This window comes from Nicotiana tabacum, chromosome 10 (genome assembly GCF_000715075.1).
Source record: "Nicotiana tabacum cultivar K326 chromosome 10, ASM71507v2, whole genome shotgun sequence".
Lineage (NCBI taxonomy): Eukaryota > Viridiplantae > Streptophyta > Magnoliopsida > Solanales > Solanaceae > Nicotiana > Nicotiana tabacum.
The window spans coordinates 87,445,293-87,517,381 of NC_134089.1; the positions used below are offsets into that span (position 1 = coordinate 87,445,293).

The following is a 72,089-nucleotide window of genomic DNA, read 5'->3' on the forward strand; positions in this document are numbered from 1 at the left end:
CAAGGACTCGCGTGAGTTTTGGATAGGCTACGGAGTGAATTTGGACTTAGGAAAATTGCTGATATGTTGCAGCTGTATAACAAGCCTCTGATCTCACAATTGGGAGATCAGGCTTAGCAAATGCGAAGTGCTTAGGTTTGGGAAGTGCGACCCTAGTGTCGCAAATGCGAACCAAGCCTGGGCAAGCCCTCTTCGCAAATGCGAACACTCGGCGGGAATTGCAAAGCCTGCCCATCGCAAATGCGACCTTTTCCTTCGCAACTGCGAAGACGACAGGATTCCAAAGGGTTCGCAATTGCGACATCTAAGACTTGTTAAGTGGGATTTTTGACGGGGTTACATCCATTTTTCAAAACTTTTCAAACCCTAAACTCTCTTGGGCTATTTTCCAAAGAAAGATTCTTCCCCAAATCATTAGCAAGTAATTTCTAACTTATTTTCTTCAATCTATAGCATCTTTTTACATGATTTCATTTCAGAATCAAGGGCTTTTCATGAGAAATTGGGTGTTTTTGGGTAGAAGTTAGGATTTTCAAATTTTGGGGATTTGGGCCTCGATTTGAGGTCCGATTTCAAAACTAATTACATATTTAAATTCGTGAGTGAATGGGTGATCGGATTTTGATTCGAACTTCGGGTTTTGACCTAGCGGGTCCGGGGTCGATTTTTAACTTTTTGGGGAAATCATTAGAAAACCTATTTTCATGCATTAGAATTGGTTTATTTAGCATTTATTGATATCGTTAAGTAAATTGTGACTAGATATAAGCGAATTAGAAGTGGAACCGAGAGGTAAAGTGGTAATAGAGGCTTAATCTTGTTCGTAGAATCGAGGTAAATGTTTGGCCTAACCTTAGCTTGAGGGAATAGGAGTTGTGGTCTATTTGCTATATGTTTGTATCGAGTACGACGTATAGGTGTGGTGACGAGTACCTATACGTTGGTGTCAAGCATGACCGTGAGTCTTACATCATGATTTTGTTACTCTAATATGTATCGATCATGCTCAATCTGATGATTATTTATGTTGAACAAAGCTTATGAAAGTTCATGGTAATTGTCTATCGTTGAGAATTGGCACAAGTTGAGTTTCATTATTGTAAAGTAATTGTTGAAAACGAGATTGGTTATAGCTGAATCCCTTGCCGGGATGGTATTGTTGATTCCCTTGCCGGGACATTCGTGTTGATATTGTTATTTCCTTTGCCGGGACGTATTGTTTCTATTTTTTTGGTGAGGAAGAGTGAAAAGCACAAACGGTGATGCCGTGCATAATATTGTGAATGAGTGTAATGCACGAAGGGTGATGACATGCCGATATTATGAGTATTATTGCACGAAGGATAATGTCGTGCCATGATTTGAGAGTTAATGCACGAAGGGTGATGTCGTGCCGATATTGTGAGGATTAATGCACGAAGGTGATTCCGTGCCATGATTATGTGAGGTAAAGCACGAAGGGTGATGCCGTGTCATTCTATTATTTCATATGGTGAGGATGAGAGTAAAAGCACGAAGGGTGATGCCGTGCACGTATTACCGTTTCATTATTTTGTTGATTTAGATATGATGTTCATTATGATCATTTATTGATGTTTCTTTATTGGCTTATTGTTAAAATCTGATATTCCCCGCAGCACGTCCCCTTCCCACCTTATTCTGTTGATTTCTGTTATTATGTTTCTGTCTGTATATGATTTATCTACACAGGTATATGTGATTCTCGTGTCCTAGCCTCGTTACTACTTCGCTGAGATTAGGCTTGACACTTACTCAGTATATGGGGTCGATTGTACTGATAATACACTCTGCACTCTTTTTTGCAGATTTCGGTACGGGACTCGATAAGTAGCTGAGGTAGCTGCCTTCAGCCCAGGGAGACCAAGGTAGATCTGCTGGCATCTGCAGAGCCTGAAGTCCCCCTTCCTATTTAGCTTTCTGCTATCTCTTTTCTTTTCCGAGAACAGTTGTACTTTCTTTTCAGACCGGTATTTGTAGTAAATCGTAGATGTTCGTGAAGTTGTGACATCATATCTGTGGGTAGACTTGTATTGGTTTATTGATCATGTTATAACTCTTCCGCATTTATCAACTGTTTAACTTTAGATTCTATTTATAATTGTTTGGGATTGATTGTTACTGTGTAGAATCCTAATAATTGGCTTTCCTAGCTTTCACGAGTAGGCGCCATCACGACCTCCGAAGGTGAGAAATCCGGGTCGTGACAAGTTGGTATCAGAGCTCTAGGTTTCTTAGGTCTCACAATTCACGAAAAAGCTAAGTAGAGTCTGAGGGATCGGTACAAAGACGACTGTGCTTATCCCCCAAAGGCTACACAATTTAGGAATAACTTCACATCTATTCTTCTCTGTTGTGCGATTTGACTTCTCAATGCTAATTGAACTTCTACTCTGTTCTTTCGCAGATGGCGAGAACACGTGCTTCTTCATCCGCTAATCAGTAGCTGGAGCCCCCAGTGGAAGCTCCTACGAGGGGTAGAGGATGAGGCCAAGGCAGGGGTAGGGCTCAGCCCAGAGCATCAGCTCCAGCAGCGGCGCCTCAAGCAGAGTTTGAGGAGGAGGCTCCAGCCCAGGCCATTCCAGCAGGGCCAGCTCAGGTCCTAGAGGGGTTCATCGCTACCCCGATACTCCAGGATGCTTTGGTCCGTCTAGTGGGCCTTATGGAGAGTGTTGCCCATGCAGGCTTACTTCATGTAGCACCAGCCGGCTCTTAGGCTGGGGGAGGAGCACAGACTCCCGCTACTCGCACTCCGGAGCAGATGGCTCCCCAGTTTCAGACTCCAGTAGCTCAGCTAGTTGGGGTAGTTCAGCCGGGTGTTGTGGCTCATATCAGTGATGGTGCAGCTAAGTTTGTTGATGCCTTGTGGAGGTTGGATAGGTTCACCAAGCTCTTCACTACTACTTATGGTGGTATGTCTTCAGAGGATCCCCAGGACTATTTGGACAGCTGTCACGAGGTTCTTCAGAACATGGGGATAGTGGAGACCAATGGGGTCGACTTTGCTGGTTTTCGTCTATCGAGTTTTGCCAAGACTTGGTGGAGGGATTATTGTTTGGCTAGACCAGTTGGGTCACCGGCTTTGACTTGGGATCAATTCTCTTAGATATTTTTGGAGAAGTTTCTATGTATCACTCGGAGAGAGAGCTATCAGAGGCAGTTTGAGCGCCTCCAGCAGGGTTCTATGACCGTTACTCAGTACGAGACCAGATTCATTGCCTTGCCCCCATCATGCTCTTATCATACTTCCCACCGAGAGAGAGAGGGGGTGAGGAGGTTCATTGAGGGATTCACTTAGCTGATTCGATTGCAGATGGCTAAGGAGACATGGAGCGAGATTTCTTTTCAGGATGCAGCCAATGTGGCTAGGAGAGTTAAGATGGTTCTATCATAGGGGAGTGGCTAGGGGTCTGATAAGAGGCCCCATCATTCAGGCAGGTTCGGTGGTGCCTCATCTGGAGGCAGGGATTCATTTGGTAGGGGCCATTCTCCCAAGTCGTTTCATTTAGCACTTCAGGCTTCTCACGGTGCTCTAGGTGGTTATGGTTCTCATATGCAGTATTCTGACCAGTTACCTTACAGTGCACCACCAGCTCCTATCATTGCACTGCGGCTCTAGAGTTTTCAGGGTGGTTACTCAAGCCGTTAGGGTCAGCAGTCTCAGTAACCGAGGGCTTGTTATACTTGTGGCGATACGAGGCATATTGCTAGATTTTGCCCTCGAGCGCTAAGCAGTTCTCAGCATCAAGGTTCTCGAGTCATGGTTTAGGCACCGAGTGTTCCACCGCCTGCATAGCCAGCTAGAGGTAGGGGCCGAGGGGTTAGAGGTGGAGGTCAGAAAGCTAGAGGTGGAGGCTAGCCAGCAGGAGGCCGTCCTCGGGATGTAGTTCAGAGTGGTGGTGACCAGCCCCGATGTTATGCTATTCCACCCAAACCTAAGGTTGAGGCCTCCAATGCAGTGATCACTGGTACAATTTCAGTTTGCAGTAGAGATGCCTCAGTTCTATTGATCTGGGTCTATATATTCCTATGTGTCATCTTATTTTGCCCCTTATCTGGTTGTGCCTCGTAATTCATTGAGTGCACCTATATATGTGTCTACACCGGTGGGTGATTCTATTGTTGTATATCGAGTCTATCGCTCGTGTGTAGTTATTATTGGGGGTTTTGAGACCCGTGTAGATCTCTTACTTCTTGATATAGTAAACTTCGATGTTATTTTAGGGATGGACTGGTTATCCCCTTATCATGTTGTATTGGATTGTCATGCCAAGACTGTGACCTTAGACTTGCCGAATGTTCCTCGATTGGAGTGGAGAGGACTCCCAATCATTCTGTCAGTAGGGTAGTTTCTTGCATAAAGGCTCGGTGTGTGGTTGAAAAAGGGTGTTTGGCTTATTTGGTGTATGTTCGTGATTCTAGTGCTGAGGTTCCTTCGATGGATTCTATGCCTGTTGTTCGTGAGTTTCCAGAGGTATTTCCTTCAGACCTGTCGGGAATGCCACCTGACAGAGATATTGACTTTCGCATTGATTTGGCTCCGGGCACTCAGTCCATTTTTATCCCGCCATATCGTATGGCCCTACCAGAGTTAAAAGAATTGAAAGAACAATTGCAATACCTTCTTGATAAAGGGTTTATTAGACCTAGTGTCTCGCCTTGGGGTGCACCGGTGTTGTTTGTTAAGAAGAAGGACGGATCGATGAGGATTTGCATAGACTATCGGCAGTTGAACAAGGTCACAATCAAGAATAAGTATCCATTATCGAGGATCGATGATTTGTTTGATCAGCTTCAGGATGCCAAAGAATTTTTGAAGATTGATTTGAGATCTGGATACCATCAGTTGAGGATTAGGGCATTCGATATCCCTAAGACAAGTTTTCGCACTCGATATAGGCATTATGAGTTCTTAGTGATGTCGTTTGGGTTGACAAATGCCCTAGCAGCTTTTATGGATTTGATTAATCGAGTGTTCAAGCATTATTTGGATTCCTTCATGATTGTCTTTATTGATGACATTTTGATCTATTCCCGCAGCCGGAGGAGAATGAGCAGCACCTTCGAGTTGTTCTCCATACTCTGAGGGACAGTCAGTTATATGCTAAGTTTTCAAAATGTGAGTTTTGGTTGAGTTCAGTTTCATTCTTAGGTCATGTTGTATCAGCAGAGGGTATTCAGGTGGATCTAAGAATATTGGGGCAGTCAAGGACTGGCCTAGACCCACATAAGCTACAGAGATCTGGAGTTTCTTAGGTTTGGCGGGCTATTACCGTCGGTTTGTGGAGGGGTTTTCATCTATTGCAGCCCCTATGACTAGGTTGACCCAAAAGGGTGCCCAGTTCAGGTGGTCGGACGAGTGTGAGGCGAGCTTTCAGAAGCTCAAGATAGCTTTGACTACGGTGCCAGTGTTGGTATTGCTCACAGGATCAGGGCCATATATAATGTATTGTGATGCATCTCGTATTGGACTTGGTGCGGTGTTGATGCAGAATGGCAAGGTTATTGCATATGTTTCGCGGCAGTTGAAGATTCACGAGAAGAATTATCCAGTTCATGATTTGGAGCTAGCAGCCATTGTTCACGCGCTAAAGATTTGGAGGCATTATTTATATGGCGTGTCGTGTGAGGTGTTCATGGATCACAAGAGCTTGCAATACTTGTTCAAGCAGAAGGACTAAATTTGAGGCAAATGAGGTAGTTGGAGCTATTGAAAAACTTTGATATCACCATCTTGTAAAATCCAGGAAAGACCAATGTAGTGGCCAATGCTTTGAGTAGGAAGTCAGCCAGTATGGGCAGTCTTGCGTATATTCCGGTCGGTGAGAGATTGCTTGCTTTGGATGTTCAGGCCTTAGCCAATCAATTTGTGAGGTTGGATGTTTCTGATCCCAGTCGTGTTCTAGCTTGCACAGTCGTTCGTTCTTCATTATTTGAGCATATCCAAGATCGGCAGTATGATGATTCTCATTTGCTTGTCCTTAGGGACACAACGCAGCATGGAGTTTCCAAGCAGGTTATAGTCGGAGATGATAGAGCTTTGAGGATGTAGGGTCGAGTTTGTGTGCCTAATGTGGATGGACTTTGTGAGCTGATCCTAGAGGAGGCCCATAGTTCACGGTATTCTATTCATCCGAGCACCGCTAAGATATATCAGGACTTGCGGCAATATTGTTGGTGGAGAAGAATGAAGAAGGACATTGTTGCCTATGTAGCTCGGTGTTTGAATTGTCAGCAGGTAAAGTACGAGCATCAGAGACCTGGTGGTTCGTTCCAGAAGATTATAATTCCAGAGTGGAAGAGGGAGCGTACCACTATAGACTTTGTTGTTGGACTCCCACGGACTCAGAGGAAGTTCTACGCAGTGTGGGTTATTATGGATAGGCCGACTAAGTCAGCGCATTTCATTCCTGTGGCAATTTCCTATTCTTCTGAGCGGTTGGTAGAGATTTATATCCGGGAGATTGTTCGGCTTCATGGTGTGCCTGTGTATATTATTTTTGACCGACGTATGTAGTTTACCTCGCATTTCTGGAGGGTAGTTCAGTGTGAGTTGGGTACTCGGGTCGAGTTGAGCACAACATTTCATCCTCAGACGGACGGACAGTCCGAGCGTACTATTCTGATTTTGAAGGATATGCTCCGAGCATGTGTTATTGACCTTAGAGGTTCGTCAGATCATTTTTTGCCATTAGCAGAGTTTGCCTACAACAATAGCTACCGTCAAGCATCCAGATGGCTCCCTATGAGGCATTATATGGTAGGCGGTGTCGATCGCCGGTTGGATGGTTTGATCTAGGAGAGGCTCGGTTGTTGGGTACAGATCCAGTACAGGATGCCTTGGATAAGGTTAAGATCATTCAGGATAGGCTTCGTATAGCTCAGTCCAGGAAAAAGAGTTATGCTGACCGCAAGGTTCGTGATGTGGCATTCATGGTCGAAGAGAGAGTGGTGCTTCGGGTGTCGCCCATGAAGGGCGTGATGAGATTTGGGAGGAAGGGCAAGTTAAGCCCTAGATTTATTGGTCCTTTTGAGATTCTTGATCGAGTGGAAGAAGTGGCTTACAGACTTGCGTTGCCGCCGAATTTATCAACTGTGCACCCCATGTTTTATGTGTCCATGCTTCGAAAGTATCACGGCGATCCATCACACGTGTTAGACTTCAGCACTGTCCGGTTGGACAAGACTTGACCTATGAGGAGGAGCTGCTAGCTATTCTAGACCGGCAGGTTCGTCAATTGAGATCGAAGAATTTCCCTTCAGTTTGTGTGCAGTGGAGGGGTCAGCCTGTTGAGGCAGTGACCTGGGAGTCCAAGTCCAATATGTAGAGCCGTTATCCTTATTTTTTCACCGACTCAGGTACTTTTTTATGTCCGTTCGAGGACGAACGGCTGTTTTAGAGGTGGAGAATGTGATGACCCTAAAGGTCATCTCTTATTTTAGAAGTTAAAACTGCATTCTGAGGCCTTGAAAACCTCTTTTTGTTTCACCTCAATTTGCGTGCGCAGTCCGGGCATGTTTTCGGAAAAGCTTTTATATGAAATTTTAGAAGAATAATGAATTTGGCCATTAAAATGAGTTAAAATTGACTTTGGTCAACATTTTTGGTAAACGAACCCGGACCCATGATTTGACGGTCCCGTAGGGTCTGTAGTAAAATATGGGACTTGGGCGTATGTCCGGAATTGAATTCTGAGGTCCCAAGCCCGAGAAAAGAATTTTTAAAGAAAATTATCTGCTGGAAAATATAAAGACTTTTAGAAATAAAATGATGCGTGTTCTTGATGGTATCGGGTCCGTATTTTGGTTCTGAAGCCCGGTACAAGTCTAAAATAATAATTAAGTCGAATCTATAAAATTTGGTAAGGATCGGAGTTCATTTGGTATAAATCGGACCTATAGGGAAAAAATGGAAATTTTGATGTTCTTAAGGAATTTCATGAAATTGAGGTTAAATTCGTAGTTGTTGATTCTATTTTGATGATTTGATCGCACGAGCAAGTCCGTATGATGTTTTTAGACTTGCGTGCATTTTTGGTTTGGAGCCTCGAGGGCTCGGTCAAGTTTTGGATAGACTACAGAGTGAATTTGGACTTATGAAAATTGTTGGTATATTGCAGCTGTGTAACAGGCCTCTGATCTCGCAATTGCGAGATCAGGCTTCGCAAATGCGAAGTACTCAGGTTTGGGAAATACGACCCAGCATCGCAAATGTGAACCAAGCCTGGGCAGGCCCTCTTCGCAAATGCAAACACTGGGCGAGAATTACGAAGCATGCCCATCGCAAATGCGACCTTTTCCTTCGCAATTGCGAAAATGACAGGATTCCAAAGGGTTCGCAATTGCGAACCCTGGTCGCAATTGCGATATCTGAGACCTGTTAAGTGGGAATTTTTACGGGATTTTATCCATTTTTCAAACCCTAAACTTTCAAGGGTTTTTCACGGGAAATTGGGTGTTTTTGGGTAGAAGTTAGGATTTTTAAATTTTGGGGATTTGGACCTCGATTTGAGGTCCGATTTAAAAACTAATTACATATTTGAATTCGTGAGTAAATGGGTGATCGGGTTTCAGTTCGAACTTCAGGTTTTGACAAAGCTAGTCCGGGGTCGATTTTTGACCTTTTGGAGAGATCATTAAAAACCTATTTTCATGCATTAGAATTGGTTTATTTAGCATTTATTGATATCGTTAAGTAAATTGTGACTAGATACAAGCGAATTGGAAGTGGAACCGAGAGGTCTTAATCTTGTTCGTGGAATCGAGGTAAGTGTTTGGCCTAAACTTAGCTTAAGGGAATAGGAGTTGTGGTCTATTTGCTATGTGGTTGTATCGAGTATGACGTATAGGTGTGGTGACGAGTACATATATGTTGGTGTCAAGCATGCCCCTGAGTCTTATATCATGTGTTTGTGACTCTAATATGTATTGATCATGCTCAATCTGATGATTATTAATGTTGAATAATGCTTATGAAAGTTCGTGGTAATTGTCTATCGTTGAGAATTGGCACAAGTAGAGTTTCATTCTTGTAAAGTAATTATTTAAAACGAGATTGGTTCTAGCTTAATCCCTTGTCGGGATGTTATTGTTGATATTGTTGTTTTCCTTGCTGGGACATACTGTTTCTATTATTTGGGTGAGGAAGAGTGAAAAGCACGGAGGGTGATGTCGTGCATAATATTTGTGAATGAATGCAATGCACGAAAGGTGATGCCATGCCGATATTATGAGTGTTAATTCACGAAGGATAATGTCGTGCCATGATTTGAGAGTTAATGCACGAAGGGTGATGCCGTGACATTCTATTGTTTCATATGGCGAGGATGAGAGTAAAATCACGAAGGGCGATGTCGTGTACGTGTTACCGTTTCATTATTTTGTTGATTTAGCTATGATGTTCATTATGCTACTTTATTGATGCTTCTTTATTGGCTTATTGTTAGAATCTGATATTCCCCGCAGCATGTCCCCTTCCCACCTTATTCTGTTGATTTCTGTTATTATGTTTCTGTCTGTATATGATTTATCTGCACAGGTATATGTGATTCCCGTGTCCTAGCTTCGTCACTACTTCGCCGAGGTTAGGCTCGACACTTACTCAGTGCATAGGGTCGGTTGTACTGATACTACACTCTGCACTTTTTTGTGTAGATTTCGGTATCGGACCCGGTGAGTAGCTGAGGTAGCTGCCTTCAGTCCAGGGAGACCAAGGTAGATCTGCTGGCGTCCGCAGAGCCTAAAGTCCCCCTTCCCTGTTTAGCTTTCTGCTGTCTCTTTTCTTTTCCGAGAACAGTTGTACTTTCTTTTCAGACCAGTATTTGTTGTAACTCGTAGATGTTCGTGAAGTTGTGACACCAAATCCGTGGGTAGACTTGTATTGGTTTATTGATCATGTTATAACTCTTCTGCATTTATCAACTGTTTAAGTTTAGATTCTGTTTATTACTGTTTGAGATTGATTGTTACTGTGTAGAACCTTAATAATTGGTTTGCCTAGCTTTCATAAGTAGGCGTCGTCACAATTCCCGAAGATGAAAAATCCGGATCGTGACAATTGTCCTTCACCATGTATTGATTTCTGCTGTTTTTAATTTGTTGCAAATATTAGAGAGCTAATCTTCTATCGCTCTCGAATAGATTTTCAGTAACATGGGATCCTGCGGTTAATTATTAGAATGAATTCCTAGCGACTTAAATGTTTTGATTCAACCAGAAATAGAGTCACCTAGGTGCAAAAATGACTAGGGTGATGGGCTAGACCTAGGGGCATGCATAATTTGGTAAATATCGAATTGCCATATCGAAATCAAAAATTTTGATTTCGATATTTGATAATTGATTTTTTTGTCTTGTATTTGGTTTAAGTTTTAAAACAAACTGGTATTACGTATGGTATTTGATATTTTAAAATAAAATACGGAAATACTAATATCGTACCAAAATATATATTATATTAAACAATACACATATTATTAATTATAACATAAATATATAAAATCTAAAATTTTACTTTTCTTTATTTTTTTAGTTTTTTAATTAACTCTAAGCAAGTAACAAGACATTTCTAATGATCAAATTTATTCCTTTATGTACAATTTTCTCCCCTAGGATTGATACTTGCTGATTTTGGACAAACTTTTTGTTAGCAAACGTTTTTAGTTTTGTATTTTTTAAATTTTTAATTAAGAATATTACAGTCTATGACTCTATGCACCAGTTAGCATTCAAATCGAATAAACCAAAGTTACCAAACCGAATAAACCGAAATCAAAAGGAGAAAAACCGAACCATACTGAATTTAATTAGGTACGGTATTGGTATAGCATTTTAAGAAACCAAATACCGAACCGAAATGTCTAAATATCGTACCTTACCGACCAACAAACACCCCAGGCTACTAGACCTGCATTACTATAAATTTCTTCTGAATTAAAGATTGTAATTGCTAGTCAAGCTGTCAAGGTGATAATTGGTTGTTCAACAACAAAAGTAGATAATATAAATATAGATTTTACATCATTTGCAATAAGTTATAAGATGAAAAGTCCAACATATCTGCTCATTGGTTGTTGTGGAAAATGAACAAACAAGTTTTTTTTTTTTTTTGGTCATAATTAATTTACATCATGGACTAGGATTTTAGCAAGTGTTAATGTTTACTGTATAGGTTTAATGAGTGCTTCACGGTGTCTAAATGATGTCCGGTATTCCTCTGTCTCTTATAATGGCCTATATTGGCCTCCTCAGTGCAAGTTGCAACTTTAAGCGTTTTTAATTAAAAAAAAAATTTGTATACATTTGACTAAATTATTTACAATACCGATCTAAATTCGCATGGTATAACACGTTATGGTCTTATTTATTATTGGAATTTTTACCTTCTGTAGCAAAGGTTAATACCTTATTTATTTTAAATAAATACCATTTAAAAAAATTATATTCTATAGATACCTTTTAAGGTTTATAGCAAAATATTTAATTTTGGTTACTTCCTAGCCCTAAGCCACTAAATACGCTAATCAATTACACTATTTTCTTTCTATCTCTACTTTGATACATCCCATTATCTTCCCCATCCCATTAAAATTTCCAATCTCCTCCTCCGAAATTGCTCCGGCTCCCGCATCCGACAACTGCCAAGTCCACCGAACTCTCCCATTTTGTCTTGCATGCCGCCGTATTGTAACCAAAATTTCTCAAATATGCCATTACATTCCTCTAGAGTATCGATTTATTCGATTTTGCACATGAAAACACTTCCAATGCCTTAGCAATACAAGATGCCAATACATTACGGTACAAATCGAGATCGCTTTGGCCATTGTTTTCAGGATAACCGAAAACGAGATCGGCAAAACTAGGAGAAGCGACATCATCAAGATCGACGTGAGCGCTGTGTTCGCTTCCGTTGCTGAAGTAACCGAGTTCATGTTTATCACAACTAGGAGAAACGACATCATCATGATCGGCGTGAGCGCTGTGTTCGCTTCCGCTGCTGAAGTAACCGAGTTCAGGTTTTTTCTCATTTGTATTTCAATGTATCCCGCTGTATTCTATGTATTTTATTGTATTCACTGTCTCGCTATATGCCATGAATGTATTTATAAGTTTTTTTTAATTAATATAATTTATGTATTCAGATGTATTATATAATTTCTCTGAAGATTGCTATATTTTTAGGGTATTTTTCGGTTGAGAATCTTTTTTATACAAGGAAATACAAATTTTGTGTGTTATAATTTAGTTTGTTGAGTTATATTAGGAGTCTATTATGTTAATTGATTCACTTTCCCTTTTAAAAACAGTGTAATCTCCCATTTCATGTCGTGAATACAGTCGAATACAATAATCTATCCAGCTGTAATCTCATGTTTCACTCCATGAATACAGTCGAATACACTCGAATACAACAACTGATTAGCTGGACTTCCCTGATTCACGCCTATTTTTGCTATTGTATTCATGAATACAATAGCTTAAATACATCTAATACATCTCATAACCACATAAAAGGTATCTATAATCCGTAATGTAGGAAATGATATTTATAGATGGCTAATTATTACTAAAAGATAGTACTTTATGAAAATTTTCCTTTATTATTCCCTCTGTCTCATATTATGTGTCGTGTTTTTCTTTTACACGTCCCTTAAAAAATATCAATTAGGAAAGTGATTGGACTATTTTACCCTTATTTATGTCTTAAGATATAATCTCTTTTCATTGAATATTTACTATTTATGTGTTATCTCCATCTCCAAAAACAATTATTACTAAGGGTAAAAAAGGGAAAAAACAATCAATTTAGTCTTGAACTTCTAAAATGACAAATAATTTGAGACAACTATTTTTTGTAACCATGACGGTTAATATGAGACGGCAGAGGGAGTAAGTACTAATTACTCCCTCCGGTCCACAATAAGTGACAAATTTATCTTTTTATTTTGATCCAAAGTAAGTTTCCATTTATTTATATAATTAAGAAGAAATTCAATTTCTTTTTCTAAAATTACCCTTATGTACGTATTCCTAAAAAGTCTTTTACTCCTTACATTAAATTATGCTGCAACATTTAATTAAAGGTAGTTTAGTCACACTAATTATTTTTGTTTAGAATTTAGTATTTTCTTAATGGGTATGTTCAAGGCAAATTGATCACTTATTATGGACCGGAGGAAGTAATAAGAGTATAATAGTCTAATTTATTTTTTAATTAATATTTTTAAAAGAACGTGTAAAAAAACATGACACGTACTATGAGACAAGGCTAACTAATTTCACTTCTCATGAATAATTATGTAAAAGAAAATGCATATTATCATGAGTGCATAGAACTTGTGCGAGAAAAACAACTGGTCTCCTTTTGCGTTTTCTTTCATAGAGATATGTATGCGTTAGGCCACTTATGTGGAAGGCAGTCGTTGAACACAAAATTAGTGGATACATAGTCCGAGGATATACAGTAAATAATCAATGCTATTACTGATGAATTTCTACAAATTTGATCTTTGATCATCTATCCACTTTGACCGTAATATCAAGCCTAGCACTATAATAACATGTCTGATTTTCATTCGCTTCAAAATTCTGTTATGTTTCAATGACAGCAACTGAGTCCTAATGACCTTTGAGATTGGTCTTAATGTCCTATGAACTCTCTCAAAAGTCCATTGGTAGTAGGAATGGTAGTTATAATTCACCATTGGTTTTAATTACCAAGGTACTTATCTTGTATAATTAAATCCAATAACTGTTTGTAAACTATTGATTGGTTCATGTTAGGGGTGGCAAATGGGTGGATTGGACTAAATTTGGGCGGATCAAGATGAGTTAGGTTAATAAATGAGTTATTATCCAACACAGTCCAAAGTGTACTTGGGCTAAGATGGGCTGGGTCAAAATGGGCTAAACAATGGGTCATAACCCAACCCGCCCAACTTGACCCATGTTTTAGAATCATGCTCATCTTGCATAAAAAGCCTTTTACCTTAAAATGTGTAAGCTGAAAATATTTTGCGGGTGGGGGTGGGGGTGGGTGGGTGGTGCAGAAAATTAAAAGTACAAAAAAAAAATTGAGGGGGTGGGGGGTGGTGCAAAAAACAAAAAAAAAAGTAAAAAAAAAAAATGGAGGGGGATTGCGCCGGGGGTAGGGGGATTGCGCGTGGGTGGTACAGGAAAACAAAAAAACAGAAAATTGAAAATAAAAAAAATAAAAAAATTTTTTTTGAGAGGGGGTTTGCACTGGGGGAGTAGGGGTGGGTGATACCGAAAAATAAAAGGAAAGAAAATTGAAATACAAAAAAAAAAAAAAGTAAAATTGGAGCAACTAAATAAATTTCTAGATAAGTTGGGTTGAAATTCCTTTATTTTGGGTGAGTTTCATGAGTTGTATTTGGGATGCTTAATGGGTTAGAATGAGCTATAAAAAATAGAAATTTTTACACCCTATAGAAAACCTTAGTACCCTATTTATTTTAAATAAATACCATTTTAAAATATTACATCCTATAGATACCTTTTATACTTTATAGCCAAATATCTAATTATAGTTACATCCTACATTTAAGGCACCATATATGCTAAATAATATTTTTCTCTCTCCTTTTTAATCTTTTCTCTCACATAATCACAGTGAAATTGACTAACCACGTTCTCTCTCTTTTTGCATACACTTTACTCTTTCTCCCTCAACCCACGATTCATACCTCTCCTCCCACTCAAATTCTCTAATTCTCCTCCATTATCACTCCATTACAATCGCCTAGGGTAAGTTTAATTCGTTGATTTTGATAGACGAAGAGCAATTGGTTCAACTGTAGCGGCTCGATTCTGCTTGGCAGTGGTCGTTGAAGTAGGGTTCATAGCTTTTGCGTAATTCATGGTTTCGTTTGTGGGATTTGAGGGTTGGGGATTGTTTGTAGTTGTTGTAGGAGGTTGGGCAGATGTGTTAAGGGGCTGACCAACCGGAATTAATGGCTGGCCGCCGGCCGGCCAAGCCATCAGGCTGTTTCTCTCTCTAGATCGCCCAAATCGCCTATTTGTATTCAGTTGTATTCGAATGTATATTTCAGTTGTATTCACATGTATTCAGTAGCATTAATTTATATATTTTAGATGTATTAAAAAGTTATGCGTATTCTCTTGTATTCAGTTTTAATCAGTTGTATTTAACTATTTTATTCAGCAGAAGTTAGTTGTATTTTGTTACATTCAAGAGTTTTATTCAGCTGTATTCAGTTGTATTTTGTTGTATTCAAGTGTTTTATTCAGATGAATTAAGTTGTATTTTGTTGTATTCAACTGTATACAGTTCTACTCAACTGTATTATTCATATGTATTTCTCTTTATTCAGCTATAATCTTTATTATGTATCTTTCAAATACAGATTAATGAGGGATCGTTTTAGTTCGTTGAGTTAAATTAGGAGAATATCATGTGATTTGATTTCCTTAGTTCGTGGAGTTAAATTAGGAGAATATCATGTGATTTGATTTCCTTCCGTTTTTAACCAGTTTAACCTTCTGTATTTAACGTTAATGCCGCTTGAATACAACTAAATACATGTCAAACTTAGCTGGAATTCCAGTTTTTACGCCTATTTTTTTGGTTGTATTAATGAATACAACAGCTTAAATACATTTTATAAAAACATAAAAGATATCTATAACACGTAATATAGCAAAGTGTATCTATAAATGACTAATTAGACTTAAAAGATGGTGCTTTATGAAAAATCCCCTAAAAAATAATGGGTTAACTTGGGCTCAGCCCAAATTGACCCATGAGCTAAAATGTTTGTAGCCCAACTCATTAATCTCTGGGGGTTGACGGGTTGGATGGATTTGGACTTAAATTGTCACCCCTAATTCATGTGCTGATATAAAAGTAATTTATTCTCCTATAATCGTTTCTTACAACAGGGCACCAAATCCTGTTCAATGTTTGACGAGTACATAAAGTATGGAGAGACACTTGTGCTAACTTCACGTCATTGGATATGCCTAGTTTTTGGTGGTGAAGCTTCGTTTTCTTTTTTCCTTCTAGTTCGCTCTCACAATCCAAAAGCAAGTCACGTATTGTTCGCCTTGGTCCAACAAATATTAGAAATTTGTACTTTAAATATGCCATCGTCCAATTCAAAAATGCATGTACCATAATAACAATACTAATAAAATAGAATTATTAACTTGAAAATTAATTAAACCCCTTTACGAAATGCATAGTGCCAAACAACTAGGCTAATCCTGAAGTCAAATTGTTGTAGGGTATGGGTGTTTAACGGGTGGGCCGGGTTGGAAAAAAGGTGACCGACCAATTTCCAATCCGAACCGGTTACGAGGAGGGGGTGTATTTATAGTTTTTCAAATGACTAAATTAGTAATTACTAAAAGTGTTATTTTTAAAAAACATTGCCCAAAAAAAGAGTATTCTTGCAATCAACCCATTAGACAACGATCATATGACATTAAAAAAAAGTAGATTTCTAACCATTAAATCGGTCCGAACTGGCCCGGTTAACCGGTTCAACAGTAATTTTTGTTGATCGGATTTGACCGATCCAGTTAACCAATTTTTTTTTGTGAACGGACCAACCCCCTAATCCAGCCAATCCGGTCCCGTAACTACCGGCCCGGTTTCAATCGGTCTAGGCCGGGCCAAAACGGGTCTAACCCAGCCCGTTTGACAGACTTACTGTTGGATAGACAAAAGAATTGAGAAACACAACACCAGGTGTCCACCTTACTGTTGATGACGCCAAAACGGCATTAAAATTACAGTTGAAAAGAATAACGAAGAATTCAAGATACTATTACAAAGTAATCGATTAGTACATATGGAAAAGACAATCAACCGCATTTTATGCTAATAATGTTTTTTGACATATTAGACGTCCAATTCCACCATAATGTTACAACTACTGTGCCCGCATGTATGTTGAAGGGCTGAAGATGTTTCTTCATTTTTCTTTTTCATTAAAGACTAAGGGGCTAACCTAGATCAACAAACAGTCATCTTACAATTTATTTATACACAGAGAGGAAAATCCAATTAAGCAACAATAGCGATATGAAATGTCACCTCTTGACTCTCTGTGATATCATGTGCATTCAATTAACTCAACTCAAGTTATGCGAGTTAATCACTATGACAACAACTTCACTTTCAGCTACAAACTGGGATTGAAGTTTGGTGAATGGAAAATGGAAGGAAGAAAGTGAAGGGAAAGTGAGCTCCTTTATGCTTTGGAGAGAGCAAGTGTCCCTCATTGGCGGTAGAAAAAAAAATGAATGTGCTTATATTGAGAAAGCACTTCTTTTGATGTTAAATGAGTTGGAAAGAAAGTAAGTGTCGTGATGTTGTTGTCATCGCTCGGCTCCTAATAGATTGATTAATCTTTTTGAATAAAATTTCTTTCAATTATTTAATTAATTAATAAAAATTCAACCCGGAATAATCCAGGACCCGCGATCCGGTCCGTTTCTTTCACGAATTATTTTAAATCTTTTTCTCGGAATATTTCAAACGGGAAACGTTCCCATCTGTTCCAACAGCCATGGCTGTTTCTGGAACGTTGCAAACTTTTTAGAAACAGTGCTAAAAAATGGCTATAAATATGCCTTGATCCCAGGGAAGATAATATTCCAGCACCTCGGGTACTTGAGGGCATGGGCGAAACTATGTTGGCCCAAGGGTGGTCAACTAACCACTCTTTGCCAAAAAAATTATACTACTAAGGTAAAATATTATTTGTTACTGATTAAAAATAGACTTTGAACACCCTTGCATAGCCCACCAGTAAAGGGTGTTCAAAATTTAAACACTCTTATTAAATTTTCTGGTTTCGCCACTGCTTGAGGGAAATAATTTCCTTAAAGACACACTGTTCATTCAGATAGCTCAATTTTATTTCGAAATATATTTACTGATTCTGGTTTCTGATAATCTCCGATTTCCGTCTAATTTTCTGTTTTACTTGTGTTTTATGTTACTGAAATTTGCTATTTTGTAATATTATATTATAGTTATAGATATTGATAACATGAACTACTCTTTATCTTAAACTACTTATTATGTGTTCCTTAAAAACCTCTTTTGTTTAACGTTTTATTAATTGAAGAAATAAGGAAATATTTTGAGAAAGAGCAATAAATGACTTCTTATTTTCCACAAAAAAAAGACTTCTTATTTTCTAAAAAAATAAATAATTTCAAATAATTAAGTTTGCCAAAATGATTGATAGATCACTTTAAAGTCCATTACTATTATGGAAGAAGGGTCATTAGTCTTGTTTAACGTGTTAAATATCCTCATTATTGGGCTCAAACACTCTAAAACGGATTGGTCCAAAATCCATGCACTTCATTCTTAAACAGTGTTCCTTAGGAGAGAACTTCATTTATAGCTTATCGGGCAAAATAAATTTCATCTGGTAGTCCACAAATTGACCCATACAAGTCATAGTCTAAAAATAATGATAAGTGCTAGCCGGAAACTTCACTGATCGAATTCCCTCGCCGGAAAATCCTAGATCTAAGAAGATCTGGACTTTTACACGTCGCCACAAAACTCAAAATCAGAAAATTAAAAAAGAAATTTCACTACTGCTCTTATTGGTGTCATTGATTCTGCACTTTGAATCGAGAAAAGAAACTCATGCCTGGGTTTGGAACTTCTGTTAATGTTTGTTTGTTACTGAAAAGTGAGATTTGGAATTGTTCCGTTGTAATGAAATACTTTTAATTTAGTGATTTGATGAATTGGGCGAAGCGAATTAACGAGTAAAATTCAAAATCCACTTACTTTGAGCTTGTGACTTTTGCATCTGTTGGTGAAATTTGTTTCAAGGATTAAATCATTGCTTGGGAAATTGATGTGAACTAATACCGTCGCCAGCCAGTGGTCAATTCCGACGGTGACTAGTAAAAATCAGTAGCAGCAACCTATAGGGAAGAAGAGGAAAGCGAGAGGAGTAGTCATGGTCATAGTTGGCTGGATGGATTTCGGCAGTGGTGTAGCATAAGGCAACGAGAGAGACAACCTTGTCTTCTTCTCAGATTTTCTCTTATAGTTTCTGTGAATATGTAGATAATATTTTGAAGATTTTTGGCTAAAAGTTTAAAACTCCGGCGATCTTGTTACCATTTTCGGCGACTGTGAGGCCATGGACGCTGGTGGCTGGTTTCTCAATGAGTGGAAGAACAGAGGAGATGATTATGCATAAAGTTGAAATATCTACAAAACATAATGTTATTATACAAAAATTATACAAAATAGACTGTCGCTATACAATTTATATACAAATAGACTGTCACTATACAATTTATATACAAATAGAGTGTCACTATACAAAATATATACAAAAATAGAATGTCATTATACAAAAATTATACTAAATAGACTGTCATTATACAAAATATGTACAAAATAGACTATCACTATATAAAAATATACTAAATAGACTGTCAGTATACAATTTATGTACAATTAGCTCTCATTACACAAAATATATACAAAATAGACTGTCACTATACAAAATAGACTGTTACTATACAAAAATATATACAAAATAGACTGTTACTATACAAAATAGACGGTTACTATACAAAATATATACAAAATAGACTGTCACTATACAAATAGACTGTTACTATACAAAAAATATACAAAATAGACAGTCACTATGCAAAAAATATACAAAAATAGTCTGTTATTATATAAAAAATATACAAAAATAGACTGTTATTATACAAAAAATATATAAAAATAGACATTTCGTTTATGACCTGCATTACATATTTCATTCAACTGTTAGCTAATACTTATCAGATCCAGAAGTCAGAAGTACATTTAAAAAGGCAAAAAAAGGTTGCTTTATCGCGCCAGGTGAGGGTCAAACCTGCAACCTTCAGCTTAGGAAACAAGCACTCTAACCACTGAGCTACAGGCGCTTATGTTGTCATGCTTATTCTTTTCGGCTACTATATGCAATACGTTTGGGCCGAAGGGCTATTTTTTGTAAGTAGGACAAAACATGAGCTAATAAAATTTTGAGGGGCTATAGAGGGTAGTTTTCTCGTTCTTTAGCCCTGACAAAACTGTGGGCTTTATAAGATATTTTCACCGGCCCGTCTTTAATTATTAAATAGAAAATTACACGGCTGAGCACTTTTTAAAAAGAAGAATTAACCCAAATATCCGCCTGTCGCGCCTCCTTTTTCCCGCGCCCGCGGGGCGCGTGGGGAGTTTTCTCCAATTAAAGGACAGTCGAAACGGGATTTGTTTATTTGTTTCAGAGTCGCCACCTGGGAATTTTTAGGCGTCCCAAGTCACCAATTATAATCCCTGAATCGAGGAGAATATGACTCTGTTTATTTTTCTGCGAACCAAAAATCCTGAGTAAGGAATTCTGTTAATCCGGAAGAAAGTGTTAGGCATTTCCGAATTCCGTGGTTCTAGCACTGTCGCTTAACTGTTTTTATTATTGGCTTAATCATCTTGATTTTATTAAATATATTGATGTTATCTGATTTTACTACCGCTTATACTTATCGTGATTAAGGACCCTTCTTCGAATCGAATTACGCGTACGTATATTCGTGTTACAAATTTAAAAATGCGGAATTGTGTCACGCGTACGTGTACACAATAATTTTTTTTGATAATATTTTAAGCAATCATTTTTCCGAGATTGAGTTGAATCAAGAATATTTATTTTTCTTGAATAGTGAACCGTACATCTCGGGTTTTTATGAAATTGATTTAGCGTCTTTGGATAAATCCTTTTACTAAATATTTGTTCGAAATTGCGCGTACGCATAATCCGAATTTTTGCTTCTAAAATATAATCAAGGTACGCGAACGTATCCCTAATTGCGCAAAAATATTTGCAATGATATTAAGGATTTTTCCACAAATTATTCATACATTTTTATATGAAACTCATGACAAATTCCCATTTAAGGTTTCAAAGAACTTACAATATTAAATGTTGACCGTTGATTATATTTTCCGAATATAAATAATTTATTTCAACTGTTCAAATTCAAAGGACATAATAAAAATATGATTAATACTATCTTTTTTAAAAAAAAATATGACATATATATATATATACATGCCGAAGAATAAATGGCATATGGAACTAAAAATAAATAATTCATAAAGGGAAGGAAATATTTTCGAGAATTTTCATTGTTTACTTAATACAAATTCTATTTCTAATTATCAATGATGTAAAATGTGGCAATCTATGCTTGTACATCTCTTTTCATTCTCATACACTCACTTTTAATCTAATAGGCCTAATTACTTGTTCACTTTGTTTTATGAAAGTAGATAAGCATCGAATTTGTAGAAAGGGAATTATTATGCAAGTTAATTTAACAAAGTTACATTACATGCAACCCGACTATTTGGCGTAAGCATTCATAACGTTCTGTCATCATGACGAGTTATACCAACTTACTTTACTCATATGATTATACCTGTCATCATACCATATAATAACTTATACCAATCTAAACAAAATCATACTCATTACAAAATATTCTACTAATGTAACTTCTTTATCTTTGCATTTAGCTAATAGTATTAAGGGATGCAATCAATGGTCCATTTTTATGCCTTACTCCCTGTCTTGACAATTTATTAAACTAATGAGATAATGAACTAATATTATTACAAACCTTTATACAAACTTTTAAAATAAGACAAATAGCCCATAGCTATCAAATTGAATGTACTACTAATTAACTAACATGAAACAAAAAATGAAATTTAAATTGATGAACTTGGACAAATAAAAATAGACTTTCAGTTCAAGTTTTATCGACAAGTCATGTTGAATCTCTTTTCAACTTAAAATTTAAAAGACATATACCTGAAAATGGAGGTAGAAGAAGTAAGTTTCAGCAGTAACAAATTCAGTAGAATATACTGATAACACAGTAATCTTATCAAGAATAGGATTCGAAGAGCCCAGATGCACAGTAAGATACTTTGAAAGACACTTCAGATTTTAACTGAACAGTGGAATCACACAAAATTGAACATATTCAACACAAAAACAATATTTCAGATTTCAGCCTTTCTTCAGTTACAAATTCAGTTTGTTTCTGATTTTCTGTTTCTGCTGCTGTATCTGTGTGTGAGTGTATATGTGAGTGTGCTATTTTCTGTTTTCTTTCTTTAAAATCTCAGCCCTCAAAATCTCTTAAAGATTCTCTTTTAAAAATTCTCTCTGCCTTTCTTTTTCTTTATTAAAATCTTCCCTCTGAAAATTTCTGCCCTTAGAAATTCTCTTCTGAAAATTCTGTTTTTCTTCAGAATTCTGTTTTTCCTCTCTTAAAATTCTCTCTTTCTCACTCAAAAATTCTCTTCTTTCTTACTCAAAAATTCTCTTCCTTTTTCTCTGTCTGTCCAGCTCCTGTATTTATACAGGGCTGGTCTTAGGCAATTTAAGTGTTTCTTGGACCCCCTTCTTCTTTTTAAAAAACAAAAAATCCCATTATGTAAAACCTTTTCCCTGATTTTCAGCATCCCATTATTCCTTGTTCCCCATTAGTATCATTAACTAATAGCCACTAACATTACATTATAATATACTAGTACTAACACCCTGTTTTTTACTGCTCATTCCCAGAAATGCCCCTGAAATCTTGATGTTATTACTGAAAAATCAGAACCTATAGCAAAACAGTTTCTAAAATCTGTACAAACTTAGTTATCTCCTGATTTACAGCTATAACCAATCCTATGATTTTGAAACAGTATTACATCTCTAATAGCTGACTGACAAAAACTGAATTAAAACAGGGAATTATCAACTGAATAAAAACAAACTTAACATTATACAGAACATGCAGGATTCTTTCAACTGGAATTCAAAACTGAATTAAAAGCAAACAAATACAGGAGCATTGTCAATATACTGACAATGTCCCGTTTAGAAAACAACAATACAATATACATTTGAATTCACTAATTCATAAACAAACATGATTTAATTGACGAATACTAATCAATTGACTATTTACAACATTTGTCAATAATTAGTCCAAACAATAGAATCAGACTGTTTCAGTTAACATTTTCAGAAATGAAAAATTCGTAATATAACTAATCGACGAACTTAATCGAGTCGATTACACACATTGTAAATAACCACAACCAACAGAAACAATTCACATTCGGATCAAATAGACAGAAATGACAGAATTGATCAAAACAAATATGAAAAATTAACAAGCTATTAATACGGACAACAATACACGTAGAATACACAAAAATAAATAGAAAAATACCTCTGAAATTTAATTATATTCTGACTCGAACTCAACTTGGATTTCGGATTTTTTGTTTGAAATCAAACTGACCTTAGTCGAAGTATTTTCCACTGAAAATACTTCGACTAAGGTCGATTAAACCTCAATCTTCATCATAATCTGAACCGAATCCGGAAGTTTGGTATTTTTTAGGGTTCTTAAAAACTCGATTTGGGATTTAACCATTTCTGGTCAGATTCGAGAAGAACCAAAGATATTCTAGGCACGAGGGAGGCCAGGAGGGTAACTGGTGTGAGTTTGAAACAGATCTGGGTAAATTTTTGTTTGGTCCGAATCTTCAAAAGAAGATTCGAGAAGTTTCGAACGGATTCGAACCTAACAACCAACAGATCCATACTTAGGATGACTAGGGGAAGCCATGGTGTTAATTTGGGGCTGATTGGTTTAGATCAAGTTTTCAGGCCAACCTTCGATTTAAGATTCGAAGAGTTGTGGCCTGATTCGAAGGAAACTAAGGTTGGATTCGTGTAGGGGAGGTTCAGGAGGTCCTAGGGTGTTAAGTTGGTGACCGGCGGCGTTGATGCCGCCGGGTTTCAGGCGAAGGGGAATAGGGGCGGCTAGGGTTAGGGGTCTGTTTGGAACGATGATGAACATGAGCGGAGAGGGGGGGGGGTGTTCAGTTAGGGGCTGGGTAAGGTTTGGGATTTATATAGGGGTAGGGTGGATTAGTATCGTCCGTTGGATCAATTAGAATGGAGGGCTAGGATCTATTCACTTAACCAAACGATGTCGTTTGGTTTAAGTTGGGGGACGGGTTGAACCGGGTCAATGGATCGGGTAAGGGTCTTGGGTTCGGGTGATGAGATCTTGGCCGTTGGTTGTATTTAATCCAACGGCCCTTGATTAGAGATGACCAAACGACGTCGTTTGGTATCAGCTTGGGGCTGGGTCAGACTTGGCTGTTTGGATTGGGCTGTGGGGGGATTTAACGTTTTGGGCCTGGATTTTAATCCAGGTCCAATTTTGTATAACTTGTGCTATTTTTTTTATTTTTTTCATTATTTTCTAATTTCATTATTAATTAACAAAAATCTTAATTAAAAATTATAAAAACAAAATTACCATTACAAAGATATTAATTACCTTTTTAACAACTATTGACACATAGACAACATTAATCACACAGTGGAACATTAAAAATAGAACAAAATGCATATTTTTATGATTTTATTTAAATTATCTCTTAAATGCATAATTAAATCCTATATGCATGCAATATGTATTTTATTTTATTTTTATTTTATTATGACAAATATAAACATTTACGGACATAATACAAATATTTAACACCACGCAAATTCACAAATTACACAGTAAAAGAAATTTATTTTGATTTATTTTGGAGCAATTTTTCGTAATGCAAAAATCACGTGCTCACACCGCCCATAAAAAAATGTACAAAATAAACAGTCACTATGCAAAAAATATACAAAAATAGTCTGTTATTATACAAAAAATATACAAAAATAAACTGTTATTATACAAAAAATATATAAAAATAGACATTTCGTATATGACCTGCATTACATATTTCATTCAACTGTTAGCTAATACTTATCAGATCCAGAAGTACATTTAAAAAGGCAAAAAAAGGTTGCTCTATCGCGCCAGGTGAGGGTCAAACCTACCTTCAGCTTAGGAAACAAGCACTCTAACCACTGAGCTACAGGCGCTTATGTTGTCATGCTTATTCCTTTCGGCTACTATATGCAATACGTTTGGGCCGAAGGGCTATTTTTTGTAAGTAGGACAAAACATGAGCTATTAAAATTTTGAGGGGCTATAGAGGGTAGTTTTCTCGTTCTTTAGCCCTGACAAAACTGTGGGCTTTATAAGATATTTTCAACGGCCTGTCTTTAATTATTAAATAGAAAATTACACGGCTGAGCACTTTTTAAAAAGAAGAATTAACCCAAATATCCGCCCACCAAATCTCTTAAACTATAGAGATAGCAAGCATATATAATTCACGTATAATATATGCATAATTATATATAATTAATGTGTAATCTATGTATACCGGATAGAAAAAGTAAATATTAAATCTGATGGACTATTTGTGTAACAATCCCTAAAAATATCACTATTTATTTAATAATGTGCCAGATTTTTTTACACTAATAGTATATTGAAAAGATTATGCACATAATTAATGACCAGACAAAATGCACAAATCATGAGATATTTGTCCGCTCACTCCTCTTATTTCAAGAAAAAAAATTTCAGATTGTCCTCTATTTATATCCAAATAATTTATATTATACACCAATAATATTTATTTTTCTCTCTCTCTATATATATAATACATAATTACCTTATTGAGGTTGTAACGTATTAACTAATACACTTATAATCGTTTTAAGTGGTGTAATACCCCATTTTCCGACAAGCAGCAGTTTCACAAAATATACGTGAACACACGCACCAATCATGTGATGCCACATCAATTTTATTTTAATTTTCCTTTTTTCTATTTTTGATTTTCCCTTTTTTGTTTTCTCCATCAGCGATTGCTTTTTTCACCACCAGTGTCCCCTTCTCTGTAGCCACTACCACCATTGACATAGCTAGCACCTTCATTGTAGCCACCACCAAACATCATTAAATCCCCACCAGATTAGAATTTAAAAGCTAAAATCATCATAAAACTAATAACTAAATCAAATTTTGAAGGTTACAATCTCCACCAAATCATCGCGACAAAATTCGAAAATTCAAAAATCAACACCACTATCGGTACCGTTCCGTCATTTTTCGGTCACCTTTTATCCAAGGCCCAGTATGCTCAAAACCCTTAAGTATATGAAAACGAAAATAATTGTTCTTTTTCCTTCATTGCTTCTTTATATATCCGAATTTATTTAATATTTATTTATAAGATTTCATTCTAGATCTCCAAGCATTTCGCAAAAGAAGTCCAGAAAGAGGCTATGAAATTTACCAAGAAGTTGAAGCCCAGAAATTTGTGTAGATACCAAGGACAATAATTGATTTGGTGACTCCAATCTCATTGATAAGTTTGTGTGACCAAAAGAAAATCCAAATACTTCTTGTAGCAAAGGTAGAGAGCAAACAAGACAAAATTGAAAAGGTAAAGAAAGAAAAGAAAAGAAAAAAAAGGAGGAGTCTGGTGGAAGTTGCAGAGATATATGAAAATGATGGCTAAATGCGTGTAAAGTAATAGGGAAAGAAAATAGGAGAGAGAAAATATGAAAAGAAAACGAAATAGAAAAAAGAAAAAATAATGTCATTTTCGAGGTTTTCCAAGTGCATTACATAATAAGTATCACATAAGTTCAAAAAGAGATAATAATTCCACTAAAAATAAAAATAAGGGGGTCATAGGACCCCAGTGAAGTGGAAGGGTGCATTAGGTAGTGTGTTACAACTTCAATGGGGTAATTATGTATATTTACATTAAAAATAGTAATAACAATTAAATTTTATTTTGTAGTTCTAAAAATACGTGATCTATTTGTATGCTACTTGTTAGGCAATGAATGCTAAATAAAAGATTAGGAAGCAAGATTATAGCTTGAAAATTATGTAATATCCAAACCAAATGGCTGGAGATCGGCGCCTTGAGCTGGCGTATATGGGGCCTCGAGGTCGAATCGGGTGTCCGGCTTAGAGTAATCGAAGGAGAATTAACAGTTATGAGACCTGCAATGGTGGCTCTTTACGATCAATGATAAGCAATAAATGAAGAACAATAAATAGAACACAATGAATATAGACAATAAATGAAAGTAATGGGATTAAGAGAATATGTTAGAGAGCAGAGAAAATGTTCTTGTATATTTAATATTGAGTATCAGATGTCCTACAAAATGACAAGGATCCTTTTTATATATGAGGGAGAATTCCAACATAGTATAAATGCATTTATAACAAAGATATGGGGCTGGTACAGCCATTTAATACCATGATACGGGTTTGGACTAGCCTACTAGACTTTGTCAGCTCTAGTCACGTGCTTTGGGAACCTCACATCGATCCACCGACGCCACTGATTTACTCTGCCTCGAGGCCGATCGTTGCTTACGCTACCTCGAAGTAGATTACTGAAAACCCTCGAGGCCAGAGCCCTGAGCTAAACTTCGAGCCTTCGGGGGGCAGTTTCTTCGAGGCGCCTTGATGAGCGTAAAATCGAACCGCTGATTTTTACCGTATACAATGTATTATATAATAGACTTTGCCAGCTCTAGTCACGTGCCTTGGGAACCTCACATCAATCCACCGACGCCACTGATTTACCCTGCCTCGAGGCAGATCGTTGCTTACGCTACCTCGAAGTAGGTTGCTGAAAACCCTCGAGGCCAGAGCCCCAAGCTAAACTTCGAGCCTTCGGGGGCAGTTTGTTCGAGGCGCCTTGATGAGCGTAAAATCGAACCGCTAATTTTTACTGTATACAATATATTTTATATTTATTTATATATATATAAAAGCATGAACCCCTAAACTAAAAAATTAAATTACCTTTTTACCCCTAAAACCTAATTTCCTTTTAACTATAAGTTAAAAAAAAAAAAACCGCTACACTTGGCAACAAACACACGGTTTCATATGAAGGGGTGCATCCTTGAACAACTTCCGTTACTCATTGATATGAAGGGATGTGTCCCTTGAGAAAATGCTGAATCTAAATATGATATTTATTCCTCCAATAAAAAATGAGAAGATTATTGTAATAATATAAAACAATTATAACGTAAATACGTTTGAACACTCTCTCTCTCTCTCTCTCTCTCTCTCTCTCTCTCTCTCTCTCTCTCTCTCTCTCTCTCTCTCTCTATATATATATATATATATATATATATATATATATATATATATATATATATATATATATATATATATATATATATATATATATATATATATATATATATATATATATATATATATATATATATATATATATATATATATATATATATATATTTAATTACTTAATTATTTGCACTGCATCATATGTTCACTTCTTTTGCTTTTTTAAAAATTATTATCACTTATTGACTCTTTTGACATCCATCATTTGGTTCAATTCTGGTTAAGGTAGGACTCTGCGTGATTATTTTCATGTGGTTTCAAATAAATAAATTTTCTATCTTTTATATTTTATTATTACTTGTCTTTTCTTCTTCTTCTTTGTTTAGAAGAAAGTTGAATTAAATTTGTGAAGATATTCCTTTTGTTTTCACTTTTCTTACTGATTCTTAATACCCTCTTGCCGTCTAACTTCGCATGGTCTATGATTATTAGTCATGTGCTTTTAAAGTGGTATTTGTTTAAGAAAAGTCATATATATTGAGGATGGTTTTCAAGATTTTAATTTTACTCTACCTTCCTTGTGGATGTACATAACTTTTCTGTTATTTTTTTTTTAATTTTTCCCTCAATAGTCATGGACTTATAGAGGACTTCTCTTTTCTTTCTCCATTCGATCGAGCCCCAAATCGACTGCACTCTAAGAATAAGACTTATCCATCTTTTTGTTTTGGAAGAGGATACCTTGACATCATTTTATTAGCGTAGTTTTTTGGCTCTTAATAGAGAAGCAATGTTGACGTAAATAAAACTGTAAGTTTATTTAAAATTCACAAATACTGTAAAAAAAGAAAAAGTTGGGAATCGTTGCTATAAAGTATCGAGTTAATACCTTTTGGCTTTTTGCTTCCTTAAATTCGAGCTTTTCCCCGCTTTTCCTATGCGGCTGTGTACTGTTGTTGAATACCACTATAATTGCTTTAGTTAGCTAGCTCTCATTAGTCTATTGTTAAGATTTGGCAGCAGGAATGTGCTTGCGCCTATCCTCCATTTTGTAATGATATGTATAAAGTGTTTATTAAATTTATTTTCTTAAACCATATACATGTCATTGACCATGTAGTACTTATTCTTTTTTTTTCTTCTTCCAAGGATCCAACTTAAATATTTTGGGCAACTTCTTCGTTAAACTTCTTTTCTGTTGATTGCTGTGAATCATATGAACACGTCACCAAAAGATTAAAATTTAATGTTTTAAGTGCGTTGGTTAGTGTTATTAAGTTGATGCATTGTGCATATGTGAATATAAATGTGCATTAATCCGTTAACATTTTTTTCACTACTATATAGCCTTATCTTTATCAGAATTTATCTATATTTCATCTTATTAATGTAACTATACTGTAAACAATTTATTTTTCAAAATCGTTATTTCATATATTTCTATAATTCATCTGTCGATATTCATATATCTTAAGCTCTCCAGAGTTCTTGGTCTATTGTACCTTCTTTCACTTCAGCTTTAATGCTTGCCAGCAGGGCAGATCTAGGGGGCGCAAGGGTGTTCATCCGAACCCCCTTCGTCGGAAAATTACACTGTTTATATAGGGTAATTTTTAATATTTTCGTATAGATATAATATGTTGAACTCCCTTGACACAAGGAAAATGCTTGGCTTAGTGGTTAAGGGGGTTCAAATTTTGTAGCAGGTTGCAGGTTCAATTCCAGTTAGTCACAATCTAATTCTTTTCACTTCAGACCTTTTTTTTTTTTTTTTAATTTTAAACGACGTCGTTTCTCGTCTTCTTTTTTAAGTCCATTTCCTCCAAAAACGTGACTGCTTCTCTTTTTCTAATTTAGGGATTTTGGGTTAAAAGATCCCTAAATCTCTCTCTCTCTTCGTTGGTGCCACCCGCTCTTTGTTTCTTCGATCTTTCTGCCTCACCAGTCGCGTCTCAATTCTCTCCATTGCCTCGCCAGTCGTCGCCCTATCGCCGGCGTTTCATCTATCATGGCATTGACATCCCAGGTAAATTACTTGTTCTTTCTAACTTTTTCAGAATTTTATTAATGTTTTATTGTTGATTCTTAAATTTAGGTTAATGAATCTTGTTCTGTCACCGACCTCTCTGTCTTTTTAACATATTCAAACAAGATAAAAGAAGATTAAAGAAAGAGTTTATGGTGAACTTTTTTTTTTTTGGTTTTAGTGTATGGTGAACTTAAAATGTAAATGACCTTTCTGTCTTTCTAGATTTAGTATTGGATTGAAACATAGCTTAGAAATCCGTATGGCAACCAACAGATAAGTTATAAGTTATTACTTATGATTTATAACACTTTCCTTCTGCAATTTTGTTTTTACGGTAATGCACACTTGTTGTTTGATAAAATGGTTAGGTAATTTTGTTCTAACTACATTCCTACTTTGTAATTCAGTCTCAAAATTCAGTGAAGAGGTATTTTACCAAAGCACCAAAACCAAATTTGGCTTCTCATACTCAACCTATCCAGTTGGAGAATATCAACCATTTAGAAGTACCATCTTCTAATGAATTTGATTTGGATTCTTTAAAGTTTGATCCGGAGGAAAGAACTCAAATCTTGGACTTCCATCCAAATCATCGTGATGTTATTAGGAGAGAATACCTTCGACAATGTCCTTGTCAACCTCAGCTTCATAACTTTCCTAAAACAAATTTTTCTGGATCAATGCGTCGATTTAATCCTAAATGGTTTGATGATGAATATCATGATTGGTTGGAGTACAATGTAAGTAAAGATGCATCCTATTATTTGTATTGCTATCTATTTAAAGATAATAATATTCATCAAGGTGGAGGTAATGTATTTTCAAGTATAGGGTTTAAGAGTTGGCATAAAAAGAAAAGTTTTGATAAACATGGATCGAGTAACATTCACAATGAGTCAAAAAAGAAATGCCAAGATTTGCGGCAACAACGGTCTATTCAATCTTCATTTGAGAGGCAATCTAATCAACTTAAGCATGAGTATTGGATTCACTTAACTGCTTCAGTTAATGTAGTAAGGCTTCTTATAACTCAAGGATTAGCATTTCGAGGTCATGGTGAATCTAAGTCTTCACTTAGTAGGGGTAATTTTCTTCAAACTCTCTCATGGTATGCAAAAGTATGTGATAACATTCGTGATTAAGTACTGGAACATGCTCCTCAAAATGATCAAATGACTTCTCCAATAATTCAGAAAGACATTGTAACTGCATGTAAGATAGAAACAACTAAAGCTATAATTGAGGAACTAAATGGTGATTACTTTGCCTTGCTAGTTGATGAATCTTTTGATACGTCCCGCAAAGAGCAAATGGCGATTGTCTTACGGTATGTTGATAGAATGGGATTTGTGATGGAGCGACTTATTGATGTAGTTCATGTTCAAAATACTTGTGCTTCATCTTTGAAGAGTGCAATTGTTAATTTACTTGATCAACACTCCTTAAGTCTATCATATGTGCGTGGACAATGTTATGATGGGGCAAGCAATATGCAAGGTGAGATTAATGGTCTTAAAATGTTGATTAAGAGAGAAAGTAGATCGGCTCATTCCATTCATTGTTTTGCTCATCAACTCCAACTTACCCTTGTTGCGGTTTCTAAGAAATGTCTTCAAGTGGGGGAACTTGTAGTATTGGTTTCCAATATTTTGAATATATTAGGATCTTCGTTTAAGCGTATGGATGAATTTCGAGAATCTCAAAAAGAAATAATTCAAGAGGCATTAGATATGGGTGAGTTTACAACCGGTCGGGGCTTGAATCAAGAATTTGGTCTTTCAAGAGCATGTGATACTCGTTGGGGATCTCACTTTAAATCTTTTAATAATTTTATTCTGATGTTTGGCTCTATTCTCGATGTTCTTGAATTGCTTGTTCTTGATGCACATTCTACATATGAAAGAGCCAAGGCAATGAGATATCTCAGGGCTTGTCAAACATTTGAGGTTGCATTCATGTTACATTTGATGAGAGATATTTTAGCAATCACAAATGAGCTCAATAAATGCTTAAAAAAAGAGAGCAAGACATTGCAAACGCCATGCTACTTGTTGAAGTAGCAAAGAAAAGGTTGCAAAAGTTAAGGAAAGAGGAATGGAATTCTCTTATTGCGGAGATATCTGCATTTTGTATCAAATATGATATTTTGATACCTCAGTTTGATGAGCTATATGTTAGTTCTTTAAGATCACGTCGTAAACCTGATGACTGTACAGTCTTACATCATTATCGGGTTGATGTATTTTGCAAAATTATTGATTGGCAAATTCAAGAACTTAATGAACGTTTTGACGAAGTGACAACTCATTTGCTTCATGGAATTGCTTGTTTGAATCCAATTAACTCATTTTCAAGTTTTGACATCAGGAAAATAATGAGAATGGCTGAGTTATATCCTGATGACTTTGATGAATTTAGTATGGGTGCTCTTGAGTATCAGCTTGCAAGTTATATTATTGATGTTCGTGATGTTGATGAAAGATTCTCCGATCTATATGGGCTTTGTGATCTTTCAAAAAGATTAGTTCAGACAAAGAAGCATTCAAATTATCCTCTTGTATTTCGCTTAGTGAAACTTGCTTTGCTTCTGCCCGTTGCTACCGTATCCGTTGAAAGAGCTTTTTCAGCGATGAAGTTTATCAAGAATGACTTACGAAGTCGAATGAATGATGACTTCTTTAGCGGTTGTTTGGTGCCTTATGTAGAAAAAATTGTGTTTGATAGTATTTCTAATGATGCTATTATTAAAACATTTCAAGATATGAAACCCCGTCGAGTGCAGTTGTAATAATATACTTAGTTGTTTTTTGTTGATATCATTAGTCATTAGGTCCTTGTAACTAATACAAGACTTGTTTTTTGTATTTTCTCTTTTGAAAGTCTTGTTACTATGATATGTTTATCTTAACACTATCTTTGTGTTAAGAACTTCTCTTTCTATTAATAAAATCTGTTAACATCTATTTTTTTTGGTTTTGGTTGGCTAGCTTCATTGTGTATTTGACTTTTAAAATTTTTGAACCCCCTTTGCAAATATCCTGCCTCCGCCACTGCTTGCCAGGGTAATCAGAAATCAAAAAAGTTGCGCTTTTTTGTTTGTTCATCGAGAAGAGAAAAAGAGGATTTGAAGATTTTTCTTAGTAATGATTGTGGTGGGATGAAAGATAATCTTTTCATTAGTTGAGATCATTATTTGAATAATTAGTTCACATTGAAAGAGGGGAAGAAAAAATCATACAAAGTTTGATAGGAAAACATTTGTAAAAAGTTATCTCCTATCTAATTATTGACAGGAGTATGAAATAGTGATTATAGCTATAATGATATTTTGAATTCTATATGTATACAATCAAGTGAATGTAGCTTTGGATTTAAACCTACCATATTATTATAATATGTCAAAGATATCATAGATATGTGTTTACCGTAAAAATGGTAATAACAATTAAATTTGATTATGGGACATTAAAAATACGTGATCTATTTTTATGCTAGTTGGTAAGCAGTTGATGCTATGTATGTGAAACTTAGAAACGAAATAGGAGTTAAGGATAGGGCGATAACCAAACCGATAGGTTAACAATCGGGGCCTCGAGCTTGTCGATTCGGGGGCCTCAAGGTCGATTCTGGATCTCAGTTGTGAGCTATCGAAGGTGGTCGAGGTATGACTAACAGTTATAATAAAATCAACGAAGGTTCTTTATGGCCAATGATAAGCAATAAATGATGAACAATAATAAAAATAATAAATGGAAGCAATAATATAAAGAGAATGTGTTAGAGAGCAGAGCAAATCTTCTTGTATATTTCGTGTGGAGCAACTGAAGCAACAACGATTTACAAAATAGCAAGGATCCCCTTTATATAGGAGGAGAATCCCAACATAGTACAAAATGCATTAATGACAAAGAAGCGGAGATGGGACAGCTAGATGACATCCTAATTCGGGGTTAGGGCAGCCCACTAGGCTCTATCAGTCTTAGCTGTGTACCTTGGGAACTCCCCACTTCTACCATAGTCGTGGTCAACATTGTCCCAAGGTCGGGCGTTGACAAACCTCGAGGGAAGAAACTCGACCATAGCCTTATAGTCTCGAGGCTTAGAGATGATCTTCTGAGGTGCCTCGATGACGAGGAATTGGACCCTCCGATTTTATCGTATACAGATAATCCCCGTGTTTCTTAGAGAGGAGCGACAAGAAATGATTTTAACATCTAACTCTTCGGACTTCCCGCGATGATGTCACGTTAACGATATCATACTTATGACGTAAGCCTTTATGATAACCTGGACGTCCCATGGACTTGTCTTTTCAGCGTCATTCAATGCGTTGTTGATTCCCATGCTTCAAAGTGACAGTATCGTTGTCGATCTAGTTTCCAAGGACGCGTTGATTGCGCCTGCCGATCCGTCTTTCAAAGGCATTGATGGTGTTGTTAGCCATATTATTGCCCCTATAAATGGGGGCCTTCCAGTACTATCTTTTTATCCCAAGTGCCTTCAACTCCTTTCTATTTGCACTTATGGAGACTCTGAATGTGTGACTCTATCTGCTACTGCCAATATCGAACCCGGATGCGGGTGTTTTTTCTGACCTATGATTGATTAATACGGCTTCCTGCAGAACCCTTTACGGTCCCTTGGATCGAGCCTTGATTGAGTCGATAAACTCGGGTTGTCAGGACCCTTACTTCTAGTTGAAAGAGAGTAATGTTTTGAGCCTTGAGACCGTGATTTATCATTTAGACCTCGGGTAATCTTTGGGGAAATTTGCTCGGAGGTCCGAGGATAGGGACTGACTTTAAGCTTTCGAGAGCAGTCCCCGAGTGGGGGTTCATTCAAACCCGGGCCACCTAGAAACCTACTTTGAACTTAGCGTGGATAGCCCTAAGGTGTTGTAGGTAGATCCCGAGCGACGGTCTACCCAAATTCATATGGCATCCCGGGACCATGCCCATGTGGGTGGAGCTTAAATGCTTATTTCCTTGGAGCCTAACTCCTTTTTGACGAATGTCCCAGAGGTCGGGTACCACCTCGAGACTTGTAATGATGTCATTGGCTTCCAAGAGCATAACCTTTTTCTGATGGAGGTCCTCGAGGTCGGGTACCACCTAGGGACTAGCGATGATGCCGTTGTCTTTTTAGAGCCTAACTTCTTTTGATGGAGGTCCTCGAGGTCAGGTACCACCTTGGGACTGGCGATGATGCCGTTGAATTTTTAGGGCCTAACTTCTTTTTTGACGGAGGTCCTCGAGGTCGGGTAGCACTTCGGGACTGGCGATGATGTCGTTGGCTTTTTAGGGCCTAAATTCGTTTTTGATAGAGGTCCTCAAGGTCGGATACCACCTCGGGACTAGAGATGATGTCATTGGCTTTTTAGGGCCTAATTTATTTTTGATGGAGGTCCTCGAGGTCGGGTACTACCTCGGGACTGTCGATGATGTCGTTGGCTTTTTAGAGCCTAACTTCTTTTTGATGGAGGTCCTCGAGATCGGGTACAACTTCAGGACTGGTGATGCTGTCGTTGGCCTTTTAGAGCCTAACTTCTCTTTGATGGAGGTCCTCGAGGTCGGGTACCACCTCGAGACTGGCGATGATGACGTTGGATTTTTAGAGCCTAATTTCTTTTTGATGGAGGTCCTCGAGGTCGGGTACCACCTCGGGATTGGTGATGATGCCAAAGGCTTTATGGAGCCTAACTTTTCTTGGATGGAGATCCTCGAGGTCGGGTACCACCTCGGGACTTGTTTGGTACGGGGGTTTCCGACCCCGAAACGTCATACGACGCTTGTTAGATTAGTGACACGGCTGTAAAGTGATCGAGGCGACCCCGCCGGTACATTTTCCAAAGTGATTTTGGCCAACATTTTAGTAGGCCTCTGGGCAGGCGGATCGTCGCCGCTTTTTCCATATATAGGGTTGTTTCTACCCTTTTGGAGATTCCACCTGAGGAGTTTGACCTTTTTTCCTATGTTAGGCTTTTCATTTTTTCGGTATTGACGCTCTGGTCTAACTTCCTACTCCAGTTCTTCGATTTTGCTGTAGCTATGACTGCTACATCAAGATCCGTTTGGCAGGGAGGAAAAAGTTCCTCCCCCGATTCTTGCCTTATGGGCTCGGAGCATTCTGCTTTGAGAGGGGACTTTTCACTAGAAAAGTGCCCTTATGCTTAGGACTAACGGGAGAATACCTTGAAGTTTTACTTCCTCGATAGGAGAGGGACACCTTGAGTCGGTAAGGAAAGAATGTGGATGGGAAGAGGTGGTACTATAGGTACCTTCCCTGGATGAGGGTATTACGGACCATTCCAAGGGATTTCTGAATGTGTTCACGTATCCCTTCACGCTGGGCCCCCTTGACAAGGTTATGTTTGGCTTCTGTCGAAAGTATCAGGTTACTTTGGCTCAGGTTCACCCGTTATCTTGGCGGATATTGCTGATGGTTAGGTTCTTTGCGGGGAAGGCAGGGCTTGAATTTATGCTTAGACATTTCATCAGACTATACCGACCCTTTCATCATCGAGGTCTACTAACCTTATGATGTCGGTTGGCCACGCCTTTCATTGTCGATGATGAAGAAGACAAGGATCAGGAGCGGATGAGCCAATTCATCCGAGTACGAACTGCAGATATTATCCCCATGGAGTTTACGTCATTCCCTGAGGAATTATACACGTAAGTGGTACACTCGTGCCTTTACAGTTATTCAATTATGGTGAAGGGGTGTTCTGTAAGTGTGCCTTCTTTTCTTTTTCTGCAGATGCGGGTGAGGTTCCCGATCTGCCGGATTGGGTTCGGAAGTTGGTGACCCACTTGTCTTACAACGAGCATAAGTGGCGAGCTTTATCTAAGGATAGGTGGGAGGCAAAAATACCACGGTATGCGATGTGCGATCTGTTCCCTTATTTTAGTTGAAAAATCACTCTCTCTTTCTGTGTGCTAACCCTGTTATTATAGGCATCGGGGAGCATTCTGAGGCGAGGCTGTTTCCCCTTGGGGGGAAGAGGAATTGATAATTTCTGGGCTACAGAATGGTAATAATAAGCGGGAGATGCTTTCACAGGGCTATGGCGCTCAAAGCAAGGCAAAACGGGCGCTCAAAGAAAGGCAAAACGGGATCTGGGCTTCGAAACGGAAGCATCGTCCGAGCCTGCCGCGTTCGTGGTTCCTGGTTCTGGAAAGATGGGTTCTCCGTTGCTGTCGCCTTCTTTTTCTATTGACAGTATTTCGAGGGATACTAGAAACCTGGGATCATATGCACCGAATGATTGTGCCTCGACCGGTGTTGACTCTTTCGGAGTTGAGGAAGCTAGGTTAGCAAATGTGCACTCGACCTTCGAGAAAGCGTAGCGACTTCACTCCGTGGTGAGTTTTTGGCACAGGCCTTTCGAGTTTTACGCCTTTCCCTCCTTACTGAGTCTTCTTTTGTAGGCCTTCGACAAGCTTAAGTCTAAGCTGATTTTCCATGAGGCCGGGCTGCGAAAAGTTCTGGTCGAGAAGAAATCCTTGAGGCTCCTTTGAGATGAAAGTGAAGTCGAATTGGCGCGCTTACGGTATGGGGCGAGTCGGAGCTTGAATTATGAGAGCTACTTGAAGGAACAAGTAGTTTTTGTTCTGAGTGAGCGGACGTTCCTCCTTCTAGCCCCCGAAACTACTATTTTGATCAGTTGCAGACAAAGGTGGAGGGCTTGGAGCACCTTCGAGATGAGGTTGACCGAGCCAAGCGCAAGTATGATGAGATAAAAGCTCAGGCGGATTCTCAGGCTTCGACAGAGGAGGGTGCTCTGGCTAAGGCTTTCGCCCTTGAGGTTCAACTTCATTTAGCTCGTGACAATAGCTTGGTTTGAAAAGATACGATTGCGAAGCTCGAGACCGATCTCTCAAAGATAAGGGCCGAGATTGTGGATGCTCAAGCTGAAGCGGTAATGAGCCGAACTAAGGCTGACCAGAAAATAGTGGCCTATTTAAAGGATGATGTCGATGCTCAAGCTAAGCTAAGGAATATTCTTGACTGCGAAGATAGAAGCAGAGAATACGATCGGTGTAAGTCTCGGCATAAAACCCTTGAGGAGATCCGTGCTAGGGGTTTTGACCTCTCGGAAGTGTTGACTCAAGCAAGGGTGGATGAGCGTGGTACTCGATTGCTTCTGTCCGATGCCAAGGATAGTGAAGATGAGGCCGACGAGCCATAGCCCCCAAGGGGGATGTAGATTTTGCTTTCCGATTTTGAACGTAGTACTTTAGAAGTATGTTTTAAATGGAGCTTGTCTTTTTTCGTATGTATGTATAAAGAAGAAACCTTGCGGTTTTGTTTCTCCTGTATTTCTTTTTGCCTTAATTTTAGCTAGACTGACTGGTCGTCGAGCCGAGGGGAATCCTTAGATTCATGGTATGGCCTTGAAGCTCATTAGGCTGGTCCGTAGGCTCTTGCGCGCTTTTGCTCTTAGGCATATTTAGGCAAATTGTTTTGGGCTCAGTCCCCGAGTCGGGCATTAACTCGAGCTTATTTGACCCTCAAGTTGTCGAATTTTAGGTTGGCGACAGTGGCTCTTACGCATTTCGACCTTTTAGTATATGTGGGCTGGCTACGATAGCTCTTACGCTTTTGCCCTTAGTCATATTTAGTTAACTATTTTGTGTTCAGTCTCCAAATCGGGTTAAGACTCGAGCTCATTTGACCCTCAAGTTTTTGAATTGCAAGCTGGCCCTTAGGCTCTTACGCGTTGGGTCGGTACGACCTCTTATATATGTGGGCTGACGACAGTGGCTCTTACGCTTTTTCCCTTAGGCATATTTAATTAACTGTTTTGGGTTCAGTCTTCGAATTGAGTTTCGATTCGAGCTCATTCGACCCTAAATTTTTCTATTTGTGCGGGTTGGCGACAATGACTCTTACGCTTTGGGCTGATGCGGTCTTTTAGTGTGGGCTGGAGAAAATGGTTCTTACACCTTGGGTCGAAGCGACCTTTTATGTAGGCTTTATTTTTCCCTCGATACGAATTTCTTGAAATAGTGTTTTCCTGACTCTTCGATGGCTTACTGAAAATCCTCGATTGTGAGTCGTTATATGGCAATGATCGAGCACCTCAGGAGGTTTGGCTCGGAGGTTGAGTATTTCAAAGCCAGTGTTTTTAGGAGCTGACATGGTCGAAGATCCTTTGCCTGTATCGAGGGTAGCCTGTGTAACCAGTTATTTTTGAAGTAGATTCGAAGTAATTCAAGGCCTATGATTTTGTAGCGACGGTCGGGCATCCCTGAGTCGCATTAGTTCTGCTGGTACAGCCTTGTGATTAGAATCATTTGTGTTCGGCCGGATCCTTTAAGTCCCAAGTGAAGTAGTTTCGGCATGTATATCGAGGGTATGCCTTTTTAGGGGTCTTACAAGTTTGATATATAGCCGAAACTTTGAGATCGGGTTTATGCCTTTAGTAAGGTCTTACAAGTTTTACATGCCTTTGAGGTCATACAGTTATTGTTGTTGCCTTATGTAGGTCTTACAAGACCGAGGCTGCCCACATGTGGCCTTACAACCTCGGGTTTTGATAAGTCGATGGAGCTGGCACTTGACGGCAGTCCCTGAGTCGTCGAAGGTTTCTTGACTCGGGAGCCATTACTTGTAAACTTGGTATTGCCTCGATGAGGGCTTACAATTTCAGAGATTCCGACCCTAAGGTCGTGCGATTTTTGAGATTTTGACGCCAGTCCCTGAGTGTTCGGGACACTTTCGGCCTTGGAGACGCTTTGTGATTTTCATGATGCCTCGCTGAGGGCTTATGAGTTTGGAGTCCCGACCCGGAGGTCATTCAGGTGTTGAATTGTTAATGCCAGTCCCCGAGTGCTCGGGACGTTTTGTCGGAGGAGTCTTTTTTGCAAAGGTGCCGAGTTTCTTTTGGAGTGTGAGATGCTTTGATAAAAGATATTCTTCGATTACTTGGTACAAGTGTACATGTTTTTTACGTTGAGGGGCCCGGAAATACGGTCACGATTCATTCGACCGTTTGGCCCGGTACATCATTTTCCTATTGGGACCCTATTTGGCATTTCTTAGCTTTTCCAAGTGGATGGACTTCCGGGGGGATGCCCCCCAGTGTTCGAAGTTGATTGCAAAAGAAGCCTTGAATAATTGTCGAGTCGTCCTTAGGTAGTATGTGAATGTTGCCTCATTAAAATCCTTGCTAGTAAAACCCTTTTTGGGATAAAAACTCGGTCTTTTAGGGATAAAAACTCGGTCGAAGGAAAAGAGTGCAACAGATGCTTTAAAACCTTAAGGTCTTCGGGCTGGGTTTGAGCTTTGACTGCTTCGGTCGGGCGCCTGCATAAGGGTTAGTGTGAAATATAAAATGAAAGGGGAGAGGGTTATACCTTAGTATGGGATGTGCCGACGACATTTCGAGGTCTTATATGTTCTACTTGCTTGTGATGAGGACGTGGTACGGTCCTTTGCTTTGTTTAATCGAGCTTAACCAAAGATGTAGTTTGATTACCCTTTGGCCCCTTTGCGGGTGGAGATATTGGTGTCGGCGCCACATTGTGCACTGCGAATATTTCTCTTGCTGCATGCTGTTCCCCATAGACGGTTTAAAACCATCCTTTGTCGGGAATTTCATCATTTAGTGGAAGGTGGATGGTATTGCTCTCATGCAGTGTATCCACGACCTCCCAAATAAAGCGCTGTACCTCATATCTCCTTCGATGACATGGAATTTGACATTCTAGGTTGTGCCGACCACGTTGACTGGGAGGGTGATTTCTCATTTCATTGTTTCACTTGCCATGTTGAATCCATTGAGGACTCGAGTGGCGGGCACGATTTGGACAAGCAGTCCGAGCTACTCTGTTACCCTCGACCTGATAATGTTGGACGAGCTGCCTGGATCCATGAGTGCATGTTTTATTTGAAATGTATTTATAAGGAAAGAGATTACCAATGCATCATTGTGGGGTTGAGACAAGGTCTCTGTGTCATCTTCGCTGAATGTGAGGGCATCTTCGGGTATATACCCCCGGATTCGCTTCTCTCTAGTGATGGATATTTTTGTCCTTCTCATCACGGCTCTTGTGGGGCATCGATGCCTCACAAGATCATGTGGATGATATGTTGTGTCTTATTTGTTTCATTCTTCTTGGTCGTCTCTCTTTCTCGAAACTGATTTTGGCTCGATCACTGAGGAATTCCCGGAGGTGACCTTTGTTAAGTAGTCGGGCTACCTTTTCTCGGAGTTGGTGGCAATCCTCGGTCATGTGGCCGTGCGTGTTGTGAAATTCACATACTAAGTTATGATTCCTTTGTGAAGTATCTGATTGTATAGGCTTGGGCCACCTGGCGTCTCTGATTTTACTAATGGTGAACACGATGTCCGATACATCGATGTTGAAGTTGTATTCTGATAAGCGAGGTGCCTCCGTTGGCCCTGCGTTCCTATCGAGTCTAGCTCTATTGATGAGTCCCTGAGGATTCTATCCTCGGTCTATCCTTCGATCGTTTCAAGGTGGGTTGCGCTTCGGGGCGTTCCTTCTGTCTTCGGTGTACGGCTGATATCTTTCTTTGTTTGTCTTTGGCTCCTTCACTAGAAGCCTGCTTGGGTATACTGAGCCCGAGGGGGCTCCTATCTGATCGTCTTCGACCCTAATCTTCGACTGGTATCGGTTGTGGACGTACGACTAGGTCACAACGGGATACTCGACCAAATTTTGTTTTAACTACTTTGAAGCCGCCAAGCTTTGTTCATTCAGTCCTTGAGTAAAGGCCTGCACTGCCCAGTCGTTCGAGACTGACGGTAGTTCCATACATTCCATTTGAAAACGAGATACAAACTCTCGGACCATTTCGTTCTCCTTCTGCTTGATCTTGAACACGTTAGATTTCCTAGTTGCTACTTTGGTGGCACCGGCATGCCTTTATGAAGGAGTCTGCCAGCATGGCAAATGAGTCTATGGAGTTAGGAGCTAGGTTATGATACCACATCATGGCCCCCTTCGAGAGTGTTTCCTCAAACTTCTTTAGTAAGACGGACTCGATCTCGTCGTCCTATATATCATTTCCCTTGGCTGTGCAAGTGTAAGCATTAACGTGCTCATTGGGGTCTGAGGTCCCGTTGTATTTTGGGAGGTCTGGCATTCTGAACTTCTTTGGAATGGGTTTCAGAGCGCTTCTTCTGGGAACGACCTTGTATGAACTTCTTCGAATCCATACCTTTCAGGACCGGGGGTGCACTGAGAATTTGGTCGACCCTGGAGATGTAGGTCTCGACCTTCTTGTTGTTGTATTCTATGTTCGTCTCGCCCGATTCGATCCTCTTTGTGTGTTCCTCGAGTATCATTATGATGGTGGGGTCGGCTACCGACCCATTGTTGCTTCACCTCTCCCGTACTTGCTCGACCAAGGGAGCCGTCTCCGGAGCAATCTCGTTGGGACTTTTCTGGTGACTTTGTAGCTGAGCAATCGCTAGTTGTTGTGCCTGCAATATTTCAAAAATAACATGAAGGCTAACCTCCCGTTCTTCCCTAGCTGGGGTTTACTGAGCTTCTTGTCGGTCTCCTTGGTTCACGCTCCTGTTAGTGTGGGAGCTTACATTGACGTGTTGAGCATCGTATGAGACCGCATCCACGGGGATAGCTTCTGGCGCGTTCTCATGGTTTCGCTGTGGTACTCCAGCACCTGGAACATCTATGCCATTTTCTTCGTGGTTCTCTAGATTGTTGTTTACTGAATCAAACATTTTGACCTGAAATCGAAGATCTTGGACAAGAAAAAGCGTGAAAGATAACTTGCGTTGTGTAGCTAAACCAACAAGAAAATAATCACTATTATTTTTAGCCCCACGGTGGGCGCCAAACTGTTTACCGTGAAAATGGTAATAACAATTAAATTTGATTATGAGACTCTAAGAATACGTGATCTATTTTTATGCTAGTTGGTAAGCAGTTGATGTTATGTATGTGAGACTTAGAAACAAAATATGAGTTAAGGATAAGGCGATATCCAAACCGATAGGTTAACAATCGGGGCCTCGAGCTTGTCCATTCGGGGGCCTCGAGGTTGATTTCGGAGCTCGGTTGTGAGCTATCGAAGGTGGTCAGGGTATGACTAACAGTTATAATAAAATCAACGAATGCTCTTTATGGCCAATGATAAGCAATAAATAATGAACAATAATGAATATAATAAATGGAAGCAATAATATAAAGAGAATGTGTTAGAGAGCAGAGCAAATCTTCTTGTATATTTCGTGTGGAGCAACTGAAGCAATAGAGATTTACAAAATAGCAAGGATCCCCTTTATATAGGAGGGGAATCCCAACATAGTACAAAATGCATTAATGACAAAGAAGCGGAGATGGGACAGCTATATGACATCCTGATTCGGGGTTAGGGCAGCCCACTAGGCTCTATCAGTCTTAGCTGTGTACCTTGGGAACTCCCCACTTCTACCATAGCCGTGGTCAACATTGTCCCAAGGTCGGGTGTCGACAAACCTCGAGGGAAGAAACTCGACCATAGCCTTATAGTCTCGAGGCTTCGAGATGATCTTCTAAGGTGCTTCGATGACGAGGAATTGGACCCTCCGCTTTTACCGTATACAGATAATCCCTGTGTTTCTTAGAGAGGCGCGACAAGAAACGATTTTAACATCCAACTCTTAGGACATCCCGCAATGATGTCATATTGACGATATCATACTTATGACGTAAGCCTTTATGATAACCGGGATGTCCCATGGACTTGTCTTCTCAGCGTCATTCAATGCACTGTCGATTTCCATGCTTCAAAGAGATAGTATAGTTGTCGATCTAGTTTCCAAGGACGCGTTGATTGCGCCTGCTGATCCGTCTTTCAAAGGCATTGATGGTGTTGTTAGCCATACTATTGCCCCTATAAATGGGGGCCTTCCGGTACTATCTTTTTATCCCAAGTGCCTTTCAACTCCTTTCCATTTGCACTTATGGAGACTCTAAATGTGTGACTCTATCTACTACTGCCAATATCGAACCCGGATGCGGGTGTTTTTTCTGACCTATGATTGATTAATACGGCTTCCTGCGGAACCCTTTGCGGTCCCTTGGATCGAGCCTGGATTGGGTCGATAAACTCGGGTCGTCGGGACCCTTACTTCGAGTTGAAGGAGAGTAATGTTTTGAGCCTTAAAACCGTGATTTATCATTTAGACCTCGGGTAATCTTCGGGGAAATTTGCTCGGAGGTCCGAGGATAGGGACTGACTTTAAGCTTTCGAGAGCAATCCCCGAGTGGGGGTTCATTCAAACCCGGGCCATCTGGAAACCTACTTTGAACTTAGCGTGGATAGCCCTAAGGTGTTGTAGGTAGATCCTGAACGACGGTCTACCCGAATTCAGATGGCATCTCGGCACCAAGCCCATGTGGGTGGAGCTTAAATGCTTATTTCCTTGGAGCCTAAATCGTTTTTGACGAATGTCCCCGAGGTCGGGTACCACCTCGAGACTTTAATGATGTCATTGGATTCCTGGAGCATAACCTCTTTCTGATGGAGGTCCTCGAGGTCGGGTACCACCTCGGGACTGGCGATGATGCCGTTGGCTTTTTAGAGCCTAACTTCTTTTGATGGAGGTCCTCGAGGTCGGGTACCACCTCGGTACTGGCGATGATGCCGTTGGCTTTTTAGGGCCTAACTTATTTTTTGACGGAGGTCCTCGAGGTCGGGTAGCACTTCGGGACTGGCGATGATGTCGGTTGCTTTTTAGGGCCTAAATTCGTTTTTGATAGAGGTCCTCGAGGTCGGGTACCACCTCGAGACTAGCGATGATGTCGTTGGCTTTTTAGTGCCTAACTTCTTTTTTGATGAAGGTCCTCGAGGTTGGGTACCACCTCGGGACTGGTGATTATGCCGTTGGCTTTTTAGAGCCTAACTTCTTTTTGATGGAGGTCCTCGAGATCGGGTACCAGTTCAGGACTGGTGATGATGTTGTTGCCTTAGAGCCTAAATTCTCTTTGATGGAGGTCCTCGAGGTCGGGTACCACCTCGAGACTGGCGATGATGTTGTTGGCTTTTTAGAGCCTAACTTCTTTTTGATGGAGGTCCTCGAGGTCAGGTACTACCTCGGGATTGGTGATGATGCCAAAGGCTATTTCTACTACGAGTTCTAAAAGAAAAACTAAAAAAAATAGTTTTATACAATTACACTTCATAAAGTAGTTTCCCCACCCCACACTTATATTATGCATAGTCCTCGATGCATGATCATAGAGAAAAATATTAAAACGAGGGTGAGAAATACTCCCTGAGGCCCGAGACATGATCCTCAATATTAAGGGTTGGGACGACCCCACATTTAAGCTCTAACATGCTTCTCAGGTTCACCTTCTGGTACTCAGACTTCCCCTACTCTGTAAAACAAAAACAACACGAAACTTGACACTATATAGAAAAATAAAAAAAATTAAAATACAGGCTAGGTTGCCTTCCAACAAGCGCCTTATTTAATGTTGCAGCACGACGCCACCACTTTCACCACTTTTCCTTCCACTTTGAAGAAATGAATTGTGCCCTCAATTTTGCATCAATTTTTCTGTCATGTTCCTGGGGCGGTGGTGTAAAAATAAAGGAACCAAGTAATAGATATCGCATCTTACACTTCTTGGCCCTTAAGTGAGGAATGTCATTTTGCCTCCTTGGCATGACAAATTTCAAAATATAAACACTTTGTTTCTCATCCATTGACTCATCCATATACTCGACTAGATCAATTCCCATGTCACCAACCAAACACAATGTTGAAAAGTGTTTAGAATGAGGCCCAATACGCTCCAACTCCAAAATTGCATCATTTTTGACATCCTCAATTTTGCACTCTTCGTCAACCTTGGCATCATTAATAATATTTTGGTCGAATAGTTGGAATTCCTCTTTCTGCTCCATAAGTTGGCCAGTATCTACGACAATTGGTTGTAGGGCATCAGACGCCTCAACCTTTTTATTCAATTGAGCCTGCAGGTCGTGGATATCTGAGCCAAATTGGTCTATCTCGTGATTGAGCTTAGTTCTTCCTTCTATTAGTTGTTCTGTCATATTTGAAAGATCATCACGGAGAAACTCTTGAGATTTTATCAGTTGAGCTTGTTCCTCTAGCCAAGACTGGCTCACTACATCTGCTTATTCAAAATTTGTCTCTTGCTGATACTCGCTCTCTTCATTTAGTTCTTCCATATTGGCCTTCATTCTTGTGATTGCTGCCCTCATTCTTTTCATATCTTTTTTGAGTTCATCATGTTGCTCTGCTACTTGCCTCAAAATATCCCTAATATATGCATCGGTTTTCATATCCTGCACTTCATTACCCCTAACAAACTCACTAATATTATTAGAAATATCATAATAAGAGTTCTGAGAAGGATAATAAGAATTAGGACAACCATCCCAATGGACACCTTGACCACCACACATATTACAAATATTTTACCCATAAGATTGAGATTCACAATTTTTCCACAAGTATGGTCCCCCACAATATGGACAAAGATCACCATAATAAGAATAACCAATGTTCGACCAATTCTCGTTCCAAGATGTAATGTCAACAAAGATAATAAAATATTAAACTAAGCTAAAATTTAAAAACTTGAATAGACAAAAAAGTAAAAATCTAATCTAGTGGACTAGTTAATTTTTAAGTCCCCGGCAATGGCACCAAAAACTTGTTGTTCCCAAACGCACACGCAAGTATACGTTGTCGACAAGTAATATAGGATTGCAAGTCCAGATACCGTACCCACAGGGACTTGTGATTAACTATCAACTAAATTAAACCCAAACAATTAATCTATTCAAGTGAATCCTAAAGTGTAAATATTTAACTAAAATTAAACTAGAGTAATAAATTAAGAGATTAAAGAAAACAAGTTGGCGAATTATAGAGACGAATTCAATGTGAGTGAATATTCTAGAGCTATGGATTGGCTAACAATCCCGTTGAGTTTTTTACTTAAATCGTCTAATTAATTTATCTAGTTTATTGATTGACGGGGTTAATATTGCTCGTAGCCTTCTCCCGAAGTACAACTCACCTATTCAAGCTAATCTAACACCTATATTCCTATGGCAGTAGGATTAACAAGAACACATTTATAATTCCCGTATAATAACCAAGCAAGGCGATTAGTTATATTCTTATCCTAACCGCAAATCCGCCCCCTCAGAGTTAAGATCTTACTCTACTCAATCTTATATGCAATTTAGAATTCCCTCTCCCGAGTTCAATCCTAGATTCGTAGATAATATTCAATTGGTGATTAAGCAATCGAATAATTAAGCGTAAGATTGAATTAATAAACCAATATGATAAAATAATAAGAACAATTCAAGCTTCAAACAACAACGTTCATGCATCACCTAACAACTCTAGAACTAATAAACTATGAAACTAAAAGAAGGGAAGAGAAGAAAAATTAGTTAGAAGCCTCCTCCAAGCATGGAGTGTGTTCCTCCACGTGAATTCTCCTTCAATGTTTGTTAGATATCTCCAAAGCGGCGTATCCCCCTTCACAAATAAGTTTAGTCTTGCTTTTATATGTGTTGGATAGGTCTAGGGTCGAAATAATCGTGTCCCCGACGAAATTGGAGAAAATTCACGTCACTGGCGCCCTGGCTAGCACCAGGCGCCCACCAGGGCACTGTTCAAAATTCAGCTACCGCCTCCAGCGCCACAGGTGGCCCAAGGCGTTGCCTGTGGTGCCCAAATTCGCAAGTTTCCCGATTTCGTTCGTTTTGGCTCTAATTTTGCACGTTTCGCTCTCAATTGCTCCCGAATTATTCCTACATCTAAAAACACTTCAAATTAATATAAATCATCACATTTACCATTCCAAATTCACGAAACAAAAGTAAAATATGAGGCAATATACATAGAAAATATATATGCTTTAAGCTAAACATCAGACAGGTAAGAAATTCGGTTTTGCATTTAATTTATGTTGGTCTATTGTTGGCAGATTACTAATATATGTTTCTTGTGTTTTGCGGTCTTTAAATGCAATACCAATAAAAAATTTATATGCATCTAATTAAAGTTTTACTGTTCTTGTTTATAAGTTCAAACAATATTCAATTATCTTGACTTTGGCAACAGAAGTCACTATAAGATTATCCACTTTGATCATCCGCGCAAACTTTTATTTTATTATTTTAAGTATTAGTATTTATTCAAAGCTTTATTTCAATAATATTAGTATTATTTTACAAAACTATGTAGTGCATGATTTATTATACACGTGCAACGCACGTGCGAGACTAAAATAAATATATGACAAAAAGAATTGTAACATTTAAAATCTATAAGTAATGTTGAATTAACTCTATATTGAAATACACGAACACATTATATATCTTAAATAACTATCGATGGGTTATAGTGTAGTCTTGTCCCACATTAAAAGAGGAGTAATATTTCCTTGTAGTGTATAGCTATAAATAGGAACCTCTTGTATTGTATTTATCATCCAATATCAATAATATATTTTCTTCCGTGCCTTCTCACAAACACAAAATAACATGTACGAAGCTTGATGAACAAGAAACAACAACAACAACAACAACAACAACAACAACCCAGTGTAATCCCACAAGTGGGGTCTGGGGAGGGTAATATGTACGCAGACCTTACCTCTACCCCGAGGGGCAGAGAGGCTGTTTCCAGGAGACCCTCGGCTCAAAGAGGCAACAAGAGACACTATATTAGTACTATCAATAGACTCATAATAAAACAACATAAAAATAACATAAAATCCATAACATAACATAAATACCATAAAATAACAAAGTAACAGCAATATAAGAGATATAGGAAATACGAGAAAGATGTAAGGTATTAATACACAACAGATAAAGCCCATCATCACTAGTTGATCAATAACATCCTAAGACTAATTCCTAACTGGCTAGTCTCACTCTAGTGCGCTGTAGAAAAGACATCACAATTTTCCCTAACCTACAACCTTAATGCTCGATCTCCACAATTCCCTGTTTAGGGCCATGTCCTCAGTAACCCTAAGTCGCGTCATATCCTGCCTGATCACCTCTCCCCAATACTTCTTAGGTCTCCCTCTACCTCTCCTCGTACCCACCACCGCCAGTCGTTCACACCTTCTCACCGGTGCATCAGTGTTCCTCCTCTGAATGTGCCCGAATCATCTGAGTCTTGCTTCCCGCATCTTGTCCTCCATGGAGGCCACACCCACCTTCTCTCGAATATCTTCATTTCTAATCTTATCTTTTCTTGTATGCCCGCACATCCACCTCAACATCCTCATCTCTGCAACTTTCATCCTCTGGATGTGTGAGATCTTCACCGGCCAATACTCGGTCCAATACAACATAGCAGGCCTAACCACTGCCCTATAAAATTTACCTTTCAGTAACAATGGCACTTTCTTGTCACACAGGACTCCCGTCGCTAACCTCCATTTCATCCACCCCACCCCTATACGGTGTGTGACATCCTCGTCGATCTCCCCGGACCCCTGAATAAACGACCCCAGGTACTTGAAACTACCCCTCTTAGGGATGACTTGAGAATCAAGCCTCACTTCCACTCCCGCTTCCGTCGGCTCTGCCCCAAATTTGCACTCAAGGTATTCCGTCTTCGTCCTGCTCAACCTGAAACCTTTGGACTCAAGGGTATGTCTCCAAACCTCTAACCTCTCGCTGACGCCGCGTCGTGTCTCGTCGATTAGGACTATGTCATCAGCAAATAGCATGCACCATGGCACCTCCCCTTGAATATGATGCGTTATAGCATCCATCACCAGGGCAAATAGGAAAGGGCTGAACGCAGACCCTTGGTGCAACCCCGTAATAACCGGAAAATAATCGGAATCGCCTCTTGCTGTCCTAACCCGAGTCTTAGCTCCATCATACATGTCCTTAATCGCCCTAATGTAGGCAACCGGGACCCCTTTAGCCTCTAAGCATCTCCATAAGACCTCCCTAGGAACCGTGTCGTACGCTTTCTCTAGAGTAACAAGTGAAATCTAGCCGATTGAGCATTATCCATATAGGAAAGTAATAGTTTTTCTCCTTTATTAAAACTAATTACATAATTACTTATTTTCTTTTTTCAAGCAAAGGACACACGCAACCGAATTCCAAAGGGGTGTCTACTCATATATTATAATATAATAATGGCAATCCAGAAGAGAAGAATATAACATTAAAAAAGTAAAAAACTAACATGCGAATGTGATGGCCTCTAAAGTATTTTTTTGTTGGGTTGCAAGACTTTATCATAGTACTCTAACTACCCTTTTAAATTTTCATAGATAGAATTCTTTTTTTTTTAAAAGGCACAAAAATTCTTACATATCCTATCCCGAGAAATTCTGAAGGCGAACCACAGCCAAACCAAATTTAAAAAGTATATATTGTTGAGAGAGAGAAAAGAATATATGGCCATTTTATATTTCTCTGTTTGTTCAAATTGGGATAGGATAAAGACAAAAATGGCTTGTTGATGCCAGAGCCCAATCCTACCTTGACTTCAATTCAACGTTGACTTTAATTTCATAGGCTTCTTAATCCATCTTCTTCTTCTTTTTTTTTTTTGATTTTTCTCTCTTTTATTTTTCGTTCCTCAAGATCAAATAGATGGTCGTATTATTCTTTTTTCAAAGATATGTTGCCGGCATGGTATAAAATGTTCAGCAACTATGTTTTCTATAAAATTATTTTTCAGTTTTAATAACCTTACATTGATCGATGTGTGTTATCTTAAACGAAAATATTGTATTTAAAAATGGAGAAATCACTTGAATTACGGGCGTAAATTTCTCACAGTTATCATAAATTTTGCTCCATGTCACTTGTTATCCCATATGTAATCGATTTCTCTCCCTCACTTTATAGATTTGAAACAAACAGCAAGGTTTTTCCTATTTTTAACATCCAATCTAGTGTAGAATTTTCTGAAAATTTTCAGTTCAAATTATTCTTATGGGTTGATGCTTATAAAAATTCATTATTTAAATATTTTACAAGTTGTCTTTTATATATTTCCAGTTCATAATTACGTGAGATTGTATCCAATGACATATATATCCAGTGTTCTTTCATTTCAGATTTAGTGATAACTGATGAGTCAAGTTAATTTCACTTACAATTTGTAAAAGGTTTTAAAGTGGCACGTAATCCGTTCATTTTTCACCGCCGAAATACTATTATCATACAACCTCCAAACTTCGAACTAGATTTTGGTTTCTGCATGTACTCCATAAAAATAAGAGAGAGTATTGCGGATTATCTTTTTTTTTTTCTTTCCGAAAAGACAAATTACGTGCACCCCTTAAGATTTTTTCAGAAATTCAACTATTCTTTTTTCTAGATCTAGTGGTTCAACTTAAGCACAAATGATCGATAAAAATTATCCAGTTTGGGAGGCAAAATATAACTTAAAAGGTGTACAATTAATCCTAGTCAAAGTCTACGATGCTAAGTCATTTCTGAACCTTACAAGTTAATTGTTGCAGTTTCAGCATGAGGTAATTTCTCAAATAGTAAACAAAAGTCAATTTTTGTAACTACAAAAGTTACTCAACTTATGGATATATGGTTTCTGATCATAATATAAAACCCCACATAAACAAGCCACACTAGCCAAAGCCATTTTATGTTATACCTATAAGTCATTGCATAAAGTCAAATTGTTTCAATATATGAATAGAGGTCATTTTTTTTACACGGACTAAAAATGAAATAAGTTCACATAAATTAAAATGGAGGGAGCAATAAGTTATCCAATAAATGCTCTTAAGTAGTATCAGTTTCAAAATAAGCAGCTTCATAAATATCAATTGCAAATGAGCATACGTGCTTGAATATTAATATATGCTGCTTGCCTTCACATAATGGTGCAAGATGGATTATAAGGATCATAAACGGGTTGGCATATTGGATAGTACTGACCACCACATATTGGTGGGCATTTTGGACTTGGGCAACTTGGTTTTTTAGGACTAGCTGGCTTTTCCTGTTTCACTTCTTCCAAGCTCACAATGCTTGAACACTTGAATTTCTTCCTTATGCAATTCATCAGCCTGAAAAAATCAATCCCTACTCCTATCACCACCAAATGCCCTTTTTCCTTGTCTATGTTCACTGATATTACTCCTGCAAATATACCATTCTGTTACTCCTTTCCATCTTTTAATTGTTCCAATAGATCGTGGATTTTTCGAAGAAAATATGAAGTTAAAAGTTGAGATAATTGAGAAGGAACAAGTATTTATGCCACCAACAAGTTAAGCAAAAGAGTAATACCTGCACTTCTTACAGCTATCTGCATGGCCTTTGATCTACAGTTCTCGGTGTTGAGAGGGAGATCAATCACAATCTTTTTCTGCATGAAATTAATTAATTATTTATTTTATAATTTAGACCTAGCTAGCTCAACACAGAGAAGAAAAGAAAGACAAATATTCAAGAATAGTACAAGCTTAAAGACTTAATTACCGTCATGTTCTTGTGAATAGATTAAATGGATATATAGGAGCTTAATTTCAAAATGATAATGAAGGGACATTATATATAAAGAGCCTAAATCGGTCTATTTAGGGTGATGATTGCCATATCGTCATCGCATTCTTCTTTGACAAAGACAAATACCGTGTTCATATATTAGTTATATACTCCGTACTATTTATATTAATTTGTTTTAATGATCAAGAAATTAACCACACCAACCAGGTTCTATCCTATATCATAATCTAGCTAGTAACCTAATTACATGGCTACCTCAATCTTCGTCGCTACTAAAAAACTAAATCAACTCCCCAAGTTTTCTTAATTAATTATGTTGTTGATTTGCTGGCGCGGAAGACAATTGCTGTATTATCCTAAAAAAAGAAAAGAAAAGAGAATGACAAATCGGTAATATTCAGTTGGATATGAAACTCAGTCGTCGACCCACCTAATGACTTATAGCCAATAATATTTACATATCATAAAATATAGAGAGAAATGTTTTTCTTTATAGAAACTTCAAGTTGCTCGATCCCAATATCCCACTGTCCAATTATTATATACATACAGTACTTGTTTCTAGTAAAATACTAGGTTTATTTATACACATGGAAATTGGAATGGTCCCAACATCCCAACCAACTGAATTAGGTTGGTTTCCTATATAGGGTGCGTCGTACTCGTTGACCCTTGGACAGAATTAAGAAGGAACGAACAACGTTAAAGGAATAAAGCAACCACTGCAATTCTTGAATCTGATTGTCTTGTTGTTTTTTACCTTTACGATCGATAGAAACTTATATTTTAGAAACCCTAGGGACAAGTTATATTTCTTTGCTACCGTTTCGTAATCTCCTCCTGCGCGCACGATTTTTATTGTCGTAATATAATGTCGTATTTTAGCTTTGCCATATATGCAACGACATTTGTTTTCCAAATAGAGATAGTTATGACCAGAGGCGGCTCAACACAGTTCGGGGTCTAAAGCCAAATTGTAACGAGGGCCTTAAGTTCCTTTTAAAAAAATTATATATATTTTATTTAAAGTCTATTTTTCTAGGCGAATTAATAAAGTTAATTTAAAGTTTAAACTCTTCTCTTTTTTTGAAGCTCTACATAACCGGAATTTATATTTTCTAGTAGACATATTTAAACTCTAGTAAATAACAAAAAATAACAGTTGTAAGCACGTGATTTTTGCCCTATATGAGAATCACTCCCCAAAAATTCCAAAAAATAAAATAATTTTTTGTTTGTTTGCAATTATTGTGAATTTTGTGTTATTTTTCTTGTATTGTTTGCATTTGTCTGTGCATGTTTATTTGCTAAATTAATAAAAATACAAAAATATGTCGCATTTGCATTTAGGATTTAAGTTTGCAATTATGAGTAATAAAGTTTGTTTTACAAGAATGAAAATTACAAAAATAGACATCTTTTGCATTTTTAGCCTTTAATGTCCAAATTGTGTGATTGTATTTTAATTGTCATATTTTATTTTATATGATAATTGTTGCTAGGAATTAATTAGTATTTTTAATAAGTTAATTTAGTTTGTAACTTAATTTAGAATTTTTTAGTTTTAGAAAGCAAAAGAAAAGAAGCAATAAAAGAGGAAGAAAATCGGATTGGGCCACCTTCTAATTTAAATCAACCATGGCCCAAACCAAATAAACTCCTACCGGGTCGACCCGACCCAGTTTTCCCCATAACCAAAACTAATCCCAATCCACCCCCATTTTCATTTTTTTTTCATTTTTCCAACCCTAAAAAACCCTAAACTGTCCGCCCCCCCCCTCTCTTCTTCTTTTTCTCCGAACCAAGCTCCCTCCCATGGCTACCCTTTCCCCTTCACGTCCCAACAACCCTCTCACACCCATGGCAGCTGCTGCCCAAGCTCCTTCGTCTTCTTCGTCGTCGAGCCCCCCCTCGTCGACCTCCAGCCATGAACAACCCCTCGTCGACCTCCAGCCATGAACAACCCCTCGTCGACCTCTAGCCATGCAACCACCACCAGTTTCGTCCAAAAGACCACCTCCCTACCACTTCCCTTCACACAGCCCAGCCTCACCGCCGACCCATCTCCAGCAGCCATTGTTGTTGCTTCATCTTCTCTTCGCCCTCTCCAGTCGCGAAGCTCCATGTCCAGCAGCCACTGCTGCTGCTTCACCTCAACACACACAGCCACACACACATACACACACACACACACACACACACACACACAGCCTCACGTCCAAACAACCATAAAACTAAACGTAGTTGCTTCTTCTTCAGCCCATCGCACGAGCAAATAACCAGTCCGCCTCCCGTCTCTATGCCAGTTTTGATTTCTGTCTCATCATGGAGTTCGTGTGTGCTTTCATTGGTTCGAGCCTGACTAAGAGCTGCCATCCGCTCAAGGGCTCGTTTGGTTTTGTTTGAATCCGTCGTTGTTCGTCGTTCACTAAGGTCCAGTCGAGTTCGTCGTTGATCCGATCCGGTTAGTTGGTTTAAGTTTCAGTTCTGTCCGTATCTTGTTTGATATTTTCGGATTTGAAATCAGTATATGTTTGATTCATTTCTTGATTATTTCTTCAGTTTGTTTTTATTCATTTGTTTTTGTTTAGTTTAATATAGAAGTGTGTTGGTTATAATGTTGTTAGATTTAATTTGAAGTTCAATTGATTTTTTGAGTTTAGTGATTTGAATCTACTTGTTTGTTATTGTTGTTGAATCTGAAAGTAGTTTTGTTGTTAAAAGAAAAAATAAAATAAAAATATTGTTCAGTCAAAATAATTCCAGTTGTTTCTTTGTTGTTCATCATTTAGTTTGAATTTGTTTAGGAATTGATTATAGCTGTTGTATTTTGGTTAGAATTGATTAGGCAAATTGGTTATAGCTGATGGGGTAGAATGGTAAATTGCAGTATTTTCAGGGGTAAAATGGTAATTTCAGTAAGTTCAGAGGGGTATTTTTAGAATTAAAAATTTGAACAATTATTTAATCTGAGTGCTCCGTCCGCTAGGCATTAATAATATTACAATAGTACATGGTGGGGGACAAGACATAATAGAGTGAGAATAATGCATTTGTTTAATATAGTGGGGGACAAGACATAATGGAGTGAGAATAATGTATTTGTTTAATATAGTTGGGGACAAAACATGTAGGCATGGGGAACAAGGGAATTAAATAAGAAAAACATTAAGTAGTGGGGGCAAGACATGCAATTATGGGAATATTTCGGGTTAGTGGTTCAAGACAAGAGTCTTGGTTATAAATAGAGTCATTTTTCACGCAGTGTAGGAAAAGGAGGAGAAAGTTGAGAGAGTTGACTAAATTTTGAGAAATCAGAATTTGAGAGCAAAAAGAGAAAAACAAGCTGAACTTTTACTTGAATAATTTCAGGTTGTTTTTCCTTGAGTGTTATTCAAAAATCAGTAAACTACTGTGTTTTGTATCCGTCTCTCTTCTGCTTTGACTGCGATTGCATTCTGGTACTACTGGTTTTCAATCTGTTACTGGGTTATTCTACTGGTCGTTACTGGTTTTGCTGTTGCTGAACCTGTTGTTGCTGTGTATTTACGCTACTGCTGCTTCTACTGATCTTCCTCTTCTTTTACTTCCAATACCAGGTACATGGCCGTAACCTTATCGATATTGTAAGCTGAAATGTGAAAGCATGAATACATATGAAGAATGGAACTTTGAAGTTTTAATTTAGTTTTTTTTCTTTGTCTCTTTTACTGATTGTGTTTAGGTTATCTCATGTATTATTATTCTGTAAATTTCGGTTGCTTTGCATAACTAGGCATCTTATAGTGATGTATTAAATAATACTCTATTTTAGTTTGGTTATTAGGTAGTATATGTTTAAGCATGCTCATTACTGTCAAACTGTTTAACAATTGGAGTAAGAGGAAAATAACATAAGTTGGTCTTTAGTGAATCGGCTTGGTAAAACTAGTCAGTTCACTAGCTTGAAGGTTTTAATATTGTCAACAGTAGGTTAATCGTGAACATGTAGCTAAATTTAGTTAAAGCATGAATTTAAATTAATTTCGTGAATTAGGCATTATGGCATGATTTGAGTTCAAACAAGACGAGTTAACGTTTGAGTTTAATAAACTTTCGAATATGCATTAGTAATTAAGATTGATTCTAGTTTCAAATAGTCGTAATAATTAATTCCAACAGTTCAAGTCATCTAACAATGCGAGTTTAATCTAGTTATAGGATAATTAGTTTCTTTTGAACATATTATTTGTCGATTCCGTAGTTTATTTATAATTTCAATTTTAGTAATATTCCTTTCCGTTAACATTTGTCTTAATCTAGCATTTAATATGTTACGCCCTTTTTTTTAAGCATGTAACTAATTAGGATTTTTTCTCTTTTATTTTAGAAACGAATTTAATAGAAATGTAGTCACTTTAGGATATCCTTAAAATAAATGAGGCGATCCTCGCCAAACAAAGACGCATAAACTACGGGGCCCTCAATAGATGTTAATAATTACTTAGATTTCGGGAGTGGCCATCTAGCGAACTTCACAGCTTTCTCCAAAGATAATAACACGTTAGACTCTTTAGACGCGATTTTAATTAAATTACATGCTTAAATTCGGGTGCGCATTTATGTGACCCAAATCCAAATCTCAACGGAGTCGGAACGTATTAACAACCACAAGTGCATTGATTGTGACGTGGTTCAAGATGTATTTTCACGACGTTGCAATTCTATTAAAAAAAAATAATAAAAGCGGTTTAAACTTAATAAAAGCACACAAGTCATAACATGTATAAAAATCAGATATTTAGCCATTACAACAATTTAAGCGACCGTGCTAGAACCATGGGATTCGGGGGTGCCTAACAGCTTCCCTCGGGTCAACACAATTCCTTACTTAGAATTTCTGGTTCGCAGACTTCATTTGGAAAGTCGAATATTTTCCTCGAATTGGGACTCAAGATAAATCGGTGACTTGGTACACCAAAAGCCAAACCTTTCCCAAGTGGCGACTCTGAATTAAATAAATAATCCATTTCGAATATTGTCACTTAAATTGGAAAAACTCCTTCACGCATTTATCCTTCGGGGCAGGTGCGCAAAAAGGAGGTGTGACAGATCTGGCGACTCCGCTGGGGAACGAACCCAGAATCTCTGGTTCAGGGTTCAAGAATTCGAGCTTAGAATAATTGTTATATTTGGCTTTATTATCTGATCTTTATGACATGTTTGGGGCATAACGTGCTAAATGTTGCCTTTTACCGCTTTGATATTATCTGAACTGTATATAAACTATGCCGAAACCCTCCTCTTCTCATCTTCTGGGATGTGCTTGCTGGTCGAGACTCCCTATTCTGTTAGTGTCATACCCTGAAATAAGAAAGAGGCCGGACAAGTTACAAAGCCGGACAATCTCGCAGGTCCCCGGTACGTAGCCCCCTCCTCGACTCGAGTTGTCCGCTCGGGTACACAGTCTAGAACAAATACCCAGGTTACGAACATAGAATAACTCAGCTTCATGCCGGATCCCTAGTAGGAACGTTTGTTTGCATCATGTGCATTTGACTTTAGAGGCTCAACACAGGGGTTGGATCTGTCTAGGACAGATGTACCAAAATGACAAAAGACCATCCTAATACATCCAACTTGCTACTTGTGCATTTGTTTGTTTCGGACTTGCATGCCGACCGGCTTTTGAATGTCTTGAGGAAAGGGGGATAGAGGTAGTTAATCGCCTGCTTTGAAAAAAATCAACGTCCAAATAGTGTCGAAACTCTGTCGAATTTTTGAAGAAAAAAAAAGAGTTTTGTTTAGGAAAATGGTTTTGTTGGCCAATGGAAAAAGTCTTGTTTTTCAAAAGAAGTTCGTTTTATCTACCCGAACTACGCCGGTTTGATTCTCACAGGGTGTGAGATACGTAGGGAACCCTCATCGGGTCTAACCTCCCATTTTCCAGAAATAGCCAAAATGTCAGAATTTTAATTTCATCATAAATGAGTCGGATGATGCCGCTTTTGTCAAATGTAGCCGAATGTTCCCGAAAGGGACGCACCGGAAGGCTGACTTCGCATAAACAGCCGCTTTTGGTCATTTATTTTTGAATTTTGACCAATTTGCCCAACAGCCTTAGAATCCTCGTCCCCGAGGCTCTGTGAGGCCGTGTTCCCAATGTCGGGCCACTATTTAAAAAAAAGAGTCATAAATAAATCAAGTGATGCTGTTTTTGTCAAAAACAGCCAAATGTTCCCGAAAGGGACGACGGAAGGCTGACTTTGCATAAACGGCCATTTTCGATCATCCTTTAGAGTTTTGATCGGTTGACCCTCACAGCCTTAAAATCTTCATCCCCGAAGTGCTGAAAGGCCGTGTTTGAAAAATCGGATCTTTCTTTATAAAATATAGTCAAATCATTTTTTAGTCAAATAATTTTTGCTTAAATCACCTTAATAAATGTGCAGGATGAGCACAATGTAAAATGAACACTTTTCGATAATGACTAAAGTCCCTGTCAAGTTGTGGCTATGGTGGGATGATCTAGGTGGTGAAGGGCAAGATGAGGTCAAGAAATATCTGAAAGGTCTCACGGGTTTATTGGAAATCCAGCCTCGGGGAAATATCATAAGAGCTTTGGTCACCTACTGGGACCCGGCACACAATGTCTTCCACTTCTCCGATTTTGAACTCACCCCGACCCTTGAGGAAATAGCCGGGTACATCGGAAATGCTGAAGTTCCATTAAGGCAAAAATACCTGGTTGCCCCAAGAACTGTCACTGTGCATCGGTTTCTAGATTCATTAAAGATACCCAAGAAGGTCCATAACCTAAATTTGGCCACAGGTTTCTGTAATCCGCGCTTCATATACGACAGATATGATCATGTAGAGGATTCAACAATCTGGGTAACAAGTTATGCAGTAAAGTTAACCGTCAGAAGTGGGATAAGCATAGACGAGTGGCTTTCATGATAATATTTTTGGGCCTTTTGGTGTTTCCAAGGAAAGACGGAAACATTGATCTAAAAATATCCGGGATCGTCAGTACTTTGCTCACTCAAAATGAAAGCACTCTCACGCCTATGGTAGTATCTGATATCTTTCGAGCTCTCATAGCCTACAAAGCTAGAGGGAATTTTTTCGAGGGGTGTAATTTGATGCTACAAATATGGATGACTGAACATCTCTGCCACCGTTCCGAGTTTTTGAGTTATGGTTCCTCGAAGAAGACTTGCATAGAAGAGTTTTACATGAGAATCAAGGAGGTCAGTCTACCCGAGGGAGTTACGACATGGACGTCACTCTTTCGAACCCTTACCGCCAGCCAAATACAGTGGACACTGGCATGGTTGCCTGTTGATGAGGTCATATATATGCCGGCAGCTAGGACCCACTTTCTATTGATGAGACTTAAGAGCATTCAGCCTTACGCGCCCTATCGAGTTTTGAGACAACTCGGGAGATGCCAGATAGTGCCACCCGAGGAAGATCTTAGTGCTTAAACAATTGAGATTAGCCATGACAGACAATTTCCTGAAGCAAAAGTCCGCCAGATCTGGAATGAATGCCAATGTTTAAAAGCAGATACTTGCGTGTAGGATCGGGCCAAAGGTGACGTAGCACCAGGGTACCTTGTGTGGTACAGAAGAGAACTTGAGCACAAAAGGTCGGCTAAAAAACCCCATATCCTGAATTTTGCCGAGTTATCATAGGAGCAATGGGATTGGTTAGCAAAAGAAAAAGGCTATCGGGCTGAAATCAGCAAGCTGAAACAACAAATTGAAGGTCTAAAATTTGAGAAGAACGTGCAAGTTGCTACTGATCTGGGAGAAAAGAACAGGTTGGCCCAGGAAAACGAGGTGCTTAGGGCCCAAATCCAGCAAATAAGGATAGCCGCTGATAACCAACAAAGGAGCCGGTCGGATGAGCGACTGATAAAAGGTTTAAAAATGGAAATTAGTGAGTGCCGGAGTGAGTTGGAGAATTTTGAGAATACCATAGCAGGACTCGAGGCACACTGGGCAAAAAGAACAGAGGAGCGCAACCGGTACCTACATCAGTTGAAAAGGGATCACGAGCAAACCATTGCCAATTTGAAGAGAAAGGTGGCCACTCTTGAGGACAAAACGGCTAAGCAAGCCCGAACCTTTGAAGTTGAAAATAGACATTGCTATGATTTACTGGCCCAGATGGAAGTAGAAATTCAGCAGTGGCAGAATCAACATCTCCAGGATTCTTGGGTTTTGAAGGCCCGTAATGATCAAATAGAGTGCCTACTCATAGAAAAGGGGCAAACCAGGGATAAGATTAAGACCATTGCCCATGCCATCATTAGGAGGTGTCTACGGTGCAAAGATATGACCCGCACTACCTTTTTCTTGGTAGTGATGATTTATGTCAAGCGAACCATGTATGAGCTGGAACAACTTGAAAGGGACCTCGCACCTAAGCCCGTGGCGAGGCCGAACGATGCCCCACGAGCGCCAATTTTTAAAGCTTTAATGTATTTATAGGTCGAGTCTGTATTTTCCATCTTGGCGTCTTTTATTTGTCTTTTCGCATCAGGGTGTATCAGTTGTTTTTGAGTTTGTATTTATTTCAAGTCTGTTATTCTCTCTTTTTCAAAAATGTTTAGTTTGTAATAGAATGTTTTAGTAATAAAAAAATGTTTCTTTATTTTTGCACTTGTTTGTCTTGAACTACGTAATGATCTGATTCACGCGGGGTCATGATACGTAGGCAATCATCATCAGATCCGGTCACGTTTTTAACTTCAAATAAAAAAATAAAAATAAAAAGTGGAAAGAAAAAGAAAAAAATTGGAAAAAATAAGTAGGGCCGGGATAAAACATGCAGCCGTTGCAAAACATGTAGAAACACATTTAACTGTATAGGTGCATCACACCCCAACGTGCGATTTCCTATGTGTTAATTGTTTCAAACTAACTGGTTTGTTTGTCCAATCCAAAGGTTCTATAGTAAGGTGGTTGGTTTTGTGGTAGTCTGGCTTCACATTCATACTTCACAAGGTCAAAAGGAAGCGTTGAAATGTCTTCAGAAATTCCTCTGCCAACAGTTCCTATTCCAGAGGATAGTCCGATCTCGGCCATCACAACTTCTGAGTCAGCAACAGCTGAGGAAAATAAAATTCTGCGTCTCCGCATGATGGAAATGTGGGACGCCTGGGCCAATGGAAAAGAACCGCCAAGTGCGATCCCTGGATTCCCTGAACTTTTCCCCAGGACAAGTGGGACCTCCAACATCCCCATAAGTTATCCAAATATCCCACCATTTCAGCCCACTTTGCTGGAACACCTTCTAAGTCTCGCCCCCAGGTTTTAGCTTCAAGCGCGGCTTCAAACATATTCACCGTTCCACCTTGTTCAGCTACGACACAACCTGCTTTACCCAGGCCTAACTTTGATTCATCTTCCTTCACATTTCAAGCACCATCTTTCCAAGTGGAATCTCCTTAGTTTCCTACTTATACTTACCCTCAACCACCCCAATTTGAGTTCACTGCGGGGCAAGAAAAGACCACCAAAACTCCCGAGCAAGAAGAGATTATGAGGAAGATGAGGAGTATGGAACAGAGTCTCAAAAGCATACAAGGCTTGAGCAGACAGAAAAATGTATCCTATGCTGATTTATGCATGTTCCCTCATGTGCACCTACCATTGGGATTCAAAACCCCAAAATTCGAGAAGTACGATGGGCATGGTGATCCTATTGCTCATCTCAAGAGATATTGCAATCAGATGCGAGGAGCCGGTGGAAAGGAAGAACTACTCATGGCCTATTTCGGAGAAAGTCTGGTTGGCATCGCATCTGAGTGGTACATGGACCAGGATATATCCCGCTGGCACATCTGGGATGATCTTGCTAGAGATTTCGTCAGGCAGTTCCAGTACAACATTGATATTGCTCCAGATAGGAACTCATTGACAAACTTGAAAAAGAAATCCTCATAAAGCTTCCGAGAGTACGCAGTTAAATGGCGTGAGCAGGCATCAAGGGTAACGCCTCCGATGGATGAAGTTGAAATGGTCACAGTTTTCCTTCAAGCTCAGGAAGCTGACTATTTCCAGACAATGATGTCCGCAATGGGTAAACTGTTCGCTGAAGCTATCAAGATTGGCGAAATGGTTGAAAATGGGCTAAAAACGGGTCGAATTCTAAGCCAATCTATTATCAGAACTACCTCCCAAGCCATTCAGGGTGGGTCTGGAGGAATAGCAAAGGGAAAGGAAAGGGAAGAAACATTCATGGCAGCGTCAGCTACAAGGAGAAACTATACTCCCAGATCCCTTTTCTCAGAAAGGACCCCGCAACACTATTACCCTCACCAAGATTTGGCCTATACTCCTCAGCCATACTCGGTCATGAATACTCAGCCTTATGTCCGGCCACAACAACAAGCCAATAGAAATCAAGCTCCATTCCCTAGAAAGCAACCTCCTTACCAAACCCACTACAACCCCCGTCCTCCACAAAATAATTTCCACCCTCAAGAACCACCCAGAAGACAAACTTTCACACCCATTGGTGAACCGTATTATACCCTATTCCTAAAACTGGTCCATATGGGTTTCCTGCAACCAGTCCCTCAGACAAGGCAAAATCCAGCATCACCTGCTTACAGAGCCGGTGTCAGGTGTGCTTATCATTCGGGAGCAGAAAGGCATGATACCAATGATTGTTGGACTTTAAAAAGGGCGGTAGAAAACTTAATAGAACAGGGAAAGATAGTATTAAGGGACGAGGAGGTCCCAAATGTGACCAACAATCCGTTGTCCGCTCACAATAATGGGCCGTTGATTGGGATGATCTGTGAGGACAAGGAGTTTGATCCTGCCCTGAAAGCTATAATTGCCATTGTCGATGCAGAGAGAAAGCCTAAAGCAGCCCCGAAGCAAGGGAAAGGGGAAAAGAAGACTAATACTGTCAAGACTGTGTCGCGAACCAAATCCCGGTCATGATGGCGCCCAGCACACTACTAAGAAAGGCCGACCATTATTCAACACTTAACCCAATTTATCAAAAATAGCGGAAAGAAATATCAATTAAGAAAGATTAAAGTTCTGAAGATTTTAACAAAATACACAATATAATCTCACTAGGATCCGGTGTCACGAATCTGAGCCTCTAGAATACAGAATATCATCCTAATACACGGTATATCTAAAGTCCGATAATGCAGAAATAAAGAGATAGGATAGGAGGGAGAAGATCAATGGCTGCGAACGCCGTGCAGCTACCTCGATACTTCCAGAGGCTGGATCTGCTGATCAACTGGATCTACTGAGCTTGAGACTGCCCTGGATCTGCACACAATGTGCAGGGAGTAAAGTGAGTACTCCGACCCAGTGAGTAATAAAAGTAATTACAGTCCGAAGATAAGAAAATCCAGTAAATACACAAAGTACTATTTCAAGTATATCACACAGTGTCATTGTTACCACTGTTTCAAGTATATCACACGGTGTCATTGTTACCACTGTTTCAAGTCACTTTATAATCTGTACAGAAAATAATATAATAAGCCCCTTGGGCATTTACAAAACAGAAGTTCCCAGCCCGGAATACATTTAAAAATATCATTTAAGTTTTCAACACTTAGAATTATGGCTGAGTTTGCAAAACAGCATTTAAAACCTTGGACTGAAATTAAATGATATGCAAATCATGCTAAGTAGTAATATCAATCCTTGAAGGTTTTTACAAATCGGCACAAGGCCCCAAACATGGCATCAAGCCCAGTAATATCAATGAAGTATGGGTATCAATCACCAGCATAGTATAAACATCACACGGGATGGACCAAATCACAATCCCCAATAGTATCCGAACCCGCACTCGCTATGGAGTGCGTGTCACACCTCAATATAGCGTTACGATGTGAAAGTCCGGGGTTTCAAACCCTCAGAACAACATTTACATCTATTACTCACCTCAAGATGGCCAAAAGTCTACTCCGCGATGTCCTTTCCTTTCGAATCGACCTCCTCGCGCGTCGAATCTTGCCAAAACCACAAGGAATATGTTACAATAGGCTAAGGGAATATAACCCAATCGAAAAGACTCAAAAATATCGAAAATCACGAAATTTGCAAAACCCGAGCCCCGGGCCTACTTCTCGAAAAATTACGAAAGTCACATCACCGGATTCCTCGTCTCGCCACGAGTCCGTACATATAAAATTTACCAAAATGGAGTTCATTTGACCCCTCAAATCACCAAATCTTTTCAAATCCCTAGGCCTAAATCCTCAATTTTTCTACAATTTTCATGCTCAAATCCATATATAAGATGTAAATAGGTGGGGATAACTTACCTTCACATTGATGATGAAAATCCCCTCTTGAAGCTCCCCCAAAATCGTCCATACTTTGAAGAAATGAAGAAAAGTGAGCTAAATCCGTGTATAAAAGAATCTGCCTGTGCTTCGTCGAGTTGTACCTTGCACTTGTGCTATACAAGTTGTACATCCTATTAAAATTGTTCCTTATCGGACATCTTGTGTTTAAGCACCCATAACGTCTTGTATAAATATCTAAATGACAAACTGTTTGAAGATTTAGAAACTAGACTCAAAGATCTTTAATTTGATAGGTTTTACACCATATAACTCTTTATATATCCCGAGATATGAGCTTCTAAAGTGCATCGTAAATTCTGCCGAAATTGCTCCAGCAGCCCTTTTCGATCCATCGTAACTTTCTGAGATGATATCAAAATCGTGAATGGTTTAATTTTCCGAAAACTAGAATGTATGGGATACAACTTTCGTGTTTTGTACTTTTTCTTATTTATTATATATTACAAGATATGAGCTTCCAAACTGGACTACTCGCACCTAAAATTTTCTGGGCACAACAGAATTTTCTGCAATTTTCTGCAATTTTTCCTAAGTCCGAAATCACTCTGAGACACCTCCGAAACACTCCCGAGCCCTCGGGGCTCCAAACCAAATATGAACACTGACTCTAAAACATCACACGAACTTGCTCGAGCGATCAAATCGCCAAAATAACATCAAAATCAATGATTTGAGCCTTAAATCCAAGGATTCTTTCAAATTTCATAAACTTTCAAATTTTCCAATTTAAGGCCGAAACCCGTCAAACAACGTTCGTTTATAACCAAACTTTACAGGAAGCGCTTAACCAACATATATGACCTGTACCGGGCGTCAGAACCAAAATACGAGCCCGATACCATTACTTTCTGATCAAATTTCATTTTCATTTTCCTTAATCATTTTCAGAAAATAATTTCACGAAAAAATTCATTTCTCGGGCCTGGGACCTCGGAATTCGATTCCGGAAACATGTTCAACTCCCATATTTTCTATGGACCTTTCGAGACCGAAAAATTACGGGTCCGGGTCCGTTTACCAAAAATGTTGACCAAGTCAACTTTAACAATATTAAATATCAAAATTTTTCAATTTTTTTCCATAATTCATATATTTCAACACAAAGATATTCCGGACACACTCCTAAGTCCCAAATAACCTAACAAAGCTATCCAAACCATAAAATCCGCATTTCGAATCCGATATCAAAATTTCCACTTCCGGCCAAATTTTCTCAAAAACCTTCAATTTTCCATCTTTAACCGAATGACTCCAAAATGACCTACGGACCTCCGAATTCACTTTCGATCACGCTCCCAAATCTAGAATCACCATACGGAGCTACTCCCAGTCTCGGAATCCCAAACGGACATCAATAACACCGAAATGCATTTTAAACCAAACTGATGCAATTTCTTCTAAAATGCTATCTTCCACAATAGGCGCTAAAACGCTCCCGGGTTATCCAAAACCCGATCCGGGCATACGCCCAAGTCCGAAATCATCATACGAACCTGCTGGAACCTTTAAATCCCAATTCCGAGGTCGTTTACTCAAAATTCCAATCCTAGTTCATTTCTTCAATTTTAAGCTTTCAAAATGAGAATTTCCATTTAGATTTGACTCCAAACTTCCTGAATTTTAATTCTGACCATACACACAAGTCAATATACCTGAGATGAAGCCACTCATGGCCTCAAACTGCTGAATGACGCGCCGGAGCTCAAAACAACCAGTCGGGTCGTTACAATCTCTCCCACTTAAACATACGTTCGTCCTCGAACGTGCTGAGAACTACCCTGAAGTAGTCTGAAATCACTTGTTTAACACATCATGCACCTTCCCATGCTACCACTACTCCGTTGAGCATATTAGCTCGATAATTCTGTAGATATACTTATTTATTCAAGCAAATAAGCTATTAGGCCCAATTCCAACATCTTGAATTTCCATGCCAAGCCTGTTTCCATCATACGACCACCATATCAATCTCCACACGCTGTACCCAAACATGACTGCATAACTTTGCTGAATTCACACTTTGCATCACTTTACTCATAGAACCACAATAACATTCTTTAAACACAATAGTCGAAATTCCACGAATCTGATGCTCCCATTGCATCTCATGATCTACACAGGTCTTGCTCTAGTTTTTTTTTCAACACTGATACGACTGAAGAGATGTGCCGAAATTCACAACCAACTGCTGAATCAACAATTCATTGGATCTACACTCATGACAAGTTCCATTACCTTGTCCCAAACCAAAGAATGATCTTTGCTCTATAATATAGTTCATATAAACAGTTTGCACTGACCCCAAATCTAGTAACCTCGTCTCACCCAGTACGAATTGCTCAGGCAATAAGCCACCTCAAACATAATCAAAAATCCCACAAGACGCCACAATGTGCCAGTATGCTATCAATTCGAACGCGATACAAAAGGAAGGCAAACTCTAGAAGGAACTACTCAACTCGCACACTAACATAGACTTCCTTAGAAAACATGGAAACAGAACACACAAAAGCAAATATGGGCACTGAACTGAACATCACACTGTTGCGGCGTGCAACCCGATCTAAATAACATACCCATGGCGGTGTGCCACCCGATCCACATATAGAACTCACATAAGGAGATATACATCGAGCTGAATAGCTCATCACATCAAAATACCGAATATCGGTCATAAACACACTAAGGTGCATAATATCATTCCCAAGGAAACATATAGCGCTATAGGCTACAAACTCAAGCACAACTGAGGTGCGATACATGATCTAAGTCTCATCCTGCTCATATAACATCACCGCTGAGCGGAACCTCAACACATAAGGAATTTACCAAGCTGTCTCACAACTCATACGGTGCAATATATCTTTACATGAATTAACTGACCACGAAATAAGACCGCGACTATCCTTCCATAAAGAGCGCATTGCTGAAATAAACACAACTGGCCTGACGTAAGGCTCACTTCCACATTTAAATCTATCCACCGACCTCAAGTCGATCCTGATCGTGCCAAGCTAGGCCAATAATCTTTCACAGGTCCATAACCCAATAAATAGAGTGCCCTCCAGGCATAAATTCTCAAATGGATGATATTACCAAAATCCTCATACTTGGTTTAAATTTCTAATTAATCAAGTGACTACATGTCACACTTATACAATATTCCTGTAGGACAAGCTCCCACCATCTTCCGAAATAATTAACGGGTCTGCACATCCAAACCACCGGTTGCACTAACACTGAAAAGCGATCAAGAATCCCTAACCAGGATGCAAAGCCTTTCTCACAGAACACCGACCTCAGGTGATACTGACGTCAATACCCATCTTACTCAAAACACTGAAACTCATATACTGCTCATCCGAGATCGTGACATCACAGTCATTGACCAAACTGCAACCTTGGTCCTTACTTCAAATTCCATACCACTCACTGCACCTCACGTGCCAATATACGATAGACGCGATTTCCATCACAACTCTGGAACCGCCAATAGGCTAATACTTCATCACATAAGACTTTCCATTTAACTCACTTCAGGAGAACTATAGCAACATACAGGCGAATCCTTATAATCGTCGAATATGCGATTCTCTAAGTAGTTGTCCAAGTCACCATAACACTTTCTGGGATCCGCCTACTCATAATAGGCCCTAACAAAAGAATGCTTCAGAATAACATCAATCACTGCGGCCGACAAGCCTCACATGCATAACTCGATCACGCTGAACAAACCGATCCTGACACCAGTATACCAACTCAACTATGGCTAATCAATCTACTTCCTTCCAATTTATCCTTGATTGCCTTAGAAATAATAATATCTCCCTTTAACACCTAACTTATTTCAACCAAACTCACCCCGAGTGACCTTAAATCATGAGACCATGCTGTCTCAAATACCATGACCATTTCATGTCTCTCAAATGCTACATTGCAAGTCAAAACATCATAGAACATTCTGTGCCTTTCTTCATAAGCTGCTTCAAAAGCTTGACTCTTAACCGTACTTATAGACTCAAAATCATTAGGCACCACACTTTACCTCTTGAATTAACTAGGACCGCTATTGAGAGCCACCCAACTCTGACTTGGCCCCGAATGCAACCAACTCTACTGAATTTTATAACATATGAATACCCTCTCGATAAAGCACCTAGAGGGATCACTTCCCTCGAAGCCTGCACCTATACGAGGCATAAATCATGAATCTTCCCTCAAGTCTGAACATGAGCCAATAAGGCTAACCATAGCATGCATCCAACAATTCATTTACTCAAATTACCACTCATGGTCCTTTTCCGTAGCTGCAATAACCCACCAATACGCCAATAACCAGAATTCACGCAGGTAATAAACCGTGCAATCAGCTAATCAACAGCAAGCTCCCCAACTTGGCTCGAAGCCATAGATCACAACACATATACTCTATTGTTGTAGTAATATCATGGTAAGATTAAACTCACTCCATCATAAGCTCGTGGAAACACGAATCATCTGGAATTTTAACTTTTCTGCAATTCTTGCATTTACTCACACAACAGTTAAGCCCACTCTCTAGGCGACCAATTTTTTTTTATTAAGTCCTAAATTTTTCGAAAATTTCAGCAGAGCCTCCTTTGTAATTGGTCCTATCCACCTGCCAGAGAATCACCAAAACCATCCTAACAACACATCCACAACTTGACAAAGCATCACAATGCATATCAATTACATAAATCTAAATTGATACATGGACATGCGTTGCACCTATTTGAATCATAACACATAGAAAATACCCTTCAACCCTCTATTATTGGGCTATTCAACCAAGTAGGAACATATTCTTTCTTTAATATTTTCGACCTTCAAGGTGGTCTCCTTGACTCAACGATTTCGTCATAATACATTTACGGAAGCGATCTCAGCTCCTAGACTTATCTAACTAGGAGACACAAAAAATATTCTTCACGCGCCCATAACTCAGGCTACTCAACAGATCACAATAAGAAACGAATCACTTAACAGTTCATCTACTATCTAGTAGGCTTCTTCGCCACTACCAAGTCGTACAAATACACCTCGCAACACTAACATACTCATCACGTGGATATCCAACCGCCATTCCAGCTAACAAGGACAATAATGAACATATGAGTTCAAAACACTTGCTCACAAAATCAGCACCTCGGTGCTCAAGCCATTGGCAAAGATTTGGCCTCAAGTCCTCCAGACTGGTCTAACTTCAAACTCACAGAGATTACACCTCGCCCCTCGATCGGGGAATCAAAAGCCATCGAGACACATCTGATACTGAGCGCCCGTTGGTGCATACGATCACGCGGAAGGAATTTCAAAAGTTTCTTTTCAAGTTGAATCAAGGACGCACGATAAGAATTCAAGAATGTGAAGTTTTCCTAAAGCTCCGACAGCCTCTCGAGGATAAGTATAGACGTCTCCGCACCGATCCACGAGACTCTACTAAACTGGCTCATGACTCGCGAGACCAAGTAACCTAGGCTCTGATACCATCTTGTCGCGACCCAAATCCCGGTCGTGATGGCGCCCAACACACTACTAGGAAAGGCCGACCATTATTCAACACTTAACCCAATTTATCAAAAATAGCGGAAAGAAATATCAATTAAGCAAGATTAAAGTACTGAAGATTTTAATACACGGTATATCTAAAGTCCGATAATGCGGAAATAAAGAGATAGGATAGGAGGGAGAAGATCAATGGCTGCGAACGCCGTGCAGCTACCTCGATACTCCCAGAGGCTGGATCTGCTGATCAACTGGATCTACTGAGCCTGAGAATGCCCTGGATCTGCACACAAGGTGCAGGGAGTAAAGTGAGTACTCCGACCCAGTGAGTAATAAAAGTAACTACAGTCCGAAGATAAGAAAATCCAGTAAATACACAAAGTAAGCTACAATCCGAATATACAGCAACATATGGAACTGAGCAGCTAAACACCAGTATAAATACAAATACATGAATACAATGCAATGCATATGATGGTACATTCCAGTACACACTGCGGCGTGCAGCCCGAGCCATCCATATTTATTTATCATCAACGGCGCTCACTGGGGGTGTGTACAGACTCCGGAGGGGCTCCTACAGCCCAAGCGCAATATCTTGGTCAGTCATTGTTACCTGACCGGTCAGCCATTGTTACCTGACCAATTTATATCATACAGTGCCATTGTTACCACTGTTCAAGTATATCATCCAGTGTCATTGTTACCACTATTTCAAGTATATCACACAGTGTCATTGTTACCACTGTTTCAAGTATATCACACAGTGTCATTGTTACCACTGTTTCAAGTATATCACACAGTGTCATTGTTACCACTGTTTCAAGTATATCACACAATGTCATTGTTACCACTGTTTCAAGTCACTTTATAATCAGTCCAGAAAATAATATAATAAGCCCCTTGGGCATTTACAAAACAGAAGTTCCCAGCCCGGAATACATTTAAAAATATCATTTAAGTTTTCAACACTTAGAATTATGGCTGAGTTTGCAAAACAGCATTTAAAACCTTGGACTGAAATTAAATGATATGCAAATCATGCTAAGTAGTAATATCAATCCTTGAAGGATTTTACAAATCGGCACAAGGCCCCAAACATGGCATCAAGCCCAGTAATATCAATGAAGTATGGGTATTAATCACCAACATAGTATAAACTTCACACGGGATGGACCAAGTCACAATCCCCAATAGTATCCGAACCCGCACTCGCTATGGAGTGCGTGTCACACCTCAATATAGCGTTACGATGTGAAAGTCTGGGGTTTCAAACCCTCAGAACAGCATTTACATCTATTACTCACCTCAAGATGGCCAAAAGTCTACTCCGCGATGTCCTTTCCTTTCGAATCGACCTCCTCGCGCGTCAAATCTTGCCAAAACCACAAGGAATATGTTACAATAGGCTAAGGGAATATAACCCAATCGAAAAGACTCAAAAAATATCGAAAATCACGAAATTTGCAAAACCCGAGCCCCGGACCCACTTCTCGAAAAATTACGAAAGTCACATCACCGGATTCCTCGTCTCGCCACGAGTCCGTA

At 38.9% G+C, this 72,089-nt stretch overlaps 2 protein-coding genes across 2 annotated transcripts; one reads left to right on the forward strand and one right to left on the reverse strand.

Moving 5' to 3' along the window:
- Positions 1-31,341: 31,341 nt before the first annotated feature.
- On the forward strand, positions 31,342-32,957 carry LOC142165236 (uncharacterized). The gene is made up of 2 exons (XM_075223834.1): positions 31,342-32,126; positions 32,189-32,957. Exons 1-2 carry the CDS (start codon positions 31,342-31,344, stop codon positions 32,955-32,957), a joined length of 1,554 nt encoding a protein of 517 aa, XP_075079935.1.
- Positions 32,958-51,936: 18,979 nt separating this feature from the next.
- On the reverse strand, positions 51,937-52,641 carry LOC107773873 (heavy metal-associated isoprenylated plant protein 47-like). The gene is made up of 2 exons (XM_016593302.2): positions 52,451-52,641; positions 51,937-52,300 (listed from the first exon to the last, which is right to left on the reverse strand). The coding sequence occupies exons 1-2, from the start codon at positions 52,533-52,535 to the stop codon at positions 52,032-52,034; spliced, it is 354 nt and encodes a 117-aa protein (XP_016448788.2). The 5' UTR covers positions 52,536-52,641; the 3' UTR covers positions 51,937-52,031.
- Positions 52,642-72,089: the final 19,448 nt, after the last annotated feature.

Coding starts and splice junctions, on each gene's coding strand:
- LOC142165236 (XM_075223834.1), top strand. CDS start 31,342: ATGACTTCTCCAATAATTCAGAAAGACATTGTAACTGCATGTAAGATA. Junction 32,127..32,188: donor ACATTTGAGGTTGCATTCAT/GTTACATTTGAT, acceptor GCTTAAAAAAAG/AGAGCAAGACATTGCAAACG.
- LOC107773873 (XM_016593302.2), bottom strand. CDS start 52,535: ATGCAGAAAAAGATTGTGATTGATCTCCCTCTCAACACCGAGAACTGT. Junction 52,301..52,450: donor GATAGCTGTAAGAAGTGCAG/GTATTACTCTTT, acceptor GTATATTTGCAG/GAGTAATATCAGTGAACATA.